The sequence below is a fragment of the Orycteropus afer genome, unplaced genomic scaffold (assembly GCF_000298275.1).
Source record: "Orycteropus afer afer isolate SDZICR_OR568_19922 unplaced genomic scaffold, OryAfe1.0 scaffold00020, whole genome shotgun sequence".
Taxonomy (NCBI): Eukaryota; Metazoa; Chordata; class Mammalia; order Tubulidentata; family Orycteropodidae; genus Orycteropus; species Orycteropus afer.
The window spans coordinates 5,680,926-5,738,963 of NW_006921607.1; the positions used below are offsets into that span (position 1 = coordinate 5,680,926).

At 49.3% G+C, this 58,038-nt stretch overlaps 3 protein-coding genes across 3 annotated transcripts in view; all 3 read right to left on the bottom strand.

The window, feature by feature from the left end:
* TRIB3 (tribbles pseudokinase 3) overlaps positions 1-5,478 on the bottom strand; it is an 18,899-nt gene extending 13,421 nt beyond the window's left edge. Inside the window, exons 1-2 of the mRNA XM_007934514.1 lie at positions 5,188-5,478; positions 1,698-1,990 (exon numbers count right to left, since the gene is read on the bottom strand). Of these exons, the coding sequence (XP_007932705.1) occupies positions 1,698-1,990; positions 5,188-5,478 (584 nt within the window). The remainder of the gene's footprint in view (positions 1-1,697; positions 1,991-5,187) is intronic.
* A 30,228-nt stretch (positions 5,479-35,706) lies between these two features.
* NRSN2 (neurensin 2) lies at positions 35,707-38,380 on the bottom strand. Its single transcript, XM_007934515.1, has 2 exons — positions 38,192-38,380; positions 35,707-36,132 (listed from the first exon to the last, which is right to left on the bottom strand). Exons 1-2 carry the CDS (start codon positions 38,378-38,380, stop codon positions 35,707-35,709), a joined length of 615 nt encoding a protein of 204 aa, XP_007932706.1.
* Positions 38,381-51,620: 13,240 nt separating this feature from the next.
* Positions 51,621-52,559, bottom strand: SOX12 (SRY-box transcription factor 12). Its single transcript, XM_007934516.1, has one exon. It carries the CDS (start codon positions 52,557-52,559, stop codon positions 51,621-51,623), a length of 939 nt encoding a protein of 312 aa, XP_007932707.1.
* Positions 52,560-58,038: the final 5,479 nt, after the last annotated feature.

The following is a 58,038-nucleotide window of genomic DNA, read 5'->3' on the forward strand; positions in this document are numbered from 1 at the left end:
GGTTAAGTTCTTGGCTGTTAACTGAAAGACTTGGCAGTCTACTTCTGGAACATGACAACCATTGAAAACCTTGGAACACAGTTCTGCCTGCACACATGGGGTCCCCATGAATAGGAATCAATTCCATAACAACTGGGTTTTTTAAAAACCCTTCTGTAACTCATGGGACATATACTGCCCACCAACAGTTTCAGCCTCTCAGGTTTCTTGGGAAGCTGCTCTCCCAGTTGTAATACATGCTACCACCGGTGGGGACCTGTATAACTACATGACTGAAAAAATGAGCCTCACTCTACCAATGATACCACCAGAGTCCACTTAGGACACAGATGACCCACATAATTGTATCAAAATTCCTATTACTCTAAAAAAATGTTTGTTTTCTTTGATTTCACCATGCTTTCTATTACTGAAAACACATGGCATCAGCAGAGAATTCAAAGCAGAAAATTCGGTCATGAAAAGGTTAAGGAGATATAACAACTAAAAGCACAGTGAGATCCTAGATTGGATTCTGGGGGAGAAAAGAAACTAGAGAAATCTGAATGAAGTCTGTGGTTTAGTTAATAGTATAATGTTGTTGTTGTTGTGTGTTGATTCGATTCTGACTCATAGCAACCCTATAGGACAGGGAGAACTGCCCCATGGGGTTTCCTAAGCTATAAATCTTTACAGGAGTACATCTCCAGGTTTTTGACTCTGGTAGAGTGACTGGTGGGTTTGAACTACCAACCTTTTGGTTAGCAAATGAGTACTTAACCATTGTGCCACCAAGGGCTCCTTAATAGTATTATAACAAGGTTAATTTCTTAGTTTTGATCATTGTATTACGGTTTGTAAGATGTTAACATCAGGGGAACTCAGTGAAGAGTATATGGGAACTCTCTGAGCCCTTTTCGCAACTTCTCTGAAAGTCTAAGTTTAAAAAATGCTACAGGGTCACCCTCTTCTCCCTGCAAAAGAATCAGGAAATGAAATGGGTGGCCCTGGTTGATGTTCGTGTGTACCAGGAGGCTGATGCATCCACACACCAGGAGCCTGAGGAGAGGGCAGGACGCCGGCTCCGCTCCCTGCCCCCACCAGCAGGAAGCAGTCTGAGGTTCCCTTCTACTGAAAAATCATTGACTGTCAGTCTGACAGAAATGGTTTCCACATGAGTTGGAACCTCAGGGCCCATCTGCAGACTTGGAATCCTGGAACCATCCTGACAGTCCAGCCCTTCCCCTACCAATGGGTGAACTGAGATGCCCTAAGTCACCCAGAGTCATCTAAAGTCAGAGAAAGCCCAGCCAGGCATCCGGGCCACCTGCCTCTCAAGCTCGACATGAATTAGTGCTCAGCTCTGGAGTCAGATCTGGGTTTGAATCCTCATTCTACCATTTAGCTGTGGGATCTTGGGCAGGTTACTTAACCTCTCTGGGGCTCAGTTTCCTCATCTATTTTATGGGACAATAATGGTATCTACCTCATATGTGTAAGGATCCAGGCCAATCAGTACTGTCAGCTACTATTAGTATCACAACTCAGTGCTCACCCCAAGGGGCTTCTAATGGGACTGGGCAACTTTTCCCAGGAACTACATGTTAGTCCAGGCTTCTCTTCTTGCATAAGTTACCTTGCCTGTCTAGGCCTCAGTTTCCCTGTCCCAGCCCACCTCTTTGGCGTGTTGGTGGGTAGACCCCCACGGCCACACTCACCTCTCACGGTTGGTGAAGACAAAGCGACACAGTTTGAGATCCCGCAGGACTAGACCGTGCTGGTGACAGTGTGCCAGGGTGGCGGCCATCTGGCGGAAGAGCGCAGCGGCCTCAGGCTCAGGGAGGCGGCGGCGGCGGCGCACCAGGGTGTGCATGTCCCCATAGGGACGTGCAAAAAAGGCGTAGAGGAACTGGGTGCCCACCAGGACCTCAGCAGGCCGTGCCACGTGCTCGTGGGGAGGCAGCCGTGCGTAGGGTTGCTGCACAGCCAGGGCCTCACTTGCTGGGTACACCTGTGGGCAAAGCACACGGGGAGCAGAGGTGAGGACACGAGACATGAGGGCTGGGCTTGCAAATAGTCAGCGCCAACCCTTTAGACACCTACATGGGCCAAGCACTGTGTGCTTCATAGACCAAGTCACTCCACCAACCCACCAGCCCTGAGAGAGGTACTATGATCTGATCCCACAGTTCCAGAAGCTGAAAGGCCACAAGTCAACAAGACACAGTCAGGATTTGAACTCATTGTGCTCTTAACTACTACGTTATATACTGTATATCGTTAAACTTCAGAAACTCAAAAATAAGTGACCCAAACAGAACAGTAACCCTCCAAGCTGGGGAAATCCAGAAGAGCAGAAATCCACAAGTCACGTCACGCTCATCGTCAACAGAGCTAGCCCCACTAGGATCCACTGCCCACCCTTTCATTCACCCTGCACCACACAGGGTCCACCCAGCTGTGCCAGGCACTGGGGATCAAATCTGACTGATAGTCATGGCTCTTGCCCTCCTAGTGCCTGCAGTCCGATACAGGAGACAGTAAACAAGCCAACAGACTGTTCATGAATTCTAATGAATGTTGCAATGGAACCAAGATAGACGCTGGAACAGAGGGTATTTTGAAAGGGAACACTGGTTTTTAGAAAGTATGGTCCAGAAGGGACACTGGGGAAGTGACTTGAAGGATTTGGAGATGCCCGTGGGATGAATGTTCCAGGTAGAGGGCACAGGCAGTGCAAAGGCCTTGAGGTGAGAAAGAACTTGACCTGTTCTGGACACCCGGCTGAAGATCAGTGTAGCTGGGAAGGAGTGGGGAGAGAAAGACGGGTGCGGTGGCAAGACTGGCAGGAAATGTACTAGGGGCTTTGTGGACATTGGAGCAAAATCTCAACATAGCTTTAAAAGGTGTGTTCCATTTTATAGATGAGAAAACTGAGATTTAGTGAAGGAAGCCATATAGCTAGCTAACCATAGAAGGCACAGCTGGGACACAGACTTGGTCTGACTTTAGACTCTTTGCATGTTCTTTTGGTTGTGTCACACAGAACAATAAATAAAGGATATATGTGTTTAATGCATCATTTTTTTTAAGTAGGTACTTAAAAACAAGCAAGCAATTGGGGTGCTACAGAGACTCTGCTTTTCAATTCAGGCAAGTGCATTCTCCTGTCTGCACTGGTACTTGCTGTTCCTGCTGCCTGGAAGCTCTTGCTCTGGACACTCACATAGGCAGCCGCCTGAGTTCATGCAGGTTTGCCACTCTTGTGGCACCTCCTCAGAGTGGTCTTCCTGGATTGCCCTAGGTGAAATGATATCCTGCACTCCCCACCCTTCCCACCCCCTCACCCTGCTCCCAGCCTTATTTTTCTCCATGGCACTTAGGATCACCTGACACAGATTTTACTTATCCACTTGTTTGTTGTCTGTCTCCCCGCAGGTTCAATGGGAATGGGAGCAGAGCTTTGTCTCTCTTAAAGCCACAGCTTGGTGACACTGTGACACGGGGTTGTTGAATTAATGACAAAGGTGATAATTGACAAAGATGGATGTTAATGCTGGCTAGAACACCCCAGGTGACCTGGGGATGGTAGGCCACCCCTTGGGGTTTATGCTGGCACAGGGGTGAGCACCCCCAAGAAGATCCCCCTCAAAAAACATTTCTGAGGAGTCAGGGTCTTGTGAAGGCATGACCCTTCTGCCTTCTGCATGCTTTGGTGGTTCCTCTGGGCATGGACTCCTCTCCCCAGTGGGAACTGAGAACCTGTGACACCGCGGGAAGGGGCCCCAGAGCCCAGAAAGCTGGTAGCTGGGCCATCTGTCCAGATTGTCCTCTGCCTACTGCACCCCCATCAGTAGGAGCTGCTCCCTTGTTGGAGGCTGGAGTTGCCCTGTCTCTCTGTTCATTCCCAAAGGGACTCCGGTGCCCTTCTGCCCTTCCCATTAGAAACCTGCGTGATCCTCAACTTCCTTACCCCTGTGTGCTGGGGGATGCCTGCCCCCTAGACTAGAACACTCATCCTAGCATGAGACACACAGCTCTGGGCTCAGCCTGCCTGGGCCTAATTCCAGCTCCAGTGCCTCCTAGCTCTTCAATATGACAAGTAACTACAACTTTCTGAGCCTCAGTGTCTTCTACCTGTAAAATGGGCACAATGATCGTAACAACTTCATAGGGTGTGTGAAGACTGAAGGGGACAGTGCACACTAAGCACTCAACACAGTTCGCGGTATGTGGTACGCAGTAAATGCTTAGTGCTATACTCTCTTCTCACCTCTGTCCTTTTAGGCTGTGACCTGACAACATTCTGCTTGGGCTTGATCCTCACGGGGCCTTGACCCTGCCCATTTCCTAACTCCTGCCAGGAATTCTCACACGGCTATACCCTTAGCCTTGCCCCAAGCAGCCCTGATGACACAACAGTTAAGCATTCAGCTGCTAACCAAAATGTTAGAGGTTCAAACCCACCCAGTGGCTTTGCAGAAGAGAGATCTGGGGCTCTGCTTCTGCAAAGATTACAGCCCAGGAAACCCTGTGGGGCAGTTCTACTCTCACATGGGGTTGCTATGAGTTGGAATCAACTCAATGGCACCTAACAACAACAGACCTTGACCTAGGGACCAGGCCCAATGCCATGTGACCTCATGCATGGCCCCTTCTCCTCTCTTGACCTGTCTTCTCAACTATAAAATGGCATGGGTTAGACCCAGTGACCTCGGGGATCCCAGGAGTTCCGACATCCACCATACCTCACCCTTCCCGTGTAACCAGTGGCTCTCCACAGCCCAGCAGAAGCTCCTTCGTGCTTTCTCGACCAGCCACCACCGACGGCCACCTCCTGCCCCTCTCTGCACATCCTCTCCACTCCAGTCATCGTCCTGTGCATTCTCTGACGGGCCCTACGCTCACTCCACTCTAGGCCTTTGCACAGCTCTTCTCCCCTACTAGAAACTCCCTTCTCCCAATTCTACCTGATTCAGAATTCAGAGCCTAAGCTGTGAATTCTTCAAGGGCTGGGATTCCTTCAATGTCTGGTTGCCTTTATGACCTCAGCCCAGTCCAGGGCCTGACAGAGAATTGGGGGCTGCTTCTCTAATAAATGAAGGAATAAATGAATATCAGGACCTCCCAACCCCCTGGAAACCCTCTGGAGCCAAGGTCCCCTCCAGACTACTGTGATTTAGGGCAGAGTGGGCCCTGGGGACGTACCTTGCAGGTGTACTCAGTGCCTGTTGGGCAGTGCATGGCACGGTATGCCCTCCCACCCTCCTCAGGCTCCAGGAGGGCATAGGGCCCAAGCCGGGAGGCAGTGGCCTCAGCAGGTACAGGATCTGGGGCAGGGGGTGGGCTCAGGGGCAGCAGGCAGGGGGGCAGCCAGGGCTGGGGCTGGCTTCGAGTTCGTTTCTGGGTGGGGCACTTGGCGTCTAGGTCACTGTCCAACTCTAGCCGTTTCTTCTTGGACAGGGCACCTGCAGGAGCAGCCGGAAGGGTGGCTTGCATCTAGAGAGAAGGGAAAAAAGAGTCTAAGGTCAGGGGGTTTGGTGGCTCTTCTCTTCCTCTGCTGGGAGGGTGGTACACAGGCACAGCCTCAATGGAGGGAGCTTAGGCAATGTATCTCAAAATAACAAATGCAAACATCCATGACTGGGTGTCCCACTCCTGAGGATTTATCCTCCACTTAAACTGCCCCCCCCCAAAAAAAAAAAAACAAGTACAAGGAAGGTTGTTCATCAGAGCCATGTGTCTAATAGGAGACAACTGAAAATGTCCCAAATTTGGGGCAGACATGTCCCAAAAGTCCAGCAGTAGGGGGCTGATGAAAACATCATTCATCAGTGGAATACTATACAGCTCTGAAAAAGGACCAGGAAGCTCTCTACATTGGACCTATCTCCAAGGTATATTATGAGAAAAGAGTAAACCACAGAACTATCTATGTAATACTCTCATATGAAATAAAGTAACAAAAAAATTGCTTATATATGCATAAACTCTCTGAAAGGATACACAGTAAGGTTGGAAGAAGACTTTTATACTCTGAATTTTAAACTATGTAACTTTCACAGTTTAAATGTAAAATTAAAAAAATTTACATTTAAAGAAATTATTCAAAAACAAAGCTTGTACCTAAAAAATCATAGTAAAGAAAATCAACCCATCTGAGAATTCATGGGTCGAGGACATTCAAAGATGCTACAGAAATGCAATCTTCATTCATTCATTCAGTCCTCACTGGCAGCTGCCGTGGGCCTGGCCCTACGTGGGTGCTGGGAAAGAGGGATGTATCAGACAGCATTGTGCTCTTGGGATCTTCCAGTCCACTTGAAGGCAGACAAGGAATCAGAAAATCAAGTACAGTGTGATCACTGGTAGTATGGGGGGGGTGGGGATCACAGGGCTGCAGAAGCTGAGAGGCCTCTATTCCAGACTGGAAAACCAAACTCACTGCCATCAAGTCAATTCCAACTTATAGAAACCCCACTGCGTTTCCAAGGCTGTACATCTTTATGGAAACAGACTGACCAACATTCTTTTTTTCCATGGAGCAACTGGTGAGTTCAAACTACCAACCTTTTGATTAGCAGCCAAGTGCCTTAACCACTACACCACCTTATTCCAGGCTGGAAGGAGTATTCACAATGAGACTTGAAGTAGAATAAGAGGCAGCCAGGTGATGTGAAGAAGCATATTCTAGGCCAGTGGTTCTCAAACTTGAGTGTACGTTGGAATCACATGGATGACTTGTTAAAACACACATTTCTAGGCACCAGAGTAGGGGCTCTGGTGGCACAGTGGTTAAACCACTCAGCTGCTAACCAACAGTTTGGTGATTCAAACTCACCAGCCACTCTGCAGGAGAAAAGGCAGTCTACCTCCGTAAAGATTTACAGCCTTAGAAGTGCTATGGAGCAGTTAGCTCTACTCTGTCCTTACAGGGTCACTATGAATACAAATTGACTTGATGACAATGGCTCTTTTTAGTGGGATCCTCAGAGTAGGTGATTCAGGAAGTCTAGGATGTGACCCGAGAATCTGCATTTCTGATAAGCTCCCAGGTGAGGTTGCTGTGCTGGTCTGATAACCATTGTCCCAGGGAGAGAGAGGAGTCCTCAGATGGTGCAAACAGTTAACTCTCTCACTGCTAACCAAAAGATTGCAGGTTCGAGTCTCCCCAGAGGTGTCTTAGAAGAAAGGCCTGAAAAATCAGTCACTGGAACCCCACAGACACTTTGAACGTTAAGCTAAGTGAAAGGAGCCAGTCACAAAAGGCCACATGTTGTGTGATTTCATTTATATTTGATGTTAAAATAGGGAAATTTTATGCATCAGAATCTAAACAACGGGTTTGGTTTGGGGCTTTGTAGAGACAGAAAGCAAACCGGTGGTTTCTTAGGGCTGGGAGATGTACGTGGTAAGAGATGGCAGCTTCAGGAGATGAGGTTTCTTTTTGAGGTGGCAAAAATGTTTTAAAATTGACAGTGATGATGGTTGCACAACTCTACACAAAAAAACAATCAATTGTACACTTTTAACGGGTGAATTGCAGAGTATGTGAATTATCTCTCAATAAAGCTGTTACCAAAAAAGAAAAAAGCCACCTTATGGAGCACAGTTCTCTGACACACATGGGGTCGCTGTGCATTGACAACAGCTGTTTTGTTGTTGTTGTTGGGAGAGGGGAGGGGCAAAAGAACAAGGTGCAGTTGGGGATTAGGTGTGGCTGCAGTAAAGTGTGATGTTTCAAGAGATAAGGCTGGTGGGGTGAGTAGGGGTCCTATTCTGAAGGGCTCTACAAGTCTCACCTGGCAGAAATCGCTGGTGGTCCCTCAATCCCTGGTCTCCCCTTCTTACGTAAAATTGGGACCTGAGATGATTAGTTGAGCACAAGGCCAAGCAGAATAAAGACTACATTTCTGCCTCGCCATGCAGCAAGGTATTGTCCCGTGGCTAGTGAAAGTATTGAATGCATCTCCTTTCTTCCTTCCTATTGGCTGGAATGTGGACCTGACTGCTGGAACGCCAGCATCCATTTTGGACCAGGAATTACTACCCACAGCAGAGCAACAAGAGCAGAGCCTGAGTCCCTGACACGTGGAGCATAGACTAGTTGTGGGCTGTCTCCAGTTTACACGGAAGAGAAAGAAACAAAAAACTCACCGCCATTAAGTCAGATCTGACTCATAGCAACCCCTCCTTGGGTTTTCAAGGAGGAGCTCTAGTAGCATAGTGGCTAAAGCACTTGACTGCTAACCAGAAGGCTGGCGGTTCAAACCCACCAGCCACTCCTCGGAAGGAAGGTTGGGCAATCCTACTTCCGTAGTGATACTGCCTCAGAAACCCAAGGAGGGGTCGCTATGAGTCGGAGCCGACTCAACGGCACATAACAACAACAACAACAACATCACTACCGAAGTAGATTGCCCATCTTCCTTTTGAAGAGTGGCTGGGAGGTTTGAACTGCCAGCTTTCTGGTTAGCAGGCAAATGCCTTAGGCACTTCGCTACCAGAGCTCCTAGAAAGAAACTATTACCATTAAATTGGCTGTTTTTATATTATAGCTGAAGGAGCTCTGGTGGCGCAGTGGTTAAGCACTGGCCTGTTAACTGGAAAGGTCGATAGTTCTAACCCACCGGTCCCTCCGTGCGAGAGAGGTGCAGGAGTCTGCTTCCATAAAGATTCCACCCACCCATGCCATCCAGTCAATTCTGACTCATAGAGACCCTGTAGGAGAGACTAGAACTGCCCCAAAGGGTTTGCAAGGCTGTAAATCTTTACGGAAGCAGACTGCCACATCTTTCTCCCCCGGCAAGGGTGTTGGGTTCAAATCTCCAACTTTCCAGTTAGCAGCTGAGCACTTTAACCACTGTGCCACCAGGGCTCCTTCTGGAGAGATTCCAGCCTTGGAAACCCTATAGGGCAATCCTATTCTGTCCTATAGGTTGTTGCGAGTTGGAGTCACTGGAGGGCTATGCGTTTTTGTGGTATATATTACAGCTGAGCCCAAGCCTCATTAATAAACAATGGAAAGGAATTTGTACATTATCCCAATGGCAGTGAGGAACCACTGAAGGATTCTTCGTGGGGGAGTGACACACTGGATGGATTTGCAGGAGAAACAGAGGGTCAGGGAGACTAGCTGGAAGGAAGGTCAGCACAATTTTCCAGATAGCCTGGTCCAGGAGACCTGAAGATGGCCGGAAGGAGAAGGGAGATAGGCATTCCAGGGCTCAAAGGAGAAGGATCAAGAGGGCTCAGTGTGCACTGGACTCAGGGGGTGAGAAAGAGGGTGGAGTGAAGGTGAGGTCCAGTCTCAGGCTCCTGAAGGAAGTAAGGAGGCAGTATCGTAGCTTCATTTTCTGAGCGAGGGGGGAAACCCTTATTTTGGGAACTCTAGAGGAAGGTGAAGGCTCTCTGGCACTGTAGTGGTCCAGGCATTTGGCTGCTAAGCAAAAGGTTGGTGGTTCGAACCCACCAGCTGCTCTGCGGAAGAAAGATGAAGCGGTCTGCTTCTGTAAAGATTGACAGCCTTCTTAAAACCCAACAGGGGTCACTATGAGTTGGAATCGACTCACTGACAGTGAGTTTTACTTTGGAGGAAGGTTAGTTGAGTTGAATTTTAGACATTGTTACATCTTACCAGAAAGAGTGGCATACTGGAGATGTTGTAAGAGCGTATACAGCATGGAAGACTATACAGCAATGCAGCTCCAGCAAGGACACTCTGGTGGGGAAAAATGGTGCAACCTTAGTGTAACACATTTCAATAATATCAAAATTTAAAATGTACACACTCTTCGATTCAGTGATTAACCCCAGTGCCAGGAATGTATCCTTTAGGGGTGTGTGTGTGTGTGTGTGTAATGATGCACCCACTGCTGTCAAGTGAATTCCAACTCATGGCGACCCCATGTGTTACAGAGCCGGAGGACTCCATAGCATTTTCTTGGCTGCAATCTTTGCCTCTTCTTTCACAATGCCTTCAGATGCCACCCCTTACCTTAATGGCCAAGGGCAACTGTGCCACCCTAACCTCAAATTAATGCAGTACAAGGTTTGTCCTGACATAAGAAATAGACAAATAGGAAATTGAATGTCCATTTTTAGGGGACTGGTTAAGTAAATTACTTCATCCATACAATGGGATATTATGCAGCCACTTAAAAGATGGGGGGGGTTCTTTATATGCTAATTAGAAAGATCTTCATGGTGAAATGTTAAGAGCCAGAGGTGTCAAGCAGAGAGAGAGAGAGTTGGTGGCTGGGTGTTAAGCCTTTGCATTCTACCTGTTGAGTAGACATTTATTATCTACTGAAGGGGGAAAGAAGGCTAATGAATGAATGGACTAGGTATGCACTAGGTACCTTTTGGATGTAGATGTGAATGTATGTTACCCAGAGCCACTGAGTCAATTCCAACTCACAGCGACCCTATAGGACAGAGTACAACTGCCCCATAGGGCTTCCAAGGCTGTAAATCTTTACAGAAGCAGACTGCCACATCTTTCTGTGCAGAGGGGCTGGCAAGTTTGAAGCATCAAACTTCTGGTTAGCAGTAGAATGCCTTTACCACTGTACCACCAGAGCTCCTTATGAATATATGTACGGAATGGATATATACTGTCAAGTGAGTGAACAAAGCAAGCTGCTGAATGATACACTTGAAGTGATTCCATTCTTGGGGGGGAAGGGGGGCAATACCCTAACAACACATACAATGATTCATCGCCTTATCTGTAAGTGTGTAAGTGCACAAGGAAAGCCTGGAAGGACCTGGACTAACCTGGCCACAGGAACTCTGGGGAGGAAGGGATTTGGAAGAGAGGCAACAGAGTTTTCTATTTCAAAATTTTAAAATAAAGATCCTGCATTCATTTACTGCTTGGGTATTTCAAAAAAGAGTATATATTTTTTTTTCTCAATTGTGACTTTGATATATCGGCCAATAGCCCCAGAGCTGCTGGAATCACAGAAGTCACAGACAGAATTGGTCTAAGAGAGAAGACATCTGAATGCTCCAGTGTCACTATCAGAGAAATGGGACTGAGCAGGGCGAGTCCCTCCAAGGCCCTGAGATGCATTCATTCAACTGTAGGGGAAACTGCCACACGCCCATTGTGAGCTGTGGGTGGTGGGTGAAGGAGAGGACAATGTGATGGCTGGGCAGGAAGCTTCTCTCCAGGACCCATCTGCCCACCCATTTCGGATCCAGATGAGGACATAGAGACCTAGGTCTGAGGTGTTAGGGCCACCAGACTTCAGCCCTGGGAAGGCTGAACAGCCCCAGCAGAGACAGGATTAACGGGCAATGTCACTCAAGACTCTGTTCTGAGACTGAGACCAAGGCTGCCCACCCTAGTCATGCAGCTCCCAGATGTAAAGGCTGCCTAAAGGGGGAGGGGACTCCCCCCACCCCAATCCAATAAAGCCCATAACCCCTTCTTGGAAAGAATGTGTTTGGAGGGTGACTGGAGTCAGCTATTCTTGAGTTCTAATTCTGGCTCCGTCCCTTCCTGGGCAGGGTTTCTCAAATTTCTGAATCTCAGTTTCCTTGTCCATAAAATGGGAACAGGGTGCAAAGCCCAAGGGATTTTTGTGATGATTAAATGGAAACATCGGGTCTGTGGAGCTTAGCATGGCCCTGTTGCAGGATTTAATTTAAAAAAAAAAAAAAAGTTGCTGCCAAGTCAATTCCGATTCACAGCCACCCTATGTGTATCTGAGTAGAACTGTGCTCACTAAGGGTTTCAATGGCTGATTTTTTGGAAGTAGACACCCAGGCCTTCCCTCAGAGGTGTCTCTGTGCGGACTCCAACTGGAACCGTTTCCCCACCCAGGATGCCCGCTGTAGGATGCTGTTGTGTGTGCAGTCAATTCCAACTCACAGCAACCAAATAGGACCAAGAAGAATTACCCTCATAGGGTTTCCTAGACAGTAATCTTTACAGGAGCAGTTACCAGATCTTTTCTCCTGTAGTATGGTTGGGGGTTTGACTCTCTGACCTTTCCCAGCAGCCAAGCACTTAACCACTGCCTGTCAGGAAGTGGGCACTACTCTTAGTTCTATTATTATTATTATTATTATCCAGAGCTAAAAGTACATAAGTGTTACTCTTGGGAGTCTTGGAAATCTCCCCAGAAATATCCCTCAGGAATGAGGCTAAGACAACACTCCCCACAACAGTCCTTACTTCACCTTACAGGGCTGTTCTAAGAGTCCAGTAAGATAGATGGTACGTGGCTGAGTAAATGCACATTTTGACCTGGACAATACACCAGCTGCAGAGCCTGGTGGGGCCTGGGATAAGCTCCATTGCACAGATGGGGTTAACTGAGTCTCTAAATGAGCAAGAGACTTTGCAGGCTACTCAGCAACTTACAGCCTTCACTGTAGGATGCAAGCAGCTCCCCATATCCACCTCCCGCCGTTCCCTGCCATGGAGGGTGGGGACTGGGCAGTGAGAACAAGTCTTAAACCAAACACCCACACCCAGGGCAGACAAGTGTACACTTCACACAAAAAATACACTTCATCCAAGCCAGTTGGGGACACACACATGGAAAGTAGAGAGGGGCGTACACCTCATTACATGGCACACACACTCAGCCCTCCGAGCTTTCATATCCTTGATTGACACCAATAAGACCACACGCACCCAACCGGGAGGCGGGGAGTCCCGGCCGTCGGGGGTCTCGCCTGCCTTCAGCAATTGGACGCCTCGGGTGAGAGCGGAAGCGGCGGGCGACTCCTATCTGGGAACAGAAGACTCAGTGGAAACCGAGGAGCGGCCCTGGGACTGGAAGGGGCTGAGGCAAAGGGTAGGAGGTTGGACCCCGGGACTCAGAAAAGGGACGGACCTGGGCCCTTGTCCCTACCCCAGAGTCTGCAGGTACTGCACAAACTGGGTGAACAAAATCCACCTGCGCACAGTACAACGTACGAACCCGCTGCCATGCTGCCGGCTGCACACCTGCTGCCCACGCCCGGCCCTCAGGGCATCCCCTCGCCCCTCAACTCGGTCCTACACCCCGCTTGCGGCCTCCACGCTCCCACTGCCTTGCACCCGCACCCCGCTTCCAGGGCGCCCCCAGCTCTGCACTGGCCATGCCGTCTGCACACTCAACACTTACCACCAGGTGTCCAGCCCTCCCCACAGCTCGCACCATCCACTAAGGCACACATGCCCCGGAAACTTCCGCGAACCCCCGCAAAACCAGCAGACACACAGAAACTACAGAGTTCTACAGCCCTCCAATGCCCTTCACAGACCTGTCACACAGACCTCCCCCACAAAACCCGTAACTGCCCCAGCCCACACTGACGCAAAACAAACAACCCCGCACACTTCTCGGGGTGACGCCCGGACACCTCCGTCCTGGGCTCACCTGTCCTTCTGGGTCACACCTGCCATGCCCGCAGGTGACCCTGCACCCGCAGGGACCACATCTCCTGAGACCAGCGGGGACACTGAGCCCAGATCGCCCCACGGACAGCAGGGCTCGTGGAAAAGTGCGTGTGTATGAGTGCGCGCGCGTGTGTATAACACGCAACAACCTTCGAGCGCCGGGGGGCTCCGGACCCCCATGCGCGCGGGGCGCCCCCAGCACGCTGACTCCGGCCCGTTCGCTCTCCTGACCCGCGGGTACCTTGGCCTCGCGTCCAAAGCGGGTACCGGCGCCGGCCGAGCGCAGAGCTGTTAGGGCCCCGGAGGTGAACCAGGGGCTGCTCCGCTGCGGCTGAGCTCCGGGTCTGGTCTAGCTCCCTCCCATGGCCTGCAGCCGCCGGACCCTTGTGAAGCCGCCTCTGCCGCCGTCGCTGGAGCTGCGAGTGTCTCGGGGGTGCCTGGCGCACCTCTGCTCCCCGCCAGGGTGATGTAAACCTGTGCTAATCTGCGGCTGACGGCCTCTCGCTGGGGATTGCACCATCCCGCGCGCCCCGCCCCCGAGGTCACCGCCCCAGCTCGCCCCGCCCCGGCCCCGCCTCCTCCGTCCGCCCACAGCCGGGCACCCCAGCCTCGCTTTCTGCTATTGTAGCCTAGCCGGGCCGAGTTCGAGTCTGTCACCACCCTTCCCACCACCACTCCGCCACTCGCGTCCAGTGCTGAATGCGGACACCATCTCTCCCGATCACCTTGGAAAAGTCAAGTTGTTGCTCTGAGCCTCAGTTTCCCCATCTGTGAAATGATGGTGCTGAGAAGGAAAAAAATCAAACTATGAATTTTTCCCGGGTGCTCCCCTGTTTATAAAGCACCAGCTCACTATTGTCTTATTAAAACTTTAGGAGAACTCTGGGCAGAAAACCCCATTGTCTCCATTCTGTGGAAGGACAGCCTGAGCCCCAGAGGCGGGAAAGCAGCCCAGGAGCTTTGTAAAGGCTCACAGACTTAAAGCTGACTGCCGGCTCCTAAGAACCGTTGGGGTGCCTGGGGAGGCCTGAGGTTCATAGTCTGGTGTACTTTACAGCATTCATTGATAGAGGCACTTGACTGCTAACCAGAAGGCTGGTGGTTCAAACCCACCCACCACTCCTCGGAAGGAAGGTTGGGCAATCTACTTCTATAGTGATACTGCCTCAGAAACCCAAGGAGGGGTCGCTATGAGTCAGGTCTGACTCGAAGGCACAGAGCAACAGCAACAATAAGGGCTTACAACTGTATTTACCACATAGAGTTTGTTCTGACGATTAAATAAGTGAACACATGCAAAATGCTTAAAACAGTGTGTGGCCTCAGAGGGGGGGGGTTGGTTCAGGAGATCCTGGATACTGTGGGAGAACAATGTGGAACAAAACCCAAAATCATTAAAAAAAAAAAAAAAAAAGACCAGGTTTACTGGTCTGGTAGAGCCTGGTGAAACTATGGCCCCTAACTGCCCTTCAGGTCTGGAACTGAACTCACTCCTGTGCCTTCCAGCCAAACAATAGGCATATGGGGTAAATATTTATATCAGGTAGTTGGGGTGATCAATTGTGGGAGAACAGAAGAGCAGTGTTTGCATAAGGAGACAGTTGGGGAGGGGAGTGCATGGGAAGGAAGGACACGGGGAAGAGGTAACTACAGGGAGGAAGTGGGAAGAGAGCTGTTACCCTGTAGGGAATTGCACTCAATGTCATGAAACAAAATGTGTATGAACTGCTGTATGGAAATTGAATTTGCTCTGTAAACGTTCACCCAGATCACAATAAAAAAAAAATTTTTTTTAAAGTGTGTAGCATACCGTAGGTGTTTCATAAATAAAGTGGAGACGATGGAGGCTCAGAGAGGGGGGCCTACAAGGACTTGAACCCATGGCCTAGGGACCCTGGTACCATTTGCTGTTCAGCGGAGCCTCCCTGAGCAGCCCCAGGCGGCCAACACTTGTCTTGGAAATCTCTGTTAGGTCTTGATATCTGAATTCAGCCAGTCTGTCCTCAGGCAGAGGCTGGATGGGAGCAATGACAGAGTCACCTATGCGTTCATTGTTCCTGGCCCTGGGGACCAGCTCACCTGGATCTCAGAACCCTCACACCCCCCTTGAGGCACACCACGGGGATCTGGTATACCCTTTAACCCTGGGGACTCCCCTACTAGGGAGGGATGAATGAACTCATTTTTTAATTTATTGTGGTAAAAATACATACTACAAACATTTGCTGTTTCAACATTTTTTACATGTGCAATTCAATGACATTAATTATATCATCATGTCATGCAGCCATCACTCCTATCCACTTCCAAGTATTTCCATCACCTTAAAAGTAATTGAGTGCTCCCACACAATGACTCCCTTTTCCTCTTCCCTCTGCTCCTGGTAACCATTGATAAACTGTGTTCTCTATACATTTGCCAACACTAGATGTTTCATGTAAGTGGGATCATACAATATTTAGCCTTTTGTAACTGACTTATTTCACTCAGCATGTGTTTTCAAGGTTCATCCATGTTGTAGTAAGTATCAAGACTTCATTTCTCTTTATGGCTGGGTATGTATGTATATACATACCACATTTTCTTTATCCATTCACCTGTCAAGAGACATTTATGCTATTTCCACCTTTTGGTTACTGTGAACAAGGCTGAAATGAACATTGGTGTACAAGTATCTGTTTCAGTTGCTGCTAAAAACAAGTAAGTTGTGTTTAATGGAAAAATAATTTGCTTGCTTTGGTTTTAAAATTTAAATTAGATTAAGTTGAAAGTTCAGTCACTCTAGTTCCTCGGTCACATAAACCAAATTTCAAGTGTTCAATAGCAACATGTGGCTAGTGGCTACCCTACTGAACATGGCAGCCCTAGACCAAGATTCCTGAGGCATGAACCGGAGTATAATAAAGAGTTTAGGAGCCTAGGCAGACTAGGGGTTGACTCCTAGGTCTACAACCTAAGCCAAATAGAATACCCTTGAGCCTCACTTTCTGCATCTATAAAATGGGATTCATTATGCATTCATTATGCACTGCAGTCATAAGGATTAAATGAATTGAATTAGCCTTATGTTGTCAAATGACATTTCCTGGGTTCAAACCCACTTCTGCTTAGTGGTGAGATTTTGGGCAAGTTACTAAAGCTCTCCATACCTCAGTTTCCTTCTCTGTGAAACAGGGATAGTGATAGCACCTACCTCCTTGGGTTGTCATGAGGATCAATGCTATAAATCCTCATGATTTATAAATAAATGTGTGCTATATAAACATTTGTTAAAAAGTGAGAAAATAAATGGTTATCGACTTCCAAAAATTAAATGCAAAAATGTGCCCTTTAGATCTGGATAGAATAGGAGAACAATGTGGAACAAAACTCAATATGATACAAAAAAAAAAAAAAAAAGACTAGGCTAGTGGTCTGATGGGAGCTCAGGTAGCATAGTGGCTAAGGCACTTGACTGCTAACCAGAAGGCTGGCGGTTCAAACCCACCAGCCACTCCTCGGAAGGAAGATGGGGCAATCTACTTCTGTAGTGATACTGCCTGGGAAACCCAAGGAGGGGTCGCTATGAGTCAGGCACATAACAACAACAACAACAGTGGTCTGATAGAGAACCTGGTGCAGCCCCTGAGACTGTGGCCCTAGTTAGCCTTCAGGCCTTGAACTGAACTCACTCCTGTGGCTTCCAGCCAAACAATAGACAGGCATATAGGGTGAACGTTTACATCAGGTAGGCATACTACTTAGAATGATCAATCAATCAATCAATCGTGGAGATCAGAAGGGCAGTGTTTCCACAGGGAGATAGGGGGTGGGGTGGGGGGACAGTCCATGGGAGGGAAGGACACAGAAAGAAGGTAACTACAGGGAGGAAGTGGGAAGAGAGCTGTTACATTGTGGGGAATTGCAGTCAATGTCATGAAACAAAATGTGTATGAACTGCTATACGGAAAATGAATTTACTCTGTAAATAATCACCCAAATCACAATTTTTTTAAGTGCCCTTCCCTGAGACAGTTGGGCTTTCATGAATCCCCTTCTCTGTAGAATGTCTCTCTATGCAGGTGTTTGAGCCAGCAGGCTGAGTTTCTATTTGTGGCAGTTCTGAGGAGGCCTGGCCTCTGATCTCTGACCCCTGATGCTGAAGCGAGGAACCAGGAAGAGGTGGAGGTGGCTCCAGTGGGACAGGCAAGGAGGTGGAGTCTGTGACTGGAGCCACACCTCCCTCCTTCCTTTCTACCAGGCTGTCCCTGGTGATGGCTATAGGCCTGAAGTTCCACCATCAGTCGTTAACATTTCATCTTCACCAATGCCCCTCACAAAAGTAAAGCTATGCTTTGAACAGAATTTTGTCTGGATTCCAGGTCTGACTCTCTAAGATCTTGGGCAAGTCACCTCCCCACTCAGAGCCTCAGTTTCCTCATCTGTGAAATAGGAAGAGAGAATTGGATTAGGTCAGTGTTTTCTGAAACATAATAGGCATAACACTGGTGGGATGCCAGATGGTTTTAGGGTCTCAAGACTCTGTATCAAATAACATTGAGTCATGCCAGGAGATACATGTTCCTTTTTGATTGGAGATACATGTTTCCTTCTGATTTTCTTTCTGTTCCTCTAATTACTTGGGGGAGAAAGTCTCATTTAACAGCTGCTATGTCTTTAACAAAGGAGCTCTGGTGGTGTAGTGCCTAAGGCATTTGACTGTTAACCAGAAGACTGGCGGTTCAAACCCACCAGCTACTCCTTGGAGGGAAGACTGGGCAATCTGCTTCCATAGTGATACTGCCTCGGAAACCCAAGGAGGGGTTGTTGGGTTTCCATGAGTTGGATCCAACTCAAAGGCAGTGAGTTTGGTTTCTTTTTGGTATGTTTTTAACAGAGGAGCGCTGGTGGCATAGCGCCTAAGGCATTTGACTACTAAGCAGAAGGTTGCAGTTCAAACCCACTAGCTTAAGGAAGATGAGGCAATCTACTTCTGTAAACATTTACCAGCTCAGAAACCCAATGGGAGTTGCTATGAGTCAGAATTGACTAAATAGAGGGGAGTGAGTGTGGCTTTTGGTTTTATGTCTTTAACAAAGAGCCCTGGTGTCGCTGTGGTTAAGATGTTAACCAAAATATCAGCGATTCCACCCCAACAGCTGCTCCACAGAAGAAAGAGGAGTCAGTCTGCTTCTGTTAAGATTACACCCTTGGAAGCCCTATGGGGCAGTTCTACTCTGCCCTTCAGGGTGACTATGAGTCGAATGGCAATGGGTTAGTTTCTTTAACACTTCACTTGTTAAAAAGAGAGAACTAAGCTCTGGCTCCAAGCTTTAGGCAAGAAACAGCATTTAGCTAAATTTTAATAATCTTGTTTTGCTTTTCTTGTACTTAATTTTATGGTTACTTTCACTTTATGCAAATGATAATGGTTTTCCATTTGAGGCCAGTGATGTACATTTTCTGTTTCAAATACATTTACCTAAGTTTTAAAAAATGACCTTACTGAAAGAAAAACATTACAGAACTAATAATACAGAAGGAGCTCTGGTAGCATAGTGCTTAAGGCACTTGACTGCTAACCAGGAGGCTGCTGGTTCAAACCAACCAGGCACTCCTCTGAAGGAAGGTTGGGCAATCTACTTCCATAGTGATACTGCCCCAGAAACCCATGGAAGGGTCACTATGAGTTTGGTCCGACTCGACAGCACATAACAACAACAATAATACAGATGAGTGTCAGTCACAGAAGGACAAATATTGCATGATTCCATTTATATGAAAAGCCTGTTGTTGTTGTTATGTGCTGTCAAATCGAACTGACTCATAGCGACCCCTCCTTGGGTTTCCAAGGCAGTATCACTACAGAAGTAGGATTGCCCAACCTTCCTTCCGAAGGGTGGCTGGTGGGTTTGAACCACCAGCCTTCTGGTTAGCAGTCAAGTGCCTTAGGCACTATGCTACCAGAGTTCCTTATGAAAGGCCTAGGACAGGCAAATGTATGCAGACCTAAGGTTGCTAGTGGTTACCGGGGACGGTGGTGTGGGGAGGGGAAAAGGACTCACTTCTTAGGAGATACTGAGGTTCTGCTGAGGGTGATGGAAAAAGTTGGAAATGGATAACGGTGATGGTTGCACAACGTGATGAATACAATTAATGTCACGATGTTGCACCTGGGAAGAATGTTGAAACGACAAATGTTTTGTTACAAAACATATTTACCATGCTGAAAAAAAGAAAATACGGGTCGGTCAATGGATTTGGGCCAGTCAGTTTGAGGAAGATGGCGGATGATTCAAGAGTTGCAGCTCCAGGCCCACGCTCCTTTAGAAGTCCTGATAGAGGAGACGAGACACCTCTCCTTCTCTGGAGTCTTCCAAGGGCTTTGCAGAAATCCTTCATCATCCAGATCCAGCTCAGGCTGGGCCCCAGGAGAGTGACCGTCTAGGGTGGCCCAGGGGTGCGTCCCAGCAGCAGCCAAGCCCTGCAGAGTGCTCCAGGCACCCTGTGGGCCTCTGCTTTTTCCACAAGAAATGTAAAGCCCTGTGTGGGTGCTTCCCTTATATCATCTCACTGCATCTTCCAAACCTTCCCCATGAAGTTGCTGTTCTCATCCCCAGAGACAGATGAGGAAAATAGAACTCAGAGAGGTGACATCACTGGCCCAAGGAGTGAGAAGCGACGGGGGATTAGGAGCCAGCCAGTGTGGCTCCAAGTCAGTGTGGTCTCCTGTCCTCTACCTTGTCCCACCTCCTTGGCCGATGCTGGCTGAGTGACAATGGGCAAGTCACTTAATTAGTCTGAGACCAGAGCCCTCATTTATAAAGTATCATGTCCTCCTGATGGGGCTATCGGGAGGATTCAACGAGCTGATACAGGTCAAGGGCTTGCCTCTTTTCACCTGCTTTCTCAAGTAACCCTCACCACAACCTATGAGCTAAGGATGGATTAATGTCCCTTTACAAGTGAGTAAACCTGGTATCAGAGAGAGGAAGGAACTTGCCCAGGGCCACACAGCAAACCAGTGAGTGGGGTTTGAATCCAGACCTCTGAGGTCTCAAAGCCCAGGTTGTTCCACTAATTCAGGAGCCTCAGTGAAATGGAATGGAGCTCTGGTAGCATAGTGCCTAAGGCACTTGACTGCTAACCAGAAGGCTGGCAGTTCAAATCCACCAGCCACTCCTCGGAAGGAAAGGTAATCTACTTCCGTAGTGATACTGCCTCAGAAACCCAAGGAGGGGTCGCTATGAGTCGGTCGACTCCATTGACTGACTCCACGGCACATAACAACAACAACAGTGAAATGGATTGCAAGTTCTGGGAGGGAATGGGGGCTGAGCGGGCTAAGGGTGGGGTAGCCCGAGTGTTGAAGGCAGCAGCAAAGAAGCTGATTTCTTGTTCTGACCTTGCCTCTGACAACAGGGTGACCTCGGGCAGCCAGCAGTTGCTCTCTGGGCTCAGCCATATAACTCCTGCTTTGTGTGTGTGTTTGTGTGTATGTGTGTCTCCCTACTCTTACCTTCCAGCTTGAAGAAGAAGGTGGGGATTCCAGATTGCCTCTCTTCCCTGGGACTCCTCAGCACTGGAGTTACTGCTGAGTCATCTGCCCTGCCTTCCTTCCTGCTGCCTGCCTCCTGCAGGGCCTGGAGGATCAGAGGCCAGGGAAGGGACAAGATTACGTGTGTTCAATCCCCACAGCTGCCCAGCCCTTCCCTTTCTGAGAAAAGCTAAGGTGGGGGTAGGAGGGTGTCGAGGAGTTCAGCCGGTTGCATCAGAATGCCTTGCGCAAAGCGACCTCCTGGGTCAGGCAGGGAGCCCTGCCCCGTGGCCCTTACCCCTACTCAGGTCCCCTGGGGTGCCTGAGTCAGGATTGTTAGGCTCCTGGGAAACACTGTGCCAGGCCAGGCCAGGCCCTCAGGGAGTGACCTGGGATGGAAGGCAGACTTTGGAGACAGGAGCTAAGCTGGCCCAGACTGCCCCGGTGATTGAATTCCAGGCTGGAAGGTGGGAGTCCAGAGCGAACTCCACCCCCAAAGGACCTTTCTGGAGAAAGAAGAGACTAAGTGTTACTGAATACAATGGGTTCCCCACTTTAACTCAAACAAGAATGACTGAGATAAGCTAAATGAGTAAGATGGATTTTATCTCTAGGCATGAGTAAGAAGACAGCAAGAACATTTGCTCAAAGGTCTGTCTCCCCCAACAAAAGTAGTTAGGGAAGTTTTATAGCATACGAGGAAGTAGGCAGTTACACATATTCAAAGTTTTAGGGGAGGTGTTATGCCTTATTCATTGGAGGCAGGGTTATAGCTTAGCACGGAAGTGGCACGGACCCTCGGACCCTCGCTTTGGAAATGGGTCTGGGTAGCACCAATGAGGGAGCTCTGGTGGCATAGTGCCTAAGGCATTTGACTGCTAACCAGAAGGCTGGTGGTTCAAACCTACCAGCCACTCCTTGGAAGGAAGATTGAGCAATCTACATCCGTAGAGATACTGCCTTGGAAACTCAAGGAGGGGTCGCTATGAGTCTGATCTGACTCCACGGCAGTGAGTTTGAGCACCAATAACATAGTTCTGGTGATTTGTGGTTCCTTGCTGTGGGTTTTAATGTTCTCGGTTCAGTTAGAGAGCAAAATTGTTCTTTCTACCCATGCTTCTGAGTCTGGCTGGGACTGGTTCGGAATTTATGGCTGAAAGGTGTCTAAGCAGGAGGATTCATAGGAAGTAGGGTGGAGGTGTTTGTTTCTAGTTTGGCTGATTCCAAAAACAAAACAAAAAAATAAAAACACTGCCTTAGCCTCCGACTCATAGCAACCCCTCCTGGGGTTTCCAAGGCTGTATCACTATAGAAGTAGATCACCCAATCTTCCTTCCGAGAAGTGGCTGGTGGGTTTGAACCGCCAACCTTCTGGTTAGCAGTCAAGTGCCTTAGGCACTATGCCACCAGAGCTCCCGCTTGGCTAATTAGTGCTTGTGTATTGCTTATGGTGCTCATAGGTCCCATCCCCAGGAATGATAAGAAGCTTTCTCTCTAGTTTAAAATCATTTTCTAGACTAGCTGGCTTCATAAACCATGCCCTAGACACTGACTGATCCCTGATCCCTGACCCTGGTTGTAGACTGAGCCTTATTCCCTGATTCTGAAGTCTGACCTGAACTGTTAGACATAGATTACTGAGTCCTGAGTGCTGACTAGCCATGGCTGACCCTGACCTTTGCCCTAAATAGAACTTCAACTTGAACACAGACTGAACATCCATCTTTTCCCATAAAATTGAGTCCCAATTTTAGCTCCTGATTGAGTTATAGTACTGGAGGTAGACTTTGCTCAAACATACTTGAGCCCAGCCCCCAGATAAGCCCTGACTCTAGCCTCAGACCTGGTCATAGATACTCTCTCCAGAATCAAGAAAGCAGGTGCTCAGGTACAGACAGCAGGAGCTTGGCACCTGTTACCCTCCCGTCCAGTCTTCTTGGTCTCTCCCAGACATGTGTGGTGTGGCTAAGGGGCTGGACTGAACTGGGAGCCCCATGGAGTCATCCTCTGACTAGCCCAAGACTATAACACAGGAGGGTGTGGACTGGGGGGTGGAGTCAGGGAGGACTATTGGAGATGGGCTGAAGCAGGTGCTCAGTCAATGTGGGGAGAGAGGAGACAGTTTCTCTGAGGCCATAGCTACTGGTGGATCGGGGAGGCCCCAGGTCTGAAGATGTTGCCTGGTGCCTGTGGCTGGCCAGGGAGGGGCCTTTAAGGTGAAGCAGGCCCGGTCTACCCTCATCTGCCCTTTCATTTATCCGTTGTTTACCATGACATTCTTTCTCAGAGCATCCTGTTCTTTTCCTTCACAGAACTTACCATAATTTGGAATTATATATGTCATTTTAGTTTATTTGCTTACTGTCTGTCTCCCCAACTAGACTACAAGTTCCATTACCTGTTTTGTTCACCATTGAATCTTTATGACTTGACATAGTGCCTGGCACATGGAAAGTTCTTAGTAAATAGCAGCTGAATGAATTAAATTCCTCCATCCATTTATTCATCCCTCATCCGTCTGTTTACCATTCATCCACAATCCATCTTCTCCCATCTATCTAATTAACTTTGTCCTATCATTTCTCTATTCTTCTATCTACTCCATTCAACCATCATCCTTCTTTCTTTATATATTTTATTGTGATGTGGGTGGTTTACAGAGCAAATTTACTTTCCATACAGCAGTTCACATATACTTTGTCTCATGACATTGACCCCAGTTTACCACAATACAACAGCTCCCTCCCACTTCCTCCCCATAGTTACCTCTTCCCAGTGTCCATCCCTCCATGAACTCCTGCCCCCTGAGCTGTCTCCCTGTGCATAAACAGCCCTTCTTTCTCCCATGATTGTTCTCTCCAAGGAGTATATCTACCTCAGGTAAATGTTCAATTCATATGCCTGTATTTTGTTTGGCTGGAAACCACAGGTGTGGATTCAATTCCAGACCTGAAGAGCAGCTAGGGGCCATAGTCTCAGTGGTTCCACCAGGCTTTATTGGTCAACCATCGTCCTTCCATTCCCCATCCACCAAATCATTTACACTTTTATTTATTCATTCATTCAACAACTATTTATTTAGTACTTACTGTTTGCCAGGAGTTTTCTAGAGGCTAAGGATACTGCAGTGAAAATAATAGACATAAATAGTACTTAAATTCTAGTAGAGGGAAAATATGCAAGAAATAATCAACACAATACATAAATTATGGAGCGTGTCAGAGCATAAGGGCTATGGGGAAAAGTAATAGAAGAGCAGAGTAAAGAGGATAAGGAGAGTGTGGTGGGGGCAGGCAGGTGGCCAAAGGGAGTGGGGTGGTCCAATGGATGCCGTCAGACATCCTGGGGGGCAAATTGTCCAGACAGGGGCAACAGCTTACACCAAGTCTCTGAGGGGAAGCTTGACTAGTGTGCTGGAGAAGGAGGTCTGTGTGGCTGGAGTGGCGCTACTAATGAGGAGGCAGTGGGAGACGAGGTCAGAGAGATGATGGGGATTCAGACCATGTGGACCCTTGGAGGCCCTGAAAAGGACTCCAGGGTCATGGGGAGTCATGGAATGTTTTAGGCAGGAGCTCTGGTGGCATAGTGCCTAAGGCATTTGACTGCTGTGCGTGTGTTCATGCCCACAAGCTTACACACAGATAGGTCTCTTGAACACTCTTGCTCTCCTAGCCAGGCTGACAACCCTGCTCACATTAAGTGTCCTCAGGACCTTGGCCCAACTGGTGTCATTCCACCAAAAAACCCACTGCCATCGAATCAATTCTGACTCATAGCAACCCTCACCAGGTTCCCAAGGCAGTAAATCTTTATGGAAGTAGCTTTTCCCCATCTTCCTTCTGTGGAGTGGCAGGTGGGTTTGAACCACCAAACTTCTGATTAGCAGTCAAATGCCTTAGGCACCAGAGCTCCTTACTGGTGTCATTAACCCAAACCCACTGCTATCAAATCTATTCTGACTCATAGCGACCCCCAGTGGGTTTCCAAGGCAGTAAACCTTTAAGGAAGTAGATTGCCCCATCATTCTTCTGCAGAGTGGCTGGTGGGTTTGAACTGCCAACCTTCTGGTTAGCAGTCAAATATCTTAGGCATTGTGGCACCAGAGCTCCTTACTGGTGTCATTAGGGCTCTTGATTCTCACCTTTGCAAGTGCAGGCTGAGGAGGTCCTTGTCCTCTGGTCGGAAGAAGCAGCTGTGAATGGTGTTGGCATGACTTAGGGCAGGCTCAGCAGGGCAGAGCAGGGGCAGGGCAGAGGCTCAGGAGCCGGGAGAACAAGGCTCTACTTACACAGGGCTGAGTCCACCCTGTTCACCAAGCATCCATGGTACCCCACCCAGGGCTGGTACAGAGTAGGCACTCAAGACTTATGGAAAATGTAAATTCACTCTCTCTGTCATTCTGTCATTAATTTATCTGTTCTTTCTTTCATTCATTCATTCACTCACTCACTTCAGGCCTCTAGGGTCATGCCATTGCACAGCACTTCCTCCCTTCATCCCCTTTGGTCCTTTACAGAGCATGTATCTCCTGAATGCCCATCAGCTGTCAAGTCTTGGCAGCAATTCCCCACCAAGCCCAATCTGTGCACGCTGGCTGGGTGCACACACCCCAGGGGACATCCTGTTTTCCTGCCTCTTTGTCCCTGCCCTGAGCACATGCCCCAGGCCGGATGCTTACGAAATCCTGTGAGATCTTCCATCACCAGGGTTCTGATGGCCTGGTGCCCAGGGCTTGGCTTTGAGCCATGTGCTCTGGGGCACGGCGAGGTTGGGACAGGAAGCTCACAGTTCTCGATGATGTCAGCCCAGGCTAAGACTTGGACAGGGGCCAGGGGTCACTGGTCCCATCACCAGGCAGTCCATGGAGTATACATGAGGACGTGGCCTAGACCTGATGTGTCCAAGGTCACAAGGAATGTCAGTGTGAGTATCCAGCCAAAGCACACCTGTTCACTCATGAACATATCTGCATAACAGTGGAGTAGACACTGCAGCCTAGTATTACGGGACCAGGGTTTAAGGGCCATGTATGAGCTGTGTGAGCTTGGGTAAGCCACTTCACTTCTCTAGCCTTTTTCTATAATTATTGATGCATGATAGGTGGCTGAGGAATGTAGCTGCTAAAATCAGTCATAGAAGAAGTGCAAATACACAACTGAGTGTGTTTGTGTGTCGACAGCATCCTCATAACAATTCACATGCCTTTGGGTGTGCATACGAATATATGCTGGTGTGGACCAACACATGTGGTGTGCTTATTCAAGAACTCGGATACGGATCCATCAATTCACACCTCTAAGGATGTGTGGTTGAGTTCATTCAGGGCTAATTTTTTTTTTTTTTTCCCCCAACAGGGTGCCGCGATCCTGGGGTGGTATTCCAAAGGATTTCCTGCTTGTATGATCATGTGTATGGGGTGATGAGTGCAAACTCCATCTCTTAACTAAGCAGTTAGTTGGTAGAGTCATTTCTGCTTCTGTCAATACCAGAGGTATGGGGCACTCAGGACCTGAACCGCTTGGATTCAGATTTCCCTCTGTCGGCTGTGCAACCTGGAGCAGACTGCTTAAACCCTCTCTGCCTCAGTTTCCTTTTCTGTGAGTTCTTTTCTGTGACAATAGTCGTCGCTTTGTAGTGGTACGAGGAGTAAAAGGGCTGACACACATAAATTACTGAGTATAGTGCTGGGCACAGGTGAGTGCTGTGTATGTGATTCACTCTCTGAATTGCCGTGTCTGTCCTCAGTGGTATGACATTACACTGTCCCTCCTTTCACTCATTATATTGCCACTGTCTATCTACAGGACTCCTCTTTCCACTAGATTGTGAGTCCCTGGAGAGCAAGACCAGGTCTGAGCCATCCATAATTACAGCCTGTGCATTGCCTGCTCTTGCCTCAGATCGGTCCTCTTTAATAATAAACCCAGTTGTCATGGAGTCATTTCTGACTCATGGTGACCCCGTGTGTGTCAGAGAACTCTGCTCCATAGGGTTTTGTAGATAACCAGGACATTCTTCCAAGGCACCTTTGGGTGAACTCAAACCACCAACCTTTCCATTAGCAGCTGAAAGCTTGACCATTTCCACCACTCAGGGGTGCCTTTAATGATAACTAATGTATTCTGGGCACGCCTATGTGCCAGGCACTGTGTTAAAGTCATTCAGCCTTCAAACAATCTCAAGAGACTGATATCATCACTGTCCCTATTTTAGAGACAAATAAACTGAGGCTCAGAGAGGTTAAGAAATTGCCCAGGATCACATAACGACTTGAAGCCTGGTGTACTGTCTTACTCTAGGCTGAACTCCCCGTAAGATTTGGGATGAAGAGTTTGGGGGATGAATTGTTGCTGGATATCTACCTATCCCATCCTCCCAGGGACACTTTCCCCATTCACATGAATACCTTTGTTTTTCTTTCTCACCTCAGAATATCTGAGCTCCCTTCCCTGGAAAGCGCCCCCATAGGTCAGGCGATGGCTCCAGATCACCCCTTCTTTGGTCCGGTTAAGGGTGGCAGAGGGGGCTTCTCAGAAGCTGGAGTATTGGGCTTGAGAAACTACTAGTCCTCTGAGTGGGCAGGAAGGAGCTATGGTGGCGCTGTGGTTAAAGCATTGGGCTGCTAACGCAAAGGTCTGCGGTTGGAACCCACCAGCTGCTAGACTGGAGAAAGATGATTGACAGCCTTGGAAACCCTACAGGGCAGTTCTACTCGGCCCTAAAGTTTCACTGAGTCGGAGCGACTCAATGGCAGTGAGTTCGGTTTTTCTGTGAGTTCGTAGGAATGGGGGAGGGTAGGCAGGACTCAGCAGGTGGGACCGGCTCCCCGGGGGGGGGGGGGGGCGGCGGGGTGCTCAGGCTCTGGAGGGTGGAGTAGAAAGTGGACCCCACTGGTGAGCCTTTCTTCCGCTCCCAGGTCTCGGCACTGCAGAGTAGACAGGGAATGGTGGCAAGAGGAGACGCAGCTTGCCTCTCTGGTCGGCAGGAAGCTGTTAACTGTGAGCTGCTATCACTTGCGCAGGACACCAGAGGGCCCCCTGAGGATCGATGGGCTCTGTGTCCGCCACATACCCTTCCGGTCTCCAGCAGCCGCCAAAGCCTCTCAAACCAAAACCAAACTCACTGCCATTGAGTTAAATCGGACTCATAGCGACCCCCACTGGGTTTCTGAGGCTGTAAATCTTTACAGAAGTAGATCGCTCCATCTCCCTTCCACTGAGCAGCTAGTGGATTTGAACCCCTGACCTTCTGGTTAGTAGCCATATGCCTTGTCCACTATGCCACCAGAGTTCTTTTGCCAAAGTCTTTAAAAAAAAAAAAAAAAAAATCACTTTCCTCAAGTAGATGCCAATTCATAGGACCCCATAGGACAGAGTACAACTGCCCCGTAGGATTTTCAAAGCTGTAAGTCTTTATGGAAGACAAGTGCCACATCTTTCTCCCTCGGAGCTGCTGATGTGTTCGAACCACTGACTTTTTGGTTAGCAGCTGAGCACTTTAACGACTGCTTCTGCCAGAACCTACAGCCTTATGTATTTTGCTGTTGGATAGAATGCTCTATAAATGTTAATTAATGTCAACTGAAGAAGATAAAAGACTACAGTTTGCAGTATGGATTACACTTCAACATAAAGAAAATAAAAATCTTCACAACTGGACCATAAACAGCATCATGATAAATGGAGAAAAGACTGAATTTGTCAAAGATTTCGTATAACTTGGTTCCACAATAATCACCAATGGAGCAGCAGTGAAGACATCAGACAATGTAACCCACTGGGCAAATCTGCTGCAAAAGACCTCTTTCAAGTGCTGAAGAGCAAAGATGTCCCTTTAAAGACTAAGGTGTGCCTAACCCAAGCCATGGTATTTTCAATTGCCTCATGTGCATGTGAAGCTGGGCAATGAACAAGGAAGACTGAAGAGGTGATGCTTTTGAGTTGTGGTGCTGGTGAAGAATACTGAGAGTACCACGGACTGCCAAAAGAACTAGTAATCTGTCCTGGAAGAAGTGCAATTGGAATGCTCCTTGGAAGCAAGAATGGCCAGACTTCATTTCACCTACTTTGGTCATATTGTCAGAAGGGACCATTCTCTGGAGAAGGATATCATGCTTGGTAAAGTGGAAGGTCAATGAAAAAGGGGAAGGCCCTCAATGAGATGGATTGACACAGTGTCTGCAACAGTGGGCTCAGGTAAAGCAAGGACTGTGAAGCTGACACAGGACTGGGCAGTGTTTCATTCTGTTGTACACAGGGTCGCTATGAGTCAGAGACAACTCAAGGCACCTAACAACAACAGCAATATAAATGTCAACTCTCAAACTGATAGTATTGCTCAAATCTTTCTTATCCCTACTGATTTTATGTATCCTTGTTCCATCTTCTGTCTCCTTGTTCTATACTTAGGCTGGCAGTTCAAACCCACCAGCCACTCCTCAGAAGGAAGATTGGGCGATCTACTTTTGTAGAGATACCGCCTCGGAAACCCAAGGAGGGGAATCAACTCGACCGCAGTGAGAGTGTTCCGTAATTATTGACAGAGGGTATTGAAATCTATTCTGTGGCCTGGAAACTCCCAGGGAGGTCAGCTGGGGCAACTGTAGGCCTCATCTCATTTATTTGCTGGTCCATTCTTTGGTGCAAGTGTAAGCCTAATCCCTGTTACTCTATTTTGCCTGGAACCATTGCTTTAAAAAAAAAAAAACCAAAACTTTTTACTTTGAATTCAATTTCTAAAAGGGTTTCAAAGACAGTACCCTTTCCCAGTATGTCCCCTTTCCCCATGTCTCCTTACTTTCTTACAGTCTCTGACAATTTCTTGGCCTTCCTTGTCTTTCATGACCTTGACTCTTTTGAAGAGCACTGACCAGGTATTTTGTAGAATATCCTTCAATTTGGGTTTTCTCATGATGAGGTATGAATTGAATACCACAGAAATGGAGTGTACTTTTTGTCATATCCTATGATGGGTACATGGCATCAATAGGACTTGTTATAGTGATGCTAACTTTGGGCATTTGGTTCAGGTGATGTCTGCCAGATTTCCTCACTGCAAAGTCATTATGTTTTCCTTTCCTTGTTCTATTTGTTAGAAGCAAGTTGCTACTAAATTCAGCCCACACTCAAGGGAAGGAGAATTAAGCTCCACTTCTTGTAGGGTGGAGTATCAAAGAATTTCTCCACACTTGTTACCACTACCACAATAATAAATAAATATTTGGGCAGAGATAGCTTGAGACTGCACAAATATTCTGTTTCTCCTTAAAGTTTCACCCATAACTTTAGCGTTCACCAGTGGATTTTGCCTATAGCAATTACTGCTGTAGTAATCTCATGGTGATTTATCTATTTCTCTCAATCCTTCTGTGTTTATTAACTAGAATTCCTCTATAAGGAGGATTTCCCTCTTCTTCTCCATTTATTTATTTATTCAATCAATTATATTACTATTTTTAAGGTTAAAATTTAAATTAATGCATACACATTGTTCAAAATTCAAAATGAATGAGAGATTATATGGTGAAAATCTTCATCTCACACCTACCTCCGGCTACTCAGGTCCCCTCCCCAAATGCAATCAAAGATAATAGAGATTTTAGGTTTATATAAGCAATGCCCATAAATTTTTTTTTTTTAATATTAGAAAAGTTTTTGTCTTGGGCTAGGTTCTCTAGAGAAGCAAAACCAGTGAAGCTTATACATATATATGTGTGTGTAGAGAGAGAGAGATTTATTTCAAGGAAATGGCTCACCCAGTTGTAGAGGCTGGCAAGTCCGAGTCTATGGGTCAGACATCAGGCTGGAGGCTTCTCCTGACTCACATAGCTGTAGGGGTTGATGACCCCAAAATCAAGAGGCAATAAAACAGGTTGTTGACTTCATAAGCTGATGAATCCAACATGAGCAGGTGAGATGGCAGGCCGCTGGCTCACAGGCAGTGAGGGCAACAGACCCAAAGTCGGCAGGCAATGCAGCAGGCCTCTGGTTCAAGTTCAAAGAACCACAGGTCGGATGACGATTAGCCAGATGCAGGATCCAGATCAAGGAAAAAGCCAGAGAGCTTTGCCAGAACATCCATATATTTTGGAAGCAGGCCACACCCCTGAGGAAACTCCCTTTGAACTGATTGGCTATTCATAGCAGATCCCATCATGAAGGTGTTTACGTTATATCATATCTCACCGTGGGAGATCACTACATCATAACTGCCAAACCACTGAAACGCATGGCCAAGCCAAATTGACACGCATCCTTAACCATCACAGCAGTCACAATGTTCTCCGCCTTTTCATCTAACAATACAACTTGCAGATGAGTCCCGATCAGTACGTAAAGAGTTTTCTCATTCTTTTACATAGTGTTGCAGTTTATAAATGGACCATAATTTATCAACTAGCGTTGTACCAATGAACACTTGGCTGTTTCCAAACATTTTCTATTACAAACTATTCCTCAGTGTTCCAATATGTAGAATTAAACTTACAGATGTACCCCCACTAACCACAGGACTCAAAGGACACACTTATTTTCCTTTTGATATTGCCAAATAGCTTTCTTGTAGACTGCAGCAATTCACACCCTCATTAGCAGTATATCAGTGACACTGAACCTCCTTTACCTTTTTTCCAGGGATGCAAGTGACAGATGAGATTATTGGTTATTGATTATGGTTATTGGATGCAGCTTCTCTGAGATGGGATGCTTTTTGGAGACTGGGATGTGTGGATACCTGGGATTTATCGAGATTACAAACAAAAGATGGCTTCCCAGATAGCAGCCGGGAAAAGGAAAGTTGAAGTGACATGTTTTGGGATGATAGCAGAGGTCTACATTGGTTTCTGGGCCATTTAGTCAACACGAAATCCTATCCTTGGTCTTGATCAGCCATGGACAGTACCCAAGAGTGTCTGAGTTGGAGCTGCATAGAGCTGCCCACGGGTTAAAGCTGTCCCCAGAATGTTTTGTTTGCTTGGCACAGTGCCTAGTCATATTTGGAATTAGATGTTGCTACAGTCATGCATCATTTAACACCCATGATACTTTCTGTGAAATAGGATGTTATGTGATTTAGACCTCGTAAGAACACCATGCAAAGAAGCTGAGGCATCTACTTCTGTAAAGATTTACCACTTTGAAAATCCAGTGGAAGTCACTATGAGTCAGAATCTACTCTACGGCAGTGGATGTTTTTTAAGAGCACCATATCGTAGTCTGGTCCTGCTTTTTCTTCAAGCACTTCAAACAAGCTTTGTGCCTTAGTAGTAATTGTCAACATGCTTAGAGAGATTTGCTTTGGGGTTTGGTTCTCAATCCATATCATTAGCGATGTGTCTGTATCTGATCTGGATCCCTCTCACATTTTCCTCAGCTTTGTGGCTTTCGGGGGAGCCAATCCTGTGACAGCCTGGAGAACTTGTCTTTGTTTTCGAGGATCACCTCGAGGGGTGCAGCATGCCTAAATAGCTAGCTATGGCCTTTGCTATTTTCCACTCTCCTGTTGCTCCTTCAAGTAGCTGGCTGTGGCCAAGAAGCCACCACAACCTTGTCCCTTGTCAGTTCTGTACACCTAGAAATTCTTACAGCACATAAAAATACATATGTAGAAATATCATCTGCCAAACTTATATATGGTCATGGGTGTGTATTCCCTTTTTGAGCGAAGACTTAAAGGAGGTGAGGGAATTGGCCAGGTGGTTAACTGGGGATGTTACTCCGCCACACCCTGAGCTGCGGGAACAATTAGGCAAAAGCTCTGAGGCAGGAGGCTAGCTTGTTGAAGAAGGAACAAGAAGGAGACTAGTGTGGCTGGAGAGGAGACGGAATGGGGAAGAATAGTGAGAGTTGGGGTCACAGGGAAAGGTAGGGAGTGGTAAATTTTGTGGGGCCTTGTGGGCCATGAAGAGGATTTTGGCTTTTACTCTGAGTAACATGGGAGCCATGGGAAGGTTCTGAGCAAAGGCAGGACATGACCTACTTATGTTTTAACAGGATGTGTCTGGCTCACTTGTGGAAATCAGAGTTGGAGGGGTGTGTGTGTGTGTGTGTGTGAAAAATAAGATGCAGGGAGACCAAGGAGAAGCTAGGGTAACATGCAGATGAGAAGTGATGGTGGCTTAGACCAGGAAGCTAGCTCATCATGGGGATTATGCGAAGTGGTTGGATTTGGGATGCGTTTCCAGGGTTAAGTTGACAGGACTTGATAGATTAGATTCGAGGTGTGAAAGAAAAAGAGGAGTCAGAGATAACTCCAAGGTTTGGGCTGGAGCAACCGGAAGCATGGAGCTACTACTATCTAAGATGTGGACAATGAAGTAGGGGCAGGTTTAGGGGCAGGAGAGGATAAGGAGGTCGGTTTGAGATAACTGAATTGGAGATTCAACATCCAGGAATGGTGTTGGACAATTAACCCTGGAATTTGGGAGTGAGAGTTGGGAATAACAGACCCCATCTGACTTAGCCAGTACTGCTGTGCCAAGAATACCACAAGCGGATATTAAAGAATCAAAATTTATTTTCTCAGCGTTCAGGAGCTAAAATTCGCAATTCGGGGCGTGGCGGGGGGGGGGGGCTTGTTTGCCTGTTTCAGAGTCTGTTAGCAAGCAGTTCTTAGTGTCCTGGGCCTTGTACTTACCATCTGTATGTGTGCCTGTCTTACATGGTGTATTCTGTGTGTGTGTGTGTGTGTGTCTGTTTCTATTCTGTTGTTTTTATTATTAGGTTCAGGACCCACTCCACTTTGGTCGACCTCATTAGCACAACAAAAGAAGTCTCTATTTCCAAACCAGATCACAACCACAGGTGATACAGATTTGAATACAATTCAATCCACACCACCACTTCACAGGCTGTTGTGAGGGTTACATGAGTTCATGTCTGTAAGGCACTGAGAATAGGACCTGGCACCTGGTAAACTCAAATAGGTATTAGCTATTGTTATGACCCTGGAAAAAAATCCCACTTTTGGATCCTGTCCTCTCCCCAGGACCTGCCCTCCTAGTCCTTTCTTTGTCTGCTGGCCTTGATTGGCCATGGGATGAGGGCAGTGTGTCCTCAAATGCCTGAGAAACTTCCTTCTTACCTGGCATGGGAGCTCCACACACTCTCACGCAGCGGACCAATGAGATTAGTATTTAAATCCACCTCTTGAGAAGACTTAGGTAAGTGACTGCCTCTCTGACCCTCAGGTATCTCATCTGGAAAATGAAGACACCTTAGATACCAGTTACCATCAAGTTAATTCCGGCCCATGGTGACACCATGCATTTCGGACTAGAACCGTGCTCCATGGGGTTGTCAAGCCCATGACCTCTTGGATGTAGATTGCCAGGGCTTTGTTCTGAGGCACTGTTGGTGGGTTTGAGGTGCCAGACTTTGTTTATAGCCAAGCACTTAGCTGTCTGAACTACCAAGGGACTTCCAAAATAAGGATAATAATCCATTTCTCAGGGATATCATGAAAACAAATTAGAAATAACAAACATAAGTGCCCAGCACAGAGTAGGTACACATAAAGATCTTTTTCCTCCCTCCTCATGTCCCAATGGTCAGAGAGAAATGAGGCAAAGTCAGCATCCATCCCAACTGTTTATTGAAAGGGAAGGAGGGATGGAAGGGGTGCAGGATGGGGAAGGCCAAGGGACACAACTATCATAGGGCCTGGCCTTCTGAGTACTGAGGACCCTCCCTCCTGGCTTGCCCAGGCTGAGACTGGGTGGTATTGGGGAGTGGTAGGGAGGAGGGCCATGGGCGTTTCTCTCCAGCTGTCTTAGAGCTCCCCCTAGTGGTGGAGGGAGGACACTCTGGCTGGAGAGCCTGCAGAACAGGACTGGTCCCTCCAGAAGGACTGGTTAGACAGCAGGTCACAGTCTGGGCCTGGCCTAGGTGGGAGGGCTTTGAGGGGAAAAGACATCCCAGGTCTCCTGCCTTCTGGCTCTTCAAGACCACTTAAATCCACGTCCAAAATATCTTCCAAGCTACCTGGGACCATCAGGCCTCCAACTGGTTTCTCTGGGCAAACTTGCCCTGCCGCCCAGTGGGTCCCCTGGGAACCAGGACAGTGTGAGTCCCTGGAACAAGAGCTGGCCCAGGAGGAGTCTGAAGATGTGGATTTGAGTCTTTGCAGACTGCCTTGTTTTGTGACCTTGCACACGTCACCTCTTATTTGTAAACTGAGGCCAATCATAGCCCCATGACAGGGTGGACTGTGGGGCTCTGATGCCAAATACCTGTAGGAAACATACTGTATGGGGTAAAGTGGGGTGTTTTCACATCATCCTGGTTGGGGGGTAGGAAGGCCAAGTGAGCATCCTCAACCCATCCTGAGGCATCCTGGTAGATGAGAAAACAGACCCTTCTTACCCCTCACCTCATCCTTGCCTATGGAGAGTAGCGTTTGTCCCTAGGAGAAAGAAATAGGAAAGTCTCAGAACTTAGAATCTGGCAAAAATCCCTTCTAGTACAGAGGCAGGAACTGCTGGTCTGAAAGGGTAAAGGGCTTGCCCAAGGTCACACAGTGGGAAGAACGGTGCCCTTCTGAGACAGATGTGTACTGTCCCTTGTAGGTGCCACTTTTTAGGAGGATGTGGGCAAGACTGGCACTTTGGATGAGTTATGATCCTACCCATGGGGGAGGAACAGGGAGATTTAACATCCAGACTTTCTGACCTGGGATTGGGTCTTTTGGAGCTTGAATGAAAGAGGCTCTGCTGAAAGGGAGAAGTTGGGAAGACAATGGAGGGTGGATTGTGGTGGGGAGGCAGAAGGGCCCAGATCCCAGGCCCCACTCCTCCTCTGGCCGAGTGGCCAGCTCAGGAGTCCCGCTTGGGCTGGATGGTCTGCACTGAGGATTGCCCAAAAGGGCTGGCAGGTGGCGAGAACCAGGACTGGTTGCTGGCATCACGGAAGATGGGGGACAGCTGCTGTTCTGGCGCATCCCCAAAGACCTCCACGTGGCCGTCACCTTCAGTGTCCACGGGTTCTGCCTTGGTGTCCTGGCTGAGCCAGCCGGTCATGGCCCAGAACAGGCAGATGGCCAGGAGGACTCCAGCCGCTGCACAGAGTGCCGTGCCTGCCAGGCGGCAGGTGCTCAGGGCCTGGTTGTAGTCAGCTGCCCGCTGATCCAATACCAGGAACTCACCCTCGCCAATGCCCTCCAGTTTGGGGGGCACTGCATAGCCAGTGGTCAAGGCTGCCACACCCAGCAACAGAAGCAGGGTCCCTGAGGACAAGCTGATCTGGGGAGAGACAGACAGACCAGGAGGCAGTCAGCGTCAGCCAGGGCACCAAGCCAAAGGGTCACCTTTAATCCCAATTGGAATTAAAGGTCACCTCTTGGTCCAGCCTTAAGAGGTAGGAATCACAGAACATACTTACTGGGATCTAACCGTCAGGGGCACAAACAGTCATATTCTATTTAGATTCCAAAGCTTCTTGATTAATTTCCTTCCCAGCTCCCAACCAGCAGTGGGCTTCTCCTGGCAACCCTGAGTCTCTTCCTGTATTCTTCGGGTCCCATCTTATCCCCATGTCCCATCTACCCTCTTTCTCTCTGTTAACACCTACATGTTCCTTAGATCTCATCACAAATGTTACCTCCTCAGGGAAGCCTTCCAGGATCACCTAAACCTGGGGTAGGCCCCCGGCTCTGCACTCAAGCAAATCCTGCCCATTCATTCTTCAGTGCTTTCCTGGGTGCACACTTTGACATGTGTGACACTGGTTTCTATATAAGTGATGAGGAGTCCTGGTGGTGCACTAGTTAAGTACTTGCCTGCTAACCAAGAGATCAGTAGTTCAAACCCACCAGCCTCTCTGTGGGAGAAAGATGTGGCAGTCTGCTTCCATAAAGATGACAGCCTTGGAAGCCCTATGGGGCAGTTCTGCTCTGTCCTAGAGGGTTGCTAGGAATTAGAATTGGCTCAGTGGCAACAGGTTAGATTTTATATATGTATATATATGATGTGTAAAGTGCAGCCAGAATGCTCCTTGGAAGCGAGAATGGCTAGACTTTGTCTCACCTACTTTGGTCATGTTGTCAGAAGGAACCATTCCCTTGGAGAAGGGTATCATGCTTGGTAAAATGGAGGATCAACGAAAAAGAGGAAGGTCCTCAACGAGATGGATTGACACAGTGGCTGCAACAATGGGCTCAGGTATAGCAAGGATTGTGAGGTTGGCGCAGGACCAGGCAGAGTTTGGTTCTGTTGTATACAGGGTCGCTGTGAGTCAGAGCTGACTCAGAGCACCTAACAACAACAACAACATGATGTCTGAGAGACCCATGAGAGCAAGACTTTGTCTGGTTCACTATGTGAACCATGGTGGTACAGGCACAGAACAACAGCTGGAAATATGTTTGCTGCATTAGTAAATGAATCACAACTAGGAGTGCCTCAAGAACCTCATAGAAAGAATGAGAAGAAGAAAACTATGTCTTCTTAAATTCTGTGTCCCTAAGAGCCTAGTACAGTGTCTCACAGTGGAAGACGCTCACAGATTTTAATTATGTTCTCACCTCCTCTGGATGTTTTCCCTGAGCCTCTAGGTACTGAGACCGTTACTTCTCCTGGCATCCTGTGCACACCTGGTATGAGATCGTGCACTCACTCTGCACAGGTTGGCATCTCACCTAGAGAACCCTACGCCTCCATCTGCCTACAATGTTTAACAAAGAGCTGTGCACATAGCAGGAACTCAGCTCACTGCCCCTTCCACACCTTTACCCATGTATATCCAGGCCTAACTGCTACTCTGACTGCCAGTCAATGTATCCCATTCTCCTCATTGGTCACTGGTTCAGGGACGGGCAAGTGACCCTATCAAAGCCAATGTGATGCTCAGGCAGGACTTCAGGGAATGAAAAGCATTGTCTCTTTTCCGAAGGAACTACTGGAGAACACTGACTTCCCTTGGATGGTGTGTGAAGTGAAGATCTGGGGTCAGCATGGTAGCAGTCATTTGAAGAACATGCCAGAAAAGCCCGAAGATGAGAGTGGACCATAGGCGAGGGAGTAGCACAGGCCCTGAAGACTGAGAAGTCTTCAGTGTGATGGTTTGAACTTCTGGATCAAACTTTGCCTGAAGTCACCCAATCTCTGGTCTCTTGTATAAAATTAGCAGTATTTTCCCTTTATTGTGTAAACCTGTCTGAGTTGTTTTTCCTGTTGTTTGACCTTGCAAGATTCCTAACTGCTACACCATGCCTTTTCTTTCTGTCCTCTAAGCCTCAACTCAGTCCCATCTCCTCTGTAAAGCCACAGGAAATCACAAGAGCTGCTCCTCCTCTGGCCTTACCTTCCAGCACAATGAAGGCCAGGGTCGGCAGGGGCACAGGACAGGGGGACCCTCGAAGTCGTCACTGACGGCAGCACCTGCACAGTCCTCATAGAAGAGGTGGATGTAGGAGCGAACTCCATACCACTTTCCATCCTCCACGTTGGGGCTGTGGCTACAGCCACAGGAAGGATCATAGCTTGGCATCATGGATCCCTGGTGCAGCTGACAGAGGGAGGGGTCAGTAAGAGCTGCCCACCCACGGTAATCCTCCCAGGCCCCCCTGAATCTTTGTGCCCCATCCACTTCTCCTGCCACTTCAAGAGATCCCACCACACTCATAGCACAGCCTGGTCTTCTGGAATCCGGGTCTATCTTTTCCTAATTACACTGTGAATAAGCCAATGCATTGAAATGCTTAGTCCAGTGTTTGGCAATTACAGGTATCAGTTAACATGGGTATTTAATCTGGAGGATGCCCAGTGACTCTGAAGCATGACTGCCTAGATCTACCACTTCCTCACCGTGTGACTTCAGACAGGGGTCTTCACTTCTTTGTGCCTCAATGTCCTCATTTGTACAAGGCTAAAAACCATACTTGCTTCACATAGGTACTGTATCTGGCACAGAGAAACAGTCACTGGTGTAATTATTATTGCTCTAATTTATATTATTGCCATTATGAATTTGTTGGGTCCCACATTTGGGCCAAGAGATCCTCGTCTTCATCCCATTCCACATCCACCCCATTCAAAGCTGTTCCTGAGGGTAACTGTCATGGTTGACACTTCTCCAATCAGTCAAGGCTCCCAGGCTATAAGGCTCTAGGAGGTCCCTCCCTAAGCTACCCTTTGGAAGGTAATGACAATCTCCAAGTTCCAAAGAATCTTCACTCCACCAGAGGTGAAAGTCAGGATTAGAGCCTCTTAGGCTCAAGAGCTGTTAGATTTCTTAGAGAAACTCATCTAAGTGCCTCTCTTGTCACAAATGGGGACATGGAATAGAAGGTACTTGTGTATGCACACACAACTAAGTGTCAAAACCAAAGTCAGCATTGTAGCATTTTTCACAATAGCCAAAAGGTGGAGTCAACCAAAACTGAAATCAATGGATGAATGGAGAAACAAAATGTGGTGTATACATACGATGGAATACAACTCAGACATAAAGAACAGTGCAGTCCTGATGCATGTCACAACATGGATGAACCTTGAAAATATGATGAACAAAGTTAAGTTAGTTGCAAAAGGACAAATTATAGTATATGATCCCACTTCTATGAAATAAGCAAACATATAGAAATCAAAGATTGTTAGTTGTTACCAGGGATGGAAGGGAGGGAGAAAAGGGGAATTTTGCTTAGGGAGCAGAGAGTTTGTGTTAATGGTGGTGCAATAATTTGGAAAAAGATATCAAGAATGGTTGCACAACTTGAATGTAATCAATGTCACTGAATCATACATGGAGGAATGATTGAACTGGTGATGTTTTGTTGTGTATATTTTCACCACACACACACAAAAGTCCCAGGAAGTACTGGAGAAGGGCTGGGATGCCTGCCTCCCTTCACCGCCCCCACCCAAGATGAATGGCCCTCAGATCCTCTGAGCATCTTCATTTATTTTTTCACATCTTCAACTACAATAAAACCATGTGCTTGCTCTGAAAGGTAAGACAAATCTCAAGGTTCCTGTCACTTCCAATCAGATGTAGCCCTCAAATCTTCCCCTATAGAACTCACAGCACACACAATCACACACAAGAACAAAGAGACCCACCCAGATAGACACACACATACTACAGAGACACATACCATTGACACGTAGCACAGAAAAATAGAGGTGCATACACACACACTCACAAACATACCCAAATAGACACACACTGAAACACGCCACAGAGAAACACACATACACCACACAGACACACCCGTAAAAATGCAGAGACGCACACATACAGACACTCACACACACCTATACAGTGTGTGCTGGGGAGCTTCTTGAACGGCTCATGGAGCCACATAAGTGCAAAGGACTGCTGTAGACAAAGCCTGCCCATAAATCGCGGCTCTCCACGCCCCTCACCCACAATTCTGAGGCGAAACAAGGAAAAAATTAAGACAGAACAGGAGGAGCGAAAACCAGAGAGACGGAGAGGGAGGATTGGAGCGCGGGGCCAGGGAGGTGGGCGGAGCGGCCCGGCGCGGGGCATGGCCAGCGCGGCAGCCCCTTCAGGCGAAGGTTGGGGAGGCGTGGGCAGGGAGAATGGAGGAGGCGGGAGTGGCACCTGGAACCTCAAGGCACACAGTTAATTTATGGCCCTAGGTGAGGGGACGAGGAGGGAGGTTCAGGGAGTATTTAGCTCGGGTCAGCTCCTCCTCTGCACGTCACCGCCCCGCTCCCCTAAATACATATATAAAACCCCTCAATCCTGCTGGCACCGAAGAAGCAAGGTGACCTTGACGCTATCTCCCCTCTCATTTTAGGGATAGCAGGGAGGCGGTCTGGCAGGTGGAGGGAGAGAAGGCGGGGATTTTGGGGAGCCAGCGCGGGTACCCGGGACGAGGGTTTCCATGGGAACCGCTGGGGAGGTGTTCCTGGCCAGGAGGGAAGTGGAGCTCCGGAGGAAGAGAGCGGGAAGAGGAGGGGGTGCGGTGTCCGAGAGGAGCGACTGCGGTGGAGGAGGCGAGGGGAGAGGGGGATACCAGGAGGCGACAGGAGCGACGGCCTGCAGATGGACACACTCTCGCCTCTCCGTGGCTTCCACACTCAGCTCTCCTTCCCGGACCCCCGGACCCGCCCACTGGGGCGTCCAGCGCTGCCCAGACCTAGAGACCGGGCGCCGTCCGGAGGTCTAGGTCAGGGAAATAAGGCCTCTGCTATCTTCTGCCCCAGCCCGGATCACTGCTTCGGATCGGACCCGTCCCCTGGTAGAGACTAACTGCAGCCTTCCCCCTAGGGGGAAACGGAGGCAGAGCAGGATGGGGAGGGGTTTTAAGTAGAGAGGTGGGTGGGGTCTTGTCCTTGGAAATCTCCGCCCAGCCTGTCAACCCCGATGTGTGGAGGTGCGATGGGGCTGGTGCAGTCCATGTCCCCGTTACTACCCCGGGACCCCACCTCCCAAAGGCCGAGGCTCGCCAGGGCTTGGGCGCCGCCGTCCTGCCGAAGCAGGGCGCGGCCAGGACTGAGGATGCAGGTCAAGGAGGGGTGGTGTCTCAGGAACCCTTGGGAAGGGCGGGGTAGGGGTCAGGCCGCGCGTGGAGCAGCGGCTGGTCTCACCTCTCCGCCTGCTGCCTCCGCCGAGAGGGAGCCGGAGCCGGAGCCGAGCAAGAGCCGGCTTAGTCCGCGCCTGCGCCGCAGTGGGGGGCGGGGGTGACCCAGGGGCGCGAGGAGGAGGGGGCGCCCGCCCGCCTCAGGGGCTGGCTCTGCAGAATGCGCCGCCCTGCATCTCCCCGAGCCCCCTTCCCCTTCCAGAATTCCTTTCTCCTCTTTCCGAGACCCCAGTCCCTCATGGAAACCCCACCAGCTCCCTGGGGCTCTCAAACTCCTCACCCAAGCGTCCATCGCCCCCTCCAGCTCCCACCCTTCTCACTGAAGACTCATTCCATCGCTGAGCCTTCATCTCCTCTGTGTCCGCAGATTCCTTTCTGGAGTCTCCCTCCCCATATACTTGACGTCCCAATCCCAGTATAAAAACTCCCATCTCCTGTCTGAGCCCCCAACCTCTTCAGACTCCTCTCTCGGAGTCCTAGCTCTGTCCTTGAGCTCCACCCCTCTCTCGCTGGGCCAGGAGGCCCCACCCTCTTGCTTCCGGAGCCCCTTAACTATATAGCTAGAGCCCTCATCCTCTCACTGAGTCTTTTCATTCTCCTTCCATGCTCTTGGAGTCGTTACCTCTTTTAAAGGCTCAGTCCCCCCTTACTAAGGAAGCTGGGCTAGGGGAACAGAACCCGGGTCTCCGACATGGAAGTGGAGAGTTCTACCACCGAATCACCACTGCCCCTGCCGAGTATATTAAATCTTATCAATTCATTCAAATGTCTCAGGGCAAAATTGGCCTTCACACCAATTTTTAAAAGTCCTCTTACTGAATAAAGTACCTCAGGGCTAAAATCAATTAAAATAAGAGATTGAATTCTAAAAAAGGCTTTGAGTGAAAAGTCCTCTATAAAACTTCTCAGATAGATATATTTACAGTTAAGATCGTATTATAGCTGTGGGTGGCTTTGATAGCTGCCTTTAAATTGAGAGAACTTTGGGATAAAAAAACAAGGAAGTAAAGCAGACCTAGGAACTATGAAGGAGCTCTGGTAGCATAGTGCGTAAGGCACTTGAATGCTAACCAGAAGGCTGGCGGTTCAAACCCACCAGCCACTCCTCGCGTGAAGGAATGTCGGGCAATCTACTTCCACAGAGATACCGCCCCAGAAACCCAAGGAGGGGTCGCTATGAGTCAGATCCGACGCTGCGGTAGTGAGTTGGTTTTGTTTTTAAGGATCTCTGTGGGGTCCCTCAGTGCTGCAAATGGTTAACAAGGTCGGAAAGCTCGGAAGTTTGACTCAGAAGAGAAGTGTGGCATCTGCTGCCGAAAAATCAGCCGCTGAAAATCTTACGGAACCCAGTTCTCCTCTGACACACGTGGGATCACCATAGTAGCATCTGGTTTTAAGAAGTATGTATTGTAAAGAATTGCAGGTGTGGTTATAATACGTAGAACTGACTAGAGTTAAACAGGTAAGAAGCCTATTCAGTTTTTGAGAAAACTCACATGCCTGGCCTAAAAAATGATCCTGAACACTTTATAGGCAGGCGGTGGGCTGGAAAGGCTGTGTCGTCCCACGGTGCAAGAGGCAGTTCTGAGCCTTGTTGCCTTCTAATCCATTCCTTCCTCTCCTGCCCTGCACAGGTGACTTGTGTTGTCATTAGGTGTCCTTGAGTTGACCCCATGTGACAGTACAATGGTGCCACACGGTTTTCTATGTTGTAATCTTTATGGCTCTGGTAGCATAATGGCTAAGACACTTGCCTGCTAACCAGACGGCTGGCGGTTCAAACCCACCAGCCACTCCTCGGAAGGAAGGTTGGGCAATCCTACTTCCGTAGTGATACTGCCTCGGAAACCCAAGGAGGGGTCACTATGAGTCGGGCCGACTCGACGGCACATAACAACAACAACAACAATCTTTATGGCAGCAAATCACCAGGTCTTTCTCCCCTGGAGCTGCTGGGTGGGTTCCAATGGCCAACCTCTGGGTAGTTTAGCCGCTGAGTGCTTAACTGTTGCACCACCAGGCCTCCTAGAACTGACTCCTGGAAGCTTCGTTTCCCAGCCTCCCTCATCAGTCGGCCTCCAGCTAAACACAGCCAGTGCAGCACTGACAGAGTGGAAGAAGCCAGAGTTTTTGTCCCCCTGCTCCTCTGGCTTCCCCAGCCTATCCTAACTAATACAAACACTTTATTTAAACAGTAATCCCTCTTCCCACTTTGTCCCCTTCACCACATGGCATCTTGTATATATTTGTTTAATCATTGTGTTTCCATCCACTAGAGTGTAAACTCCATGAGGACAGAAATTATGTCTCTTTTGTTCATTGATGAATTCCCAATGCTTAAGACAGTATCTAAGGTGTTCTGGTGGTGTAGTGGTTAAAGCATTTGGCTGCTAACTAGAAGGTGGGTGGTTTGAACCCACCAGCTACCCAGTAAAGATTTACAACCTTGGAAATCCAACAGGAGTCACTGTGAGTTGCAATCGACTTGATGGTAGTAAGTTTCTTTTTATTTTTTTAAGAGAGTGGCTGGTACATAATAGGTGCTCAGTAAAGATTTGTCGAAGGACCTCTGATGGTATAGTGGTTAAACCACTCGACTGCTAACCAAAAAGTTGGCAGTTTGAACCCACCAGGTACTCTGTGGGAGAAAGATGAGGAAACCCTATGGGGCAATTCCCTATCCTATAGGGTCACTGTGAATCAGAATCACCCAATGGTAATGGGATTGGTTGAAAAATGTGTCAAATGAGTGAATAAATTCAGCATTGGGACCAAATACAAGAGAAGAGAGAGACCCCAAGGAGCCCCTGAAAAGTAGTCACAATCGGAAGTAAAAGTCAGAGAAGTCAGTGGCTTCTCCAAGTCACACAGCAAACTATCCACTGACCTCAGATCCAGGCCTCTTTCCATTCTGGGTTTAAATCTACCACTGTCTAGGTCTCCACAGAGACTCACGGCCTCAGGTTTTTTTGGAGGAGAAAGAGAACTTGACATTTAGTTAAAGGAAAGCCCTGAAAACATCTGAAGGATGAGAAATTGGGTTGCTAAGAAACTCTCCAGGAGAGGGGGAGAGGTTTGGCACCCATTGCTAAGCAACCTAGAAGCTAGACGACAGGCAGGTTTGACTACAAACACTTTCTCCCTCCTTTCCACAGACTCACAGAATACGATCTGGATATGTTCTTAGAGGCTTCTCATAGTCCAACCATCTCATTGTTTAAGTGGAAACTGAGGCCTCAAAAGGCAAGGCGACTAGCCCAAAGTCCCTCGGATTCCCCAACAAAAGCAAAGACAAGTGGCATGGGAAGGCATTGTCACTGAGAAGTATGACATGATTAAAGCAGTTTGAGGGTAGGGCTGGTAGCTAACGATGAGTCTGTAAGAGTGAAGGAGTTAACTGTAAAAGGCCTTGAATGACAGGCCAAGCACTTTAGACTTTAGCCTGAAGGTAACAGGGAACCCTCAAAAGGTTTTCTCAGCAGTGATCAGGTTTGTGTTTTCAAAAGATGCTTCAGGCTGCAGTGTGGACACTCAAGGTAAAGTCCAAACTCCTTCATGGCCCTTCATGCTCTACCTCGTCTCTCCCCACCATCCGCTCCAGCCACAGCCAACTTCCATCAGTGACAGCCTCTCTGGCTGAGTCTTCCCACTTGCTGTTGCTGGTGTCTGGAAAGTCCTTTTCTTCACCTGAATCTGCCTCATCCTACTGTTCTAGTTATTATTTCTGCATCATAAACTACCTTAAAACTTCATAGTGTGAAACAATCACCATTTCATTAAGCTCATGGATTTTGTGGGTCAGGAATTAAGACAAGGGATGGAGGGAATGGCTTGTCTCTACTCTTTGATGCCTGGAGCCTCAGCTCTGCAGAAAGTCCAACAGTTTTAGGGTGACTGGAACGACTGGGGGCTGGAATCACCTTGAAGCTTCAGCACTTGTGTCTAGGGCCTGGGCTGGGACTGTCAACCTACACGTGGTCTCTGCACGTGGCTGGGACTTCTTCCCAGTATGATGGTCTTGTGTATTGGGACTCCTTCCACCATGGTTCCAAGTGACCTAGGCTTGGAAACCCTGCAGCATCACTTGCACTATGTTCTATGGTTAAAAGTGGATCATAAAGGCCAGCCCAGATTCAAGGGGGAAGGAAATTTATGGGAAGAATGCCAAAGAATGTATAGCTATATTCTAAAATCACCACAGACTACTGAGGCTTCAGGTCACAGCTTAATCATTTCCCTCAGGAGGTGACCTGGTGCCTCCTCTGTGTTCTCTCAGCCCCATCACCCATCTCCATCAAAGCACTGCCATCCCCGTGTTTATGTGTCTTTCTTCTCCTCAGACCTGTAAGCTCAGTGAATACAGCCCATGTTCATCTTTGTATGCCCAGTGTCTAGCATGGGACATGGTAAAGGCATAGCCTTAATAAAAGTTTGTGGAAAGGATGAGCGCTTGAATGAATTAAGGTATGGGGTCCAATGCAAACATCATTCCTTCCTCGTGAAGCTTACATTCTAATAGGAGGGACATATTAAAAAAAAAAAAAAAAAAAACTATGATAAATGCCACGTAGGAATAAATGCTATGAAGAAAAATAAAGCAAAGGAAAGGGATAGTGTCATAGGGGGTGTCGCTATTTATACAGGATGGTTAGGGAAGAACTCTTTGAGGCAATGATACTGGGGCTGATGTGAAGGAAGTGAGGGAGTGAGTTGTGTGGTTATCTGGGGAAAGAGCATTTCAGGCAGAGGGAACAGCATGTGCTGTTGGGAATGGGTTTGGCAATTATGAGTAACAGCAAAACGCAAATGTGGCTGAAGCATGGGGAAAGAAAGAGCACTAGTAGCTGAGTCCCAGAGTGGGCCATGGGCCAGTTCACATAGGGTTTCACAAGCCATGCTGAGGACTCTCCCTTTTATTGAGATGGGAGCCATCAGAGAATGTATAGTTTAACCAGATAACTGCGGCTTCTGTGTGGAAAATAAGAGTGTGAATGGGGCAAGGGAGAAAGCAAGGACCTCTGCGATCACACTGGTACAGTGTATCAGGTGAGACATGATGGAGGCTGAGATCAGGATGGTGAACGTGCAAGAGGTGAGAAGTGGTAAGGCACAGGACACATTTACAGGTAGAGCCAACAGGACACAGCACTATGAAGCTGCAAGGAAAGAGGAGTCGGGGCTGGCTGCAAGGTTTTGGCCTTTCACTGGTATGAGATGTGAATATGTGGGGTGGGAGAGCAGTCTTGTAGAAACAAGAATTTATTTTTAGACATGTCAAGTTTGAGGTGCCAACTAGACATCCCAGTGGAGATGAGAAGGCAGCTAGAGGTGTAAGTTTGGCAGTCTCAGGGATGGAGATATAGACTTGAGAATGCTCAGCTATGATGAGCAGAATTCTAAGACCATCCCCAAGATTCCCACCCCCTGGTGTACACACCACCCTACATAATTTCTTCTCGAGTGTGGGTGACACCCATGAAATGTGATGGATATCATTGTGATTAGCTGTCATCACATGGCAAAGATGAAAGGATTTTGCAGATGTGATCCCCAATCAGTTGATTTGGAGTCAATCAAAAGGAAGATTATCCTGGGTGGGCCTGACCTAATCAGGTGAGCCCTTGTGAAAGGGCCTGTGAGGGCCATGTGGGAGGAAAGTTGAGCAACCTCTCTAGGAGTTAAAAGCAGCACCAGCTGACAGCCAGCAAGAAAACAGGAATCTGTAAGGAACTGAATTCTGCCAAAAGCCATGCCGAGTTCCCCAGTTCCAGGAACACAACCCCTCCAACACCTGATTGCTACCTGGGACACCCTGAGCAGAGCACCCAGCTAAAATAGGTGGTGTTTTAAGCTGCTAATTTGTGGCAATTTGCTGGCAGAAAAAGATAGCTAGTACATCAATGTATGAGAGCCAAGATGGCTCAAATAGTCCAGGCAAGAGAGGAGCTAATGACTCTATGATTGGAGTGAGACTTGGACATACCTCCTCCCACCCTCAAACTGCAGAGAGCTTGCGCTTCCTACTTCTTTCAGCCACTAGGTGTCCCCAGTGTGTCCCCCTAAGCAAGTCTTTCCCCACCTTTCACAGGTTAGAATCTGAAATGGAAAGAACAACAAAAGAAGATTCTCTTCTCCTTTTACTCTAACATCCCCCTTACCCCAAAAAACTTTGCACATGGGGAAAAGGCCCCACAGCACTCTAGAACTATCTCCCAGTCAGGCATTTTACCCTCCTGCCACCCTCCTCCCTTCCCAAGGAGTTCTGAAGAACAAACAGATTGAAAATCTTCCTACCCTCCCAATGCTGTGAGAACTCATGTGGCTTTGACCAGGGAAGGACTGCAAGTGAGAACTGAATTGCATAGCTGGAGGGCTCTGGAATGGTTGTGAGCTGAGCTGGAGTTCCCAACCGATGCCAACTGGTTTAAATATTGTGAAAGGGTGCAGGCCCAGGGTTGCAGCTGGTGGTATTGGAGAAGGAAGATTACCCCAAATTTGAGGGCATCCAAGGTGACCAGCTACAGCTGCTGGGCCAGGGACCCAATCCCCCTTGTCCAGCCCCTTGCACTTTCCCCTGCAGACTGAATTCAGAAGCAGACGCTGAGGCCGAGTTTGAGGTGCAAGATGTTTATTAGGAGTAAACGCCTGTGAAAAGACAGAGGAAGCAGGAGTGAGCCCAGGAAAAGGTTGAACCGCTGGTCTGCATGAAGCCTTGGCCACACTGCTGGGAGCCCTGGGGTGAGCGCTGCCTGTGGGTGTCTGTCCCACATTGGGCTGAAACAGGAAATGGCCAGGCCCTCATGCCTCATCTCACTCAGACACCAGATTCAGGCTGCCACAGGAGAGCATGACCTCTGGCGAGGTGGCTTTCTGTGGCTGTGGCAGATCCTGAAAGGTGCCTACAGCTGGAAGCCATCCACTGCCTGTACTTCCCAAGAGTTGGGCAGGGCTTCCTTTGAAGGGGGGTATAGGTAGCATTTGTCTTCCACATCTCAACTCTACCTTTTTTACAGGGTTTGCCATCTTGCTTCCAACCAGGCATGCTGAGGAAGTAGTCTGGGAATTCCTGCTCCCCCAGCCCCAAACCTGCTATAGCTCCCTTTTAAAGCTTCTATAGTAACCGCAAGGAGCTCTGGTAGCACAGTGACTTAAGGCATCTGTTAACAGAATACTGCTGGTTCAAACCCACCACAGCCACTCCATGGAAGGAAGACTGGACAATCTACCTCCGTAAAGATTTACTGCCTCAGAAACCTAATGGGGGTCGCTGTGAGTCAAAATCAACTCAATGGCAGTGGGTTTCGTTTGTTTTATGGGAACCCCAGTCCCTAAATATCCTCTCCAAATGAAGTGTGCATTCTTAGCCTTGGCTCTCACAGGAAAGCAGAGCCTTTGTTCAAGTTCAGGAATCCACTGGATCTGGTAGAAGAATGGGGTGGGGATGTTTTAAGCCATTTAAAGCTACACCAGCCAATGTGTGCCAGGCACCGCGACCAACCTCCATCACCCAAGGTGATGGCCTAACATCTGCGGGTTTGTACAGAGGCAGAGAGAATACCCTGAAATGGCACTGCACCAGGAGACAGAGGATTCGGGGCCCTGTATCTGACCTTGGCTGTCGGCAGGCCCTCATGCACGTTGCTTCACTATCCTGAACCCATTTTCTCCTCTGGAGACAATGGAGTAATACAATTTATGGAGCACCATGCTAAAGGGTTCTCCCTTCAAACCTTGTTTCATCCCGTGAAGCAGCTACTATCCATTTTACACAGATGGAAGAGCCAGGGGTGTGCCCAAGATCATACGGGTGCTCGGTAGTGAAGCTAGGCTTTGAGCAGAGAGGCTCAACCCTACTACTTAATCCTCATGAAAAGCAGGGTCAAACTGGCCACCCTGGACCAGACCTGCCCGCACACTCCTTTCATTTGGGCCACAGGGATTTAAAGATGTTTGAGTCAGCTTTCACTTTTAAATTGAGATGATTCATAGAAATGCCCAGCTTCTCTTCAACAACCATGCGGTCACCATTCCCACAGTCTCCAAGTGGGAAGAGGTAAACATACACTCCCCAGTGGGTCATGAACCCAGACTCTTACTCATTTGCTACCTACCTGGCCCCTGAAAGGATGTTTGTCATCCTTTATGAAGACCACAGAGCTCTGAAAGAGGGGAGCCAGAGGCCGAGCAACCGGTGCCTCACCCTGGGACACCCAGTTCTTCCTGTAGGGGACCGGCATGTAGCTAAATCATAGGAATCTGAACTTGGCAAACTGTTCAGGGGGGCGTTGAGAAAAAGCACAGACATGCAGAACCACAAGGCGAAGTCGGGGCAAATATATTTTATTCAGTCCTGGCATCAGACTGGCGCAAGTCCTGCTGTGGGTGCCAGTGCCCCAGATGGAGGGACCCCCTCCTCTCAGCTACGAGACTAGTTCTCCAAGACCACAGACAGTGACACCTCTTCACTCACATAACATTTTTTTTCATTGTCTTTTTTGTTGTTTTTCTTAAAAAAAGAGAAATAGAGAGAAAGAGCGCGCGCGCAAAAAAGGCCCAGAGCCGGAGCACCAAGCTTAAAGGAGGCAGCTGGTGGCTTTGTCAGCGACGGGAACGCGTGGGGCAGAGACCTGCAGAGACCCTAGGCAGGGGTCCCGGAGGACTCTGGGACCGTTTGTTCCTGAGATTTGTGTGTGTGAATGAGAGTGTGTGGCCCACCCGGAGGGTGAAACACACGGCCGGTGAGATACAGGTAGTGAGGGCAAAGGGGTATGGGGAGGCCGGAGGGGCGGGGCTACAGCAAGAGTTGGGAGTAAAGGGTTACAGGTCAGGGGCAGGGCCCTGAGAGTACCCTGAACTGGACACCACTTCCTCCTGCCCCCATTTCTAACAAGGAAAAACCGAGGTGCAAATGGTCCATCTCCACTGCTCTGACTGCACCCTCTCAATTTCACTGGGTCCAGTTCATGATGGTCCCTCTCAAGCCAGCTGTTTAAAAGCGAGGCTCTTCCTGCCACCCCCTCTGTTATGCCTCAGTCTCAACCCCATAGCACCAACGTGCCTCAGTTTTCCCACCGAATACTGTGGCTGTGGGTATTGACAGAGGATTTGGGTGATAGAAAGAGGTTGAGCTTAGGGAGGAGCTGCCGGGAGGGTACCCTGAAGTGATAGGGCATTTCTCCAGGGGTGAGGGAGCAGCAGGTGATTCGTCCCCAAACAGTCTAGCAGTGTCTTGATTCAGTTTTCTTGGGCAGCCCCTTCTCTTAGTGGGATTCCAGAGAGAGATCCTACTCTCAATTCCCAGGTGGGAAAAAGAAACATTTCTGGTGACCAAGATAGGCTGTGGGTGTAGTCAGGCAGTAGGGAGGTGGTGCAGGTGGGTGTAGCGACCCCATTAAGAGAGGAGGGGATCTGCCACTTAGGTGAACTCCAGGTTCTAAACCTACCCACCAGACCAACTAGTCTATTTACTCCCTTCCGAGTGCTCCTCCCACTAAGGCAGTGATGCCCCGTCGGGTCGAGAGAAAGAGCCGCGGCTCCCGGATCAAAGGATTTCTCAGGATCGTTCTCCACCCGCCCGACTCCTTCCCGAAGCAGGAGGCGGAGGCGTGCAGCTCGGCTGGGACCAGCCCCCTCCTCCCAAGAAGCATTAAGCATGCGCGAGGAAGGGGCGGGGCCTAACCCTTGTGAGGGGGGAAAGGAGCCCACCCCTCCCCCTCCTGCGGGAGAGGCGGAAAATGGGAGGAGCGCGCAGAGCCGCCCAGCCGCAGCGCCCCCACAACCGAGAGGAGCGGGCTGGGCAGAGGCGGAGGGATTCTGGAGCAAGGGAGGGGGCGTGTCCTCCGGCCACGAGGAGGGGCGTGTGCAAAATGGGGGAGGGGTGCAGGTCCCTAGGAAAGGATGGGAGGTGTAAAGGAGGGGGGCTGGCTGCTGGTGGCTGTGCGGGAAGGGGCAAGATGGGGAGGGGCGTAAATGTTAAAGAAGGGGTGGGGGTTGGGCAGCCTTGGGGTGTGTCTGCGGGGGAAGGGCAAGTCTGGATCTAAAGGGGGGATGGGCACGTCTAGGAGGGGGGAGGCTGCGCGGGAGATGGGGTGCCAGCCTCGGCCTCCGAGGGGCCCCAATACCTGATTCCTGTATGTAAACAGCTGGTTTGGGGGCGTGCGCGCCCCGCTGACGGTGGGCTCAGTAGGTGAAAACCAGGTCGGCGATGCTAGACGGGCGCCAGTCCCCTGCGATCATCTCGGTAACCTCAGGGGTGCAGTAGTCCGGGAACTCGAAGTGCGACGTGCCCGAAGGGGGTGGCAGGTCCGGGTCGCGGTCCAGGGCGCTGCAGTCCAGTCCAGCAGGGCCGGGGGGCAGCCTAGTCAGAAAGCCCAGCGGCTCCTCCTCCGACGCCACCGTCTCCTCCTCGCCTTCCTCCGCTGCCGCCCCCTCCTCCTCTTCTTCCTCCTGTTCTTCGTCCTCCGACGGGGTCGGGGAGGCGGCGGTAGCTGCCGGCCCCTCGCCCGACGGCCCCTGGGTGCGCTCCACCGGTCCCCGGGCGGCCCGTCCCGCCGGGACCATCCTCCACAGCTCCCGCCCGGGGGTCTCCACCAGACGCACCTCCAGTAGCTCCTCGTCGTCGTCGTCGTCGTCCGGCGCTGCTGCGCTGCCCCCCAAAGGCCCTCCCGGCGCTCGGCGGCCCCCACGGCCAGGCAGCTGCGCCCCGGGCTTGAGCCGACTGCCGCCGCCGCTGCCGCCGGGGGGGCGGGGCCGCGCCTTAGCGGGCGCCCCCTTGCTCTTTTTGCGCGGCCGGTACTTGTAGTCCGGGTAATCCGCCATGTGCTTGAGTCGCAGCCGCTCCGCCTCCCGCACGAACGGGATCTTCTCTGAGTCCTGCAGCAGCTGCCAGCGGCGGCCCAGGCGCTTGGAGATCTCGGCGTTGTGCATGTCGGGCCACTGGTCCATGATCTTCCGCCGTTCGTGCTGCGACCACACCATGAACGCGTTCATTGGCCTCTTGATGTGGCCGCTCGGGGTCTTGCACCAGCCGGGCTCGCGCGCCCCCTCCTCGGTAGTCCCGGGCCCCGGGGGCGGCGGCCCGCCATCCCGCTTGGCCCTCGCGCCCCGCTGCTGCACCATCGCGCTCGGGCCCGGGGCCGCTAGACGCCGCCGGGGGCAGTCAGCATCCTCCGCGGCTGGGGGTGGGGGAGGAGGCAGCAGCGACGGAGGGGCGGCCCCGCCCCGCGGCTCGGCCCGGCCCCCGCGAGCTGAGGAGCTAAGAACTGGGCTCTCCGGCCCAACGGACGGCGGGGGGAGAAGGTCAGCAACGCGGACTCAGGCGGGCTCGGCGCGCCCCCGCCGCCTCCGGCAAGTTGCGTCCCGCTGTTCGCCACACATTGTTTTGCGGGGGCGAAGGAATCGCGCCCCTCGGGCCACTGGCCCCCGCAGGCTCTCCTTGCAGCCGCCTTCTCCGCCGCGGCCCGCGCGCGCCGCTCCCCGCCCCACCGCCACCGCCTTCCAGTGTCTTTCTCCCCGCGCGGCCCCGCCGGCGCGCGCGCCACCCCTCCCCCTCGCCGTCTGCGGGCCGCTGCGGCGCGCGCGGGGCCGCCCCGTGTAAACACCGAGGTGCCTGCCCGCTCGGGCTGCGGCCCGGCCACGCCTCGCGCTCGGGCGGCGCGTCACCGGTTGCTGGGCAGAGAACCCGGTATTTGCATCTCCCAATCGCTGGTCTTAGGGATGGGGCGGGGCTCAGGCTGCGGGGTTGGGCGGTCTTGCGACCGGGATAGGGGGGAGACTGATGAGATCGGTTTCTTTTCTTAGGATAGGGGCTAGAGGGAGGGTGGGGAGGACGTCAAGCATGCTCCCCATCTGGTTCTCAAATCTTGTCCCCGCCTCGAATTGCCTTTGAAATTTTAGCTTATTCAGTGACACTTGCGGGCAGGTCTGAAGGACCTCCGCCCCCTCCTCTTTTCCGGACGTCTTCTGGGACCGTCCCAGAGCAGAATTTTGGGGGGTGGGCAAAGCTCAGGATATGGTCGCCACAAGATCCTTAAAGGGTTCATACATCTTGTGCAGAGATGTAGCCCGCTATATTATGAGCTCAACAAATGCTTTTGGATCCAACCAACGAATCCCTTTCGTTTTTTCTTATCTCGTTTGAGGGGCCACAAGGACGCTGAGAAAGAAGAGAATAAGACGACCACTTTACAAAAACGGATCACCGAGGACGCTGACGTCGGTCCCAACCCTCTCCCCGGCTCAGCACACGAAAGGGCTGGGCACCTTCCTGCCAGCCAAAGGTTCTGAGCAGAACGGCTTTCCCGTTTTTCACGGTCCTCTGGCCGGGCCGAGGTTAGAGGATGCGTGGGTGCTCTAATGCCAGGTCCCATCCCACCCGGCGGCCAGCCTAGAGGCCCACTAGGGCGCTTTCCTCCCCTCACCCGGGGAGAAGCGTGCGCGGGCACAGAGGCGGAGCCAGCCCAAGGGGCGTGGTCGGAACGCAAGCGCGTGGCAGAGAGGGGGCGCGCACTGCCCGTTTCCCACGTGTGAGCCGGCTTGGGTACCGCGGGGCATGTGCTGCCCCGGGGGAGGTCACCTTCATGGCGCGGCGGGCCCGGTCGATGGGAGGGGGCGCTGGAACCCTGCCCTTGAGGATCTGGAGCTGGGAGGGGTAGAGATTAGGGTTCCGAAAGTGGCATTACGCTGGAGCGCAGCACGCACGGTCCGGGACCGTGGACTACACGCTCTAGCTGCAGAGCTCACCCCTTCGGAGCGGGCGAGGGCTGAGACCCGAGCTGGAGGGTGTGGGGCTGGGGGAGGGCCGAGGCGCGGCTCTGTGGACGCGGGTGGGGGCGGGGTGCTGCTCTGGCTGCCTGGGAGGGTAATTGGAGCATCCTCCGCGGGAGGGGACGCTTCTTAAAGGCACAGGACTCTTGGAAGAAGGTGAAGGCCTGCTCCAGCTCCCTCCGCCGATTTATTGGCAAGACCTGGAGATCACTTACAGCCTAGGAAGCTGAAAAGCTTAACGATTTAATGCCTTTGGAGTCACATATTCTGTGTTCATATCCAGTTCCCTTTTGGTTATCCTTAAAATGGGGATAATGCAATTTTTTCCTCATACGTTGCTTTACAGGTTATATGGATAATGGGTGTAAACACATCCCTGACCCTAGTAAATACTCAATAAGTATTAATTATCTTGGACTAGATTCTCCAATGAATTCCCAGGTATCCACAAAATAGAGACACGGAAAAAAAATGAGAAAAAAAAATGACAGTACCTGGTTTGTATTTGGCATTTCAGAAAAACTATCAAAGTAGTGATCATGGGAAAAATAAAAGCTTTCTGAATTTTCCAACATTTTAATACTTCTCCCACTTTATATTTGTTTTATTTTAAATGACATGATGGCACTGTCATCTTTTCAGTGCTTACAGCTTTTCAGAGGTCTTATTCTGGTTCTGTAGCTGCTAGTAGCAGTAGTATCATCAGAATTCCAGAACATCTGAACAGTCCCTAACCGTATTCACAGCCAGCCTGCCTGATTTGGAATAGGTTTTCATCTCAGTAAAAAAAAAGAAAATCCATCTATTGTTCTACCACTTCTCCCTCCCTTCTCTTCATCCATCCATCCACCCATTAAACAAACATTAAGACTTACTGTCTCCCAGCTTTGGTGGCATGGTGCCTAAGGTATTTGACTAACTAGAAGGCTGGTGGTTCAAACTCATCAGCCACTCCTCAGATGGCAGACTGTGCAATCTATTTCAGTAGAAGTAGCACCTTGGAAACCCAAGGAGGGGTCGGGCACTCATCGACTTGACAGCAGTGAGTTTGGTTTTAAGATGGATACTGGAAAGAGAAAGATTGAATGCAGAGTCTAGGCCCTCAAAGGATCCTAGCTATGGACCCCCTCCCAGACACATTAAAGATGACAGGATGGGATGGGGAGTTCAGGGACATAGCATGTTCACTCTGTTTTTTGTTTTTTCTTTTTCAACAGACATTTATTCAATGTATTATCCATTATAAGATAATTCCATAGAAAAGAGGACATTTAATTCAACAAATACTTATTGAGCACCTACTGTGTGCCAGGCACTGAGGTTGAAACTGGGTTTATGGGGTCACAGAAGTGACCGAAACACTCAAGGTCCCTGTTCTCAAGGAAGAATTGTTAGATGCTGTTGAGTAACGGTTAAAATTCAGGTTCAGGAATGCTCAGGATACTATTTTTCAATCAGGACAGTCTTCCCTCAGCTATGCCCCCAGGCACGCTTCTCTTTGTCCCTGGGCCTCTTGGCCTGGCCTCTGCCCTGCTGAGGCAAGTGTTAGCTCTTTTAGCTCTGCCCATAGGTACACCTAGGTGCACCCCACTCTGCCAGCAAGCCTCCAGTACAAAGGCACTCGGATTTCTCTCTCTGGGCCACCAAGCTTGCTGCTCTGCCTCGTGCCTCACGGTTCCACCCAGTCATCTGGTGGGTACCACAAAGACCATGGCTAGAAGAGGCATGCCAAGTAATTTACTGCACCACAGCCTTGGAAGCCAACTTTAAGGAGTTCCCTGAGCTGTGGGCAGTGAGATAAGGTTTCTGAGCTGGAGGGTGACATGAACAGTTGTCCTTTGGGAAAATTAAGGGATTTCATGTGTTGTGGATGGATCAGAGAAGGGAATTTTGGAAGCAGGAAGATGAGCCAAAAAGTTTGTGGTGGTCTTTGATACTCCTTCCATCAAAAGGAGGAGCCCAGTTTCGCCCCCTCCCCTTTTTAGTGTGGGCTGTATGGAGTAACTTGCTTCTAACTAATAGCACATGGCAGAAGTGGTGGTGTGTTACACATGAGATTACATGCTTCCAGTTACACCACCATTCTCACTATCCTTGTCCAAATCATTCCACCACCATTAACATAACTTCAGTGCTCCCTAAGCAAAAACTCCTCTTTTTCTCCTCCCTCCCACCCTTGGTAACCACTAATAATCTTTGGTTTCTATATACTCACTTATGTCATGTAAGTGAATTCATATCCAACCAGCCCTCCCAGCTTGCATGCCCTTTTGAAATGTGACTTTGCCATTTCTCCAATTGAATGGTATAGCTCTCTTTCCTCTATGTTGGAACCTGGGCTGTTTTTGTGATTTGCAAATCAAAGAATATGATGGAAGTGATGTGTGACTTCAGGTTAGACCTTCAGGGACTTTTGCAGCTTCCAGTTTTGCCCACTTGGAAGAGGGCTGCCAGGTAAAGCAGCTCAGGTTAGACTTACAAGTGATGAGAGACCACGTGGAGAGAGAGACTCCATGGAGGAAAACTGTGCACTTACATTCTGAAACTATTTTGTTCACTTGTTTTTTTGCCTGTCTCCTTGTTATGGATTGAATTGTGTGTCGTTCCACCCCACACACACACACACTCCAAAATATGTATCAACTTGGCTGAATAATGTAATTATCCTCCATTTTGTGATCTGATGTAATCATCCTATGTGTTGTGAATCCTCACCTCTAGAACATTAATGAGGCAGGTGTAGAGGCATTTATGTTAATGAGGCAGGATATAGAGTGTATCTTGAGTCAATCTCTTTTGAGATATAAAAGGCATTAAACAAGTGGCAGAAATCACAGGGACCTACTACCACCAAGAAAGAAGAGCTGGGAGCAGAGAGCATCCTTTAGACCTCAAGTCCCTGTGCTGGGATCCTCCCAGACCCAGGGGAAGATGGATGCCAAGATACATGGAGATCTCCAAGGAGCACTGGGCCCACAGAGGCTGAGAGGAGACAAGGACTTCCCTCCTAGTTGTCAGCCAACACAGAGAGAAGGCCTTCCACTAGAGTTGGTGCACTGAGTTCAGACTTCTCGTCTCCTAAACTGTGTGAATAAATTTCTGTTTGTTAAAGCTTGTGGAATTTCTGTTATAGTAGCACTAAATAACTAAGACACTCCTCTGCACTGGCATGTCAACTCCAAGAGGGCAGAGCTCTTTGCCTGACTCGTTGACTGCCTAGGAGAGTGCCTGGCATACAATATAGGTGCTCAGTGAGTACTTATGGAGTGAATCAAAATCATCAGTGCTCTGTGAGGAGTGCACTCAACTTCCGATGGGAGCCCTGAGAAGGAAGTGAAATTTTGAAAAATGAAACCCCAAACTCCAGTTTACCACTGAGATGTGGTTGCTTTTTAGTATATAGAGATGACCCTAAGTCCTTCCAAATGGGTACTCCAGAACTTAAGCCTTGCAGATCACATGAGTTCAGTACCAGACTGCAGGGGGTGGGCAGTGAGATTCTTGGATACTGAGGCTGACCATCCCACAGATCAGGGCCACCATCATCTCTCACCTGGGCACCGCTCAGCCTCCTTGGGGTTCTCTCTACATCTACCCCTCTATTCCATTCTCCTTCCTGAAGCCAGAGTGACTATATTTATTTTGCAGTCATAAATCTAATTGTTTCTTTGTTTCCCACCCCCCCCCCAAACATTTATATGGTTTGGGGGCAAGTTTACAAAGCAAATTAGTGTCTGTCCCATTCAACAGTTTATACACATTTTGTTTCCAGGCATTAGTTGCAATCCTTTCAATGTAACAGCACTCTTCCCACTTCCTTCCTGGGTCCCAC

Coding starts and splice junctions, on each gene's coding strand:
- NRSN2 (XM_007934515.1), bottom strand. CDS start 38,380: ATGATGCCAAGCTATGATCCTTCCTGTGGCTGTAGCCACAGCCCCAAC. Junction 36,133..38,191: donor GGCCTTCATTGTGCTGGAAG/GTAAGGCCAGAG, acceptor GTCTCTCCCCAG/ATCAGCTTGTCCTCAGGGAC.
- SOX12 (XM_007934516.1), bottom strand. CDS start 52,559: ATGGTGCAGCAGCGGGGCGCGAGGGCCAAGCGGGATGGCGGGCCGCCG.